At 40.9% G+C, this 60,948-nt stretch overlaps 1 long non-coding RNA gene and 1 other non-coding gene across 2 annotated transcripts; both read right to left on the minus strand.

The window, feature by feature from the left end:
* Positions 1-27,470: 27,470 nt before the first annotated feature.
* On the minus strand, positions 27,471-48,827 carry LOC129643965 (uncharacterized). Its single transcript, XR_008710629.1, has 6 exons — positions 45,789-48,827; positions 45,604-45,670; positions 44,473-44,709; positions 39,882-39,987; positions 32,874-32,919; positions 27,471-28,060 (listed from the first exon to the last, which is right to left on the minus strand). It is a non-coding gene; the product is annotated as an uncharacterized LOC129643965 (long non-coding RNA).
* A 5,162-nt stretch (positions 48,828-53,989) lies between these two features.
* On the minus strand, positions 53,990-54,061 carry TRNAC-GCA (transfer RNA cysteine (anticodon GCA)). The gene has a single exon. It is a non-coding gene; the product is annotated as a tRNA-Cys (tRNA).
* Positions 54,062-60,948: the final 6,887 nt, after the last annotated feature.

The following is a 60,948-nucleotide window of genomic DNA, read 5'->3' on the forward strand; positions in this document are numbered from 1 at the left end:
CTTATCCTAAGACAACCAAACACTGTCAGCTGGTACACACACACATACACACACACACACACACACACACACCCTGTGTATCTGTGGCTCTCTGAGCTCTATAGGATCACACATAAAAATCAGGTTTTTTTTCTAAACTCTAGCAAAATCTTCAAATGTGACCACAATGAAGCTTGGGTAAGGAGCTCAGAGAGAGGGAGGCAAGGGCATCTTCAGCCTACCGGAAAGCAGCTCTACCAAAGTGCCTGAGATGAGGGCACCTGGCCTGCCACAGGTGTGATGACATTTCAGCAAACGCCAAATGAGGCAGAATCAGCCACCTACAATCATAACAAGCGCCTGACGGGACTGTCAGCTGGCTCGCTGAGAGAGTCATTTGTGTGCACACTGTGGATTGAGTTTCCTTTTTTTTAAAAAAAACTGTTTTAAAGTAGATCTATTTTTTTTAGTTGTGATTTGGAGCCAGAAATCCACACAAAGTCGAAGTATTTTAAGGAAGTGCATGAAACCAAGGGAAGTGCCAATCGGAGGACACAGCACAGGTTTTCTTGAGTGAAGCTGGACACGGTTTTGGCTTCTGACCTGCACATCTCTCCACAAGGTTGAGCAAAACATGGAGCAAACATCATTTCAATTTGCGAAAAGAAAACATCCTGAATATTTTATGACTTCAGATCTGAACTCGGAGCAGCCACAACTGGAACACTGCTCCTGGATGTAGAGGGAGAAGCCCAGCAGGTCACAGGCTCACATCCACACTGGGCTCTGCTCAGCCCCACAGCACAGGCCACACAGCCCAATGTATATGGGAGCCACTGCCCAGGCCTAGAGAGCTAGAGGGGATAACGTATTCTCATCTAAGTAGACCCTCAACTTCAGATTTCTTTACCGAACGGTAAAGGTTATACAATATTATATAAACTTCTGGTGTGGAAAAAGCCACTCCGAATGTGCAATAAAATCTCACTGAGAATAAAAGTAAAATAACTTTACCTTGGGACTTATCCACAATCCATATCTGCTTTCTGTTGGATTCTAAAACTCTTTGAATTTTACATATAACTGCATCCATTGCTTTAAGCAAACCCAATACATAAACATCCTGATCAGGGGGTGAGAATTTGCTTTATAAAAACCTTCACTAAGGATTTCTTTAAACAGCAACCTTCCCTGTAGGCATTTAAAAATAAATTATGAAAATATAATAATATACATTTTGGTACACAGCTAACATTAGGAACTATACCATCACCCATTATTTACATGTGATATTGTTCCTTAACACTTTGCTAAAACACAGGTATCAAAACAACAGCAAAATCCTCCAAGTATAAAGAATAATCATACTCTATAATCTGCAAAATGAATAGCTGTTTAACATGATCATAAAAGGAGTAATACTTGTGCAAAATATACAAAAGCATAAATGCTACTATTGGGGGGAGAAGTATTAATTAACTGTTTTCAATTTCATTTTAATGAATTTAAGTATCAAAATTACAAACCACATTGCAATTTTTGTTTTCTAATAACAATTATTATGAAATAATTAAAAGTAAAAACATATGTAACATTCTTCCCATGTGGTTCCACTCAATGTCATTTCATCCATCCTCTCTCTCCCTTTGACTCTCAATGCCCTGGAAATACTCCATACCAGTTACAAGTGCCATGTCAGGCACAGACACAGTTCCATACCAACTAGGCTCTACCCTGTTCCCCTTTGTCATGGTTCCAGGAATGGATGGCTATGGAATAGGCACGATAAGGTACCTTTCAAGCATTTATATACCAATGGAAAGATGGGTGTCTAGATAATGGACCATTTTAATACCCCAATGCCTCAGATTCAGACATTCCCATTACAGAGATGTCATGATTAGAAAATCCAAACAAAGGAAAATCATTTACATGATGTACAACTATTCCCTAATATTTAAAAATACCACATAACCCTCCCTAATGTTTTTTTACTTATTACGTGTGGCTCCATGCTGATAGCAGCTGAAAATTGGGATAAAAATACAGAGAGTGGGAGGGGTGAGAAGACTTATTAGGGAGAGAGCAGAGCCCAGAAATCTTGATTAGCAATCACCTCCACCATGTAATGAGTTTCTGGACCAGCAAGGGTGAAATTGCACACAAAATTCACAATAAATTATTCTCCACTTGAACACAGACTAGCCATATCATCACCTAGTTCCAAGTTTAGAAGATTGAACTTATCAAGTGCATTGCTGAACAAAAGCTGGCCCTCATTTCCTAATGCAGTTGACTATGCTGGATGATTAATTGAGTGTGGATGAAGGCTTAGTAATATGGAACAATGATCAAAGACCCTGTATCAGCCACTGGGCATGCAGTGCTGTTATTATAGTGTCAACCAATAAACATAGTGTTTAAAGGGACTCTACTGGCAACACACTAATTCAAGAGCAGGGCCACGCTATAGAATAACTGCTCCACAGAGAAATTCACATAAAGGCGCCACCCTTGCTATGTCCTTTCCTTCAAGTAACATCACCTTGTAATAGAGTAAGCTATTTGTGCCTACCAGCTGTTCAAAAACACTGGTTAAATTTTTTATCAAAATTGTTTAGAACAGCTTTGAAAGCAGATTTTATAGAAGCCATTTAAATGTCCCCATCTACATTTTCCAATATTCCTCTCTTAATCTCTGTCTTTAAGTAGATCCCAGTAAGAGGATGCAAGTATGTTTAACAGTCTCCAACCACCACAATTTCAAAGAAAATCAGACCAGTGGAAAATGGAAAGGCATAGGAATGTAGACTTCTCTAAGGTTCTCTGCTTCAGAATCTTGATAAATATAAGCAAGGATGCAAATCTGTATTTATATATGGTTTAATAAAAGATTCTTTCTGAGATATTTTCTAACTCAACAATGTCATGCTTATCTTTGTACAAACAATTGTTGAATTTCATTCATTCAAGATTATTTTAATAAGCGTTGACTGAGTTAAAATATATGTTAAGTTTCACGTGCAGCACAAGAGATACAAGGTGGAATTACTTATCCCTGCCCTTAAGTCCAGTAGAGGGGGAGAGATGTTTAAACATTAGTTAGTTAGAAGACATAAAGGAGTTGGATAAGTGCATAGGCACTGAGTATTTTGAACCTCCTAGTACTCTTGCCTGGAAAATGCCTGGAAAATCCCATGGGCGGAGGAGCCTGGTAGGCTGCAGTCCATGGGGTCACTAACAGTCAGACATGACTGAGCAACTTCACTTTCACTTTTCACTTTCATGCATTGGAGAAGGAAATGGCAACCCACTCCAGTGTTCTTGCCTGGAGAATCCCAGGGACGGGGGAGCCTGGCGGGCTGCCATCTAAGGGGTCGCACAAAATCGGACATGACTGAAGTGACCTAGCAGCAGCAGCATGAAGGCTACTTAAAGAGAAAGTAAGACTTTCCCCAGATTGAGGCACCTGAGCTGTCCTAGGAGAGAGCAAACATCACTTCATGCAATGAGGGGGATGGTCTGAGGGGACAGTCTGAACAGAGGAACAAAGACTAAATGAACAGAGGCCTGAGAACTACAGCACTGTGGAATGTGAAGAAAAGTGCAAGAGAAATAGAAAGAGACAGATGCAGAGGTAGGCGGGCAAGATTAGAGGGTCCTTTGATACTATCCAAAGACTGGCCTTATCCCACAAGCAACAAGGAGCAACCAAAGAGGAGTGACCTAGTAAGATATAATGTGGGGGACTAGTCCGTGTATAATTTACATAGTCTGTACTCCATAGCCTCCATTTTTCTACATCCCCAAATTCAACCAACCACAGACCATGTAGGACTGTAGTATATTATTTACTATTGAAAACATAACTGTGCATAAGTAACCTGTATGAGTCAAGTTCATGCTATTCAAAGGTCAATTATATATTTTTAAGAAATACTTCTAGGAATTTCATGAAAAAAAATGACTCTGACCAGAATCAAAGTACTCAGTTAAAAATAGTCCAGGTAAGAGAGACTAAAGACCATGGCTGCATCAGAGGAGAGGGAATAAGTAAAAGAGAAGCTACAACTGCCAGAAGTTGGTGTTTCACTGGATATAAGGCTAAAGAAAACAGGAGCAGCAATATGGCCTCTGGCTTGGGGTTCTTCTTGACAACTGAATGAAAGGTGATGCTGCTGAGTCAGAGGATGAGGAGCTAATGTAAATATAGATGATGAATCCAACCATCATCTGGGTTTGGGAACCTATGGGGCCCCAAGAAGGGGCTGTATTTTTTTAATCTAGGAGTCAGGGTAGAAGTCTGCTGGAATATAAAGACCAGAGGAACCGTTTCCAATCATACAACAGTTAGTCCCAAAAGGAGCATGGTATGACTCACAGAGAGTATGTGAAGCAGTAAAAACAAGGGCTGAACTCAGAACCTTGGGGACCACCTGGTATTTAAGAAATGGTAAGAGGAAAAAGAAGGGGCTTCCTGGTGGCTCAGATTGTAAAGAATCTGCCTGCAAAACAGGAGACCTGGGTTTGATCCCTGGGTCTGGAAGGTCCCCTGGAGAAGGGAATGGCAACCCACTCCAGTATTCTTTCCTGGAGAATTCCATGGACAGAGGAGCCTGGTAGGCTACAGTTCATGGGATTGTGAAGAGTCAGACATGACTAAGTGATTTTCACTTACTTATACCAACTTTGAGGAGAAGGCAATGGCACCCCACTCAGGCACTCTTGCCTAGAAAATCCCATGGATGGAGGAGCCTGGTAGACTCCAGTCAACGGGGTCACAAAGAGTCAGACACGACTGAGTGACTTCACTTTCACATTTCACTTCCATGCATTGGAAAAGGAAATGGCAACCCACTCCAGTGTTCTTGCCTAGAGAATCTCAGGGACGGGGGAGCCTGGTGGGCTGCCGTCTATGGGGTCGCACAGAGTCGGACACAACTGAAGCGACTTAGCAGCAGCACACCAACTTTGAAAAAAAAAACCCTCAAAGAAAGAGGATCTTTGAGACCCCCCAAAGAAAGACAGGAAGAAGTCATAATTGAAAGGAAGGAAGGGATGAGTAGTGCCAAATGCCCAAATCCAGCAGAGATGTTCCATAATAACAGAGACTGGGAAAACACCCACTGGATCTGGCAACTAGATGATGTCACTGTTAACCCAAACAAGAGTCATATAAATGGTATGATAGTGGTGAACCTGTATAACAGTGTACTGAGGAGTGAACTAGTGAAAGTAGCAAGAGGTTGCAAGTGAAAGTAGCAATCCTTCAAGAAATTTGGGATATGAAGGAGGATAAGAGACTCTAGATAAGAGTGCTAGTTCAAAGGGGGCCTGGAAAGGCTGAGAAGAGGCTGGTTTACATCCTTGTTTTGTAATGAGGAGCTTGAATGTGTTTAATAATTTGGAGGGTAGACATTACAAAGGTGAGAAATGTTGAAGTGTACAGATTCAAGGGGATGAGAAACTGAGCATGGGTTTGAAAAGGAGGGGTTTTGCCAAGAGAAGAAAAAAGTGAACTAAGCCTGGCGCCTGTTCCAGCTTCCTAGATGTCATGTTTCCTATCAAACTTACTTCAAATAATTTGCTTAAAAAATCATTTATGCCTTCCTAAGAAAGTTCCACAAGAAAAATAATGTCAGCCAGCCTCCATGCTGACTTCAGAGTTCCTATTCACTAATCTATGCAAAGAATAAAAATACACAAAACAAGTAATGGGTATTGATAAACAATACATCTACACATAGAGACATGAGCATATTCATTAAGTATATGTTGTATTAACTTGTAAACAATGCCCTATGGTAAACACCTGTTTGGATCCACAGCAAAATGACTTGAAAAATATAGGTGGTCTTCAATCTCAAACAGTATTTCTGTGACCTCCCCAGGAAGTCAGCTTCTACTCAAAGGCCCAAGAAGTTTAAATGTCAAATAATATGCACCATCTAGCCTTACATGCACCTTGGTTTTAGTTCCAGCTTTGTCAAGGCCTTACCACATAGACATATGCATGTTCTGTACCTCCTCATCCTCACTCCTTTCTTCCAATAGGGAGAAAGGTAGGAGGCCCTTGTAGGGATATCCAGGAATTATTATCAGCAAAAATCAAAAGCAGCACAGGTGGGAGCAAGGAGAAAGAGGAGGGAGAAATAGTTCAGGCAAAGGAAAGTGCCAGAATTCATCACTTGGATCCTCCAGGGTGCTTTTCCACCTGCTCTCACTGCCATCAAACTCCTCACGCTATTCTAAAGCTGTCTTACAAAGGACTGTGGTGTGAGACCAAGATAAGAACGCAGGGTCATTACCTCATACCTTCTAATAAGATTAATTCTAAATGGATCAAAGGTGTAAATCTAAAATACCAAATCATAAAAACATTAGAAGAAAACCCAGGAGAATGTTTCTTAACTCTGAGTCGGTATGGTCTTTCTAAGTATGATACAAAATCCAGAAACAATCAAAGGGAAAGAGCAATGAATCTGACCGATATTTAAAATTTAAGCTGTTAAAAAAAGTTTTAAAAATGACAAATTGTAGAAAAACACTTGCAACCCATATGCCAGACAAATAATTGATTTCTTTAATAAGGAGTTCCTACAAACAATTTAAAAGCTCAATAAACCAATAGAAACAGCAGAGAATAGGAACCTCCCTAAAAAAGAAATATGAATTGATCTTAAACATGTGAAAAGATATTCAACCTCATTTGTTATAAAATAAATGCAAATTAAAAAGAGATGCTGTTTAACTGATTAGTTAGACAAAGATCAAAATATTTGGAAACACAGAGGGCTGAAAACAGTGTGGGAAGAGCTATTAGATTGTAAACTGACTCAATATAAACATGTAGGACAATTTGGCAATATCCATCAAATTTAAAGTGTATGTACTCTTTGACTCAGTATCTCTATGTTTAGTATCTCTATGTTTAGTTATTTACATGTAGAATGTTTATATAGGGATTTTATTGAAATTTTCTTTTAGAGAAGGAAAAGATAAAAACAACCTAAATGTCTACCAATAATAGGTAACTAGTAAACACTAATGGGCTTCCCTGGTGGCCCAGCAGTAAAGAATCTGCCTGCAATGCAGGAGACCCAGGTTTAATCCCTGGGTTGGGAAGATCCCCTGGAGGAGGGAATGGCAAGCCATTCCAGTATTCTTGCCTGGAGAATCCCATGGACAGAGGAGCCTGGTGGGCTACAGTTCCCAGGGTAGCACCAGAGTCAGACACGCCTGAAGCAACTAAGCAGCGGCAGCAACAGTAAATATTAATAAATTCTAGTTTATTCTTACAATGAAATATGATGAAACCATTTTTTTAAATGGGATAGCATTACATGTCCAGCTAAGGAATGGTCTTCAAGATATATTAAACAAATAAACAAAAGAGGAAGGTACATGCTAGTAAAGTAATGCTCAAAATTCTCCAAGCCAGGCTTCAGCAATATGTGAACCATGAACTTCCTGAAGTTCAAGCTGATTTTAGAAAAGGCAGAGGAACCAGAGATCAAATTGCCAACATCTGCTGGATCATCGAAAAAGCAAGAGAGTTTCAGAAAAACATCTATTTCTGCTTTACTGACTATGCCAAAGCTTTTGACTGTGTGGATCACAATAAACTGTGGAAAATTCTTCAAGAGATGGGAATACCAGACCACCTGACCTGCCTCTTGAGAAACCTGTATGCAGGTCAAGAAGCAACAGTTAGAACTGGACATGGAACAACAGACTGGTTCCAAATAGGAAAAGGAGTATGTCAAGGCTGTATATTGTCACCCTGTTTATTTAACTTCTATGCAGAGTACATCATGAGAAACGCTGGGCTGGAAGAAGCACAAGCTGGAATCAAGATTGCCGGGAGAAATATCAATAACCTCAGATATACAGATGACACTACCCTTATGGTAGAAAGTGAAGAACTAAATAGCCTCTTGATGAAAGTGAAAGAGGAGAGTGAAAAAGTTGGCTTAAAGCTCAACATTCAGAAAACGAAGATCATGGCATCCCGTCCCATCACTTCATGGGAAATAGATGGGGAAACAGTGGAAACAGTGGCTGATTTTATTTTTCTGGGATCCAAAATCACTGCAGATGGTGACTGCAGCCATGAAATTAAAAAACGCTTGCTCCTTGGAAGGAAAGTTATGACCAACCTAGAAAGCATATTTAAAAGCAGAGACATTACTTTGCCAACAAAGGTCTGTCTAGTCAAGGCTATGGTTTTTCCAGTGGTCATGTATGGATGTGAGAGTTGGACTGTGAAGAAAGCTGAGCACCGAAGAATTGATGGTTTTGAACTGTGGTGTTGGAGAAGATTCTTGAGAGTCCCTTGGACTGCAAGGAGATCCAACCAGTGCATCCTAAAGGAGATCAGTCCTGGGTGTTCATTGGAAGGACTGATGTTGAAGCTGAAACTCCAATACTTTGGCCACCTGATGCAGAGAGCTGACTCATTTGAAAAGACCCTGATGCTGGGAAAGATTGAGGGCAGGAGGAGAAGGGGAGGACAGAGGATGAGATGGTTGGATGGCATCACCAACTCGATGGACATGGGTTTGGGCGGACTCCGGGAGTTGGTGATGGACAGGGAGGCCTGGCATGCTGCAGTTCATGGGGTCACAAAGAGTTGGACACGACTGAGCAACTGAACTGAACTGAACTGAAAGTACAGGACTTCCCTGGTGGTACAGTGATTAAGAATCTACCTTGCATTGCAAGGGACACTGGTTCAGACCCTGGTCTGGGAACATCCCACGTGCCATGGAGCAACTAAGCCTGTGCGCCACAACTACGGAGTCCTCATATCACAACTGCTGAAGCCCATGCGCCTAGAGCCCATGCTCCACAACAAGAGAAGCCACCACAATGAGAAACCTGCACGCCAAATGAAGAGTAGCTCTCACCACAACTAGAGAAAGCATTTGTGCAGCAATGAAAACTCACCACAACCAAAAATAAAATAAGAATAAATAAACAAGTAAATCTTTTTTTAAAATAAGGAACAAACATTATATAGTAGCATACTATCATTTATGTACAAATTCATATATACACAAAAGCCCCTATGTTTGCAAAATGCTTAAACTATCTCAGAAAGAACAGACCCAAAATGCGATCACCACTGGAGCAAGCAAAGCTAGATAACTGGGAGAGAGGGTGAGGAAACACTTTTATTGTATGCCATTTTATATCAAGAATTGTGTGGCATGTACTTACATTATCTATCCAAAAAGTAAACTTTAAAAGATATCTCAATTATAGACTCTTCATGCTTAGCCATATAATAATATCTGTCACTGGGAGATATAGTGTCAGGACAAAGACTTTTTTTCTTCTCTGTATTTTTAAGATCCTGTATCAGTTTTCATTATTCATCTCACTAGATGGCAAGCATAAATGTCTGGAAGTTTAGAACAGCAGTCTGCATTGCTTGTGATGAATGGGACTTAAATAATTCAAATATAATTCACACTGAAGCTAATTAAAATAATTTTTGAGCCTCCTTAAATCTCTTTTGGAACACTGAATAAATTTAAGTAAACCCTTTTTTAGCAAACTATACTTTTACAGCTTTTGTATTCAAATTAGACAAAAAAGACCTAAGAAGACAGACTTTTTGTAATTCCAGGATCTATAGTGTCTGGCATGAAGTATGAGCTTAACAAAATCTTGTTGAATAAATGGATGAATGAAAATATTAATTAGGTTACAAACTGTTATTCCAATTGGAACAGTCATAAAAAGAGTATAAGCCCTACATGGAATTCTTCCCAACATTAATGAATTTTCTCTACTGTGTTGTTGTTGTTGTTTTACAAAACTCTAAATATCAAGCCTAATTGTAATTCTTACCCATCTCCCTTCATTCATATTCAACCACTCTGCCCTCTTCCCAGGATGTGCACCTTTACTCAAGAATTTAAAACAGTAGTTGTTAATATTGGGCCCAAGACACTATTTGACAATTAACGACCTCAATGTTTAGCCTTATTGCCATCATGTGGAAAGCCTTCACTTTTTGCCTCTTCTGGGAAGGCAATTGGGATTAGGGAGCATCATCACCGAATAACAGGTATTATTTACTCACAACTTGATGCTGCATACTTTCCCCTATTCCTCTATCCTTCCTAAAAAGAAATGAACGCTAAGGACAACAATGCCTTTTCTACATAATCCCCAAATTTTCCCCAGAATCAGAAAGGAGCCCACCACTACATGATTCTATGTTGGATGGGGATACATGTCAGCATCCCTTTCTTGTGAATGAAGAGAGCTGACTGTCTCTGAGCAGCAGTGATGATCGCTGCAAGGGCTCAGAACAAGGATGCAGGGGTAAGAAGACATGTCTTTATTCAGAAACACCACTAGGCATCATGCCAGGAGGAGAGCCAGAATCTAGCTGCCGCCCTTTATGTTCACTTTGAGTCTTAGCCATGTTTTCAATCTTGTTTTTTTCCTGAGTTCTTCAGGATAAAATAGATAATCAAAAATAATTTAATTACATTGTTATTTGGGTTATCTTCAAAAGTAAAGAAAAAGAGAAAATTAAGATTTTAAGTTATAGTAAAAAGATCCTATATGTATCTAGTTAATTTCTTGATTTATTTAAGGACATAGAAAAATATGTAAGGGTTTCCTGGTGGCTCAGACAGTAAAGAATCTGACTGCAATGCAGGAGACCTGGGTTCAACCCCCGGGTTGAAAGATCCCCTGGAGAAGGGCATGGCAACCCACTCCAGTATTCTTGCCTGGAGAATTCCATGGGAGAGCTCAGTCCATGGGATGACAAAGAGTTAGACATGATTGACTAATTGACACATTCACTTTCATAAATATGTAAATCTGAGTGACAATCTCCATTAAATCTTAAATGAGAAGATCAAGAATATTCCATTAAATAAGGGTTCCCCATTTAAAAACTTTGATTACTATATAAAATCTCATGACTTTTAGTTATATTTATGTCTGGAAAAACTGCCAATATAACTTCATTTACTTGAACTGCCATAGATATATATCATAAAACAGCATTAAACCAAAAGTGAATTGACTGTGTACCATATATCTGATGAACCTGCATAAAGCTAAATTAAAGAAATACATAAACAGTAAATATACACTAACTCCCTTCCTTACTGTGTTTAGATGATGAATTTTGTAGTTTACAATTCATAGAGTGTCAACAAAAATTTATGATTTAAAAGCTGCGTGGGCTACTATGCCCACAATGTCCAGCAGTAAAAAATACCTTTCCTGAACTAACTACAATTCAGAAAGTACAGGAATAAAAAGTAGTGAACAACATGCATTATTCGAATTACAAAGGTAATTGGTAAAAGACGGTGTTGGTGTCATATTGGGAGGGTGTGCCTATATGCACACTTCATGGCAAATAGATAGGGAAATAGTGGAAACAGTGGCTGACTTAATTTTTCTGGGCTCCAAAATCACTGCAGATGGTGAATGCAGCCATGAAATTAAAAGACGCTTACTCCTTGGAAGGAAAGTTATGACCAACCTAGACAGCATATTAAAAAGCAGAGACATTACTTTGTCAACAAAGGTCCGTCTAGTCAAGGCTATGGTTTTTCCAGTGGTCATGTATGGATGTGAGAGTTGGACTATAAAGAAAGCTGAGCACTGAAGAATTGATGCTTTTGAACTGTGGTGTTGAATAAGACTCTTGAGAGTCCCTTGGACTGCAAGGAGATCCAACCAGTCCATCCTAAAGGAGATCAGTCCTGGCTGTTCATTGGTAGGACTAATGTTGAAGCTGAAACTCCAATACTTTGGCCACCTGATGCGGAGAGCTGACTCATTTGAAAAGACCCTGATGCTGGGAAAGATTGAGGGCAGGAGGAGAAGAGGAGGACAGAGGATGAGATGGTTGGATGGCATCATTGACTCAATGGACATGGGTTTGGGTGGACTCCAGGAGTTGGTGATGGACAGAGAGGTCTGGTGTGCTGCAGTTCATGGGGTCGCAAAGAGTTGGACACAACTGAGCGACTGAACTGAACTGCCTATTTTCACATATGAAACTGTTTAAAAAAACCATCTCATGCATCATTAAATTGCATTAGCCAATTGGATGGATAAAGTATTTCGGGACTTGTGTTTTAATTATCTCTTCTAGTATGCATAAGCACTTGAAGTGGAATAAAGTCAGCATGGAAATATAAATAGAAAAAGGTGATTTATTTATAAATAGTGCTGGCATAACTGGTTATGCACCTGGGGGAAAAAAGGTGGACTTCTACCTCACACAACTTTAAAAAAATTCCAAATGAATTCAATATTTGCATATAAAAATAATGGATTAATTTAAAATATAAAAAATAATGTTTGAAAATATGTTTATGAACTGGGAGTAGAAGAAACCTTTCTAAGCTGGGCAGGAAATCTAAAAACCACAAAAGAAAATACCTGATGACAGAAATTAAACAATTTACTTTAGTAAAAGATACTATTAAAAAAAAATTAGATGCAGCATAAAAGACTGCAACCCAGACGGCCAATAAAAGGTTATTATTCATAAAATCCATAAGGCTCCTACATGTTGATAAGAAGAAAAAGCAATGGATTGAGAAATGGATAAAGGCTATGTATGACTAGGCAAGTGGCAAAAGAACAATGGTCTCAGAAGAGATGCTCATTCTCACCACTTGTCCAAAAATGCAAATTAAATAAAAGTGAGATCAATGATCAGATTGCACAAGCAGAAAAGCAAAACAGCCAGCAAGCACAGCAAGTCTCAGAGGAACATACTTTCAGACTCTCCTGTGCGAACAGAAATAGTCACAATTCAACCCAATATGCTAGGATTTGACCTAGTAATCCTACTGCTGGCTATTTATACTTAAAACTAGTAAATAAAAGCTGTGGTACGTGCATAAGAATAAGCTAAATGCAGTTATGTTTGAAGAAGCAAAACAACTCATTTCTTTCCATAGCAAGTAGATCTAAGACACATCAAATCCTTTTCTAAAATTAAGCAGGATGTGAATAAATTATGATTAAAATATTTAAAAGATATGCTCATATATGTGTGTGTACATACTGTTAAAAATGTGACAGAATCTTGCCTAAGTAAGAATAAGACTTCGATCTGTATTTTTAAAAATTGAGACCACACAAACATCTAACGGTGAGCTGAAAGCAGTTTTTCAATCAGTTTTCAAAACTAAGTTAATGCTACTCACTTGCATCGAAATTCAAATTTCTTAATATAAACCTTCTCTCCCCTTTTAAACATTTCTGATTATTTGTTGGTTGGTTTAAAATCCTAAATCAGACTTCCAGTGGGGTGGTCTTTCACAAAAGAGCCAGATTTCTAATACAAATTATAAGGCATGTTTGTTTGCTATAACCCTACATGGTAAGTCAATTACTCCCTGCAGTAAATTAAGCATTTGATAATTTAACAGTTTCAGGTCTTTAGGGAAGCAATTAGAGTAGTGGAGAGGGATTTGACACATTTATGAAGAATGTAATTCTGTTTTCCAACTAGTTCAATTTTGTGAAGGAAGTAGCCTCCTCAGCTGGCAGAATTGGATTCAACATGTTCATGTCCAGAGATCAAAGATCAAAATACTACTACAGCCTTTTATTTCATATACTACAAAAATAATGTTCATGACAGGAAATTTAGAAACTAGAGAAAAACAGAAAACAAGACAATAAAAATCACCCATAATGCTTCTATCCAGAGATAACACTGCAAACCTTCTGGTGCTTGTCTCTCCAGCGTCTGTTCTAAGCATGCAGGCAACAGTGACAGGAAAAGGCAGTCATGGTCCATCCAAAATCACAGTGAAAACACACCCAACCAGCCAAAATGAGATACATTTAACAATGAAAACATTTTTTTAATTTTTACTATCTACAGCTGCTCTTACATAAACTTACATTTTACTCAATTTTGTAGCTGATCTCTCCTTATTTCAAACAAAGTCTGTGCAGCATCAGTTTATCAGTGAGCAAATTACCCTCTCATCTTTCTAGTGTCCAGAAAGATATTCCAGACAATAAAAGTCAGCATTAGACATGACTTTGTCTCTAATCACTAACCACAGACATCACACTCCCATGAACCCTACCCTCACCTCAGCCGCCATCAAAAGCCCACCACAGTGTCATTCTCCCCCCACCAAGCCAGTGATAAGAGTATCATTATCCCTCATTGCCTCAAACTTCAGTTCACAGCCATCTCTGTCAAGACACCAATTAATGCCCTTTTCATCAACTCTTCTCTACCAGAAAACTGGTTACTATCATAGAGTGACGGCCAAAAGACAAAGGTCTTCTAAGAAGTACATACTTTCAATTATTTTAGAAAAGGTACTTTTAACTAGTACAGTTTTTTTTTAATCACTAGTATTTCCATTACTATTAATTCAAAGCTCAATAAACCTGTCCCTAGATAAGGTTTTACTTTGTTTTATTTGCAAAAAAATGGCAGGGGGGCAGGGAGGCAGGGAGGGGGAATGGGATCAAACTGCTTTAACAAGCAGTATTTGTAACCTGTTTTATTCTTTTTTTTTTTTTTTTTTTTTTTTGGCAGGAGGGTACAAAACTGGAATCACCCTGGTTTTGTATTTACTGTTTTATAACCTGTTATATGGACTTCCCAGGTGGTGCTAGTGGTAAAGAACCTGCCTGCCAATGCAGGAGACGTTAAGAGACTCTGGTTCCATCCCTGGGTCGGGAAGATCCCCTACAGGAGGAAATGGCAACCCACTCCAGTGTTCTTGCCTGGAGAATCCTATGGACAGAAGACCCTGGTGGGCTACAGTCCATAGGGTCTGTATGATTAACCTATTATACTGGTTAATCAAAAAATAGAACTAATTGGAAAAGATAAGAAAGACAGTTTATGAAAAAGATCTCTTTCACACATCAAGATTGACCATTACCAAAAACTTTGAAGGAACTTGAATTTATCTTTATCAAAGCTCATTTTGCATACTTTTTCTTCATTTTTTGAGTCCTAAAAATGCTTCCATAACACAGAGCAAAGACAATTAGGAGAAACTACTTTCTACTAAAGTTTATAGTTTTAAAAGAGGATTAGCCAAAGAAGACAATTCTTAACCCAAAATAATAAATATCATAAAGTGAAATTTCAAGCACCTTAGAAATGGGAGAGACTTCTGGGTAGAGCTTTCATAATGCTCCCAATCCATTATCTGCAAGGATCCATCCTCAATGTTAATACATAAATAAAGTCTGCCAACCAGGACCCTTACTCAACTGGGTGAAATTCTAAGTGAACATTAACCTCTCTGATCACAACATAATGCCAATCAACATTCAGACATTCTAAAAAGCATATCTTCCTTCTAAAAGATGCATAGGCACCCAAATTATGCAAAAGTCCATCAGGTTGACATCATAAAGCCACAACCAAATACAAGTTACGAAACAAAATGAACATTAAAGAATATTTACTAAATTTTCATTATTTAGCACAATTTAGTAGACCACTGAAGTTTCAAATGGTGATTTATTGGTTATAGTCTATATGAGGAAGGTGAGTATCTGAATCAAAAATTAAACTGTGGTTCATAAGAGTGTTTTATATTAACTAAAATTTTCCATGATGTATCTAATTTCAGAATTACAGTAAAAATCCTTAGAGAGAGGCTGGTTGGGGGAAGAAATGTTCAAGCTTATACAGTGTTCCATTTGCTTTTTTCCACCTATTGCACCTGAAGCTTAAAACCCAAGCTAGGTAAAGTATTTGAATACCCAAGGGGTTTATTGCAGAGATTCTGAAGGCACTAAGCTATGATTTCCTCAAGTGGAAAGTGTCATTTGATGGCAGTAACTAAATGCTGCAAGCAGAAAAGTGGAAGGTTTGAACAAGCAATTCACTCAGTCAATCTCCTAGACAGACTTCTAGCCTTCTTAAAGTAAGATTATTTGTCAAACCAACAGGAAGTCACTAGCCATGCCTTTAAACTGTTCAATCTTTTGGTAGTAGTGGTCCAGATGTCCTTTAGCTATTTAGACTTTTTTAACAGAAAATGTTCAGATATTTAAATATTTAAGATTTTTCCATTTAGTTGCAAAATACAATATACTCAAGGAGTTCATTATACATATGCTTCACCACATACATCACCTGACATAATAGGGTAAGAGGAACAGTAACTCTTGTAGCCATAATGTAAAGTCAGAATATAGATAAGACAGCACTCGTAATCTCTCCCAATCTGTTCTGGTTAAGCTGCAGTACAACACTATCCTCATTCTCATTCTGCAGTTATCTGATCTTAATTCTGAGAGGCTGACAGAGAAAGACAAGACTTATAACAAAAGATAAGTATATACACAAGCACAACAATGTTTAATATCTGTACATTCTGAATGCTAGAGTTATACTTACCAAGGCAGTCTCTGCTGATGCTCAGACACTCTAATACCAGGTCTGCCTATACAATAATGACAGGCCTGTTTCCAGTTATTGCTCTTAGGTTTTTTTTTTTTTTTTTCCTTATCCTAATAACTGAGCCCTCAGTAAAAAATGGATGTCTTTTTTTTTTTTTTTTGGCCATGCTGCACAGCATGCAGTATCTTAGTTCCCTTCAGTTCAGTTCAGTCGCTCAGTCATCTCCTACTCTTTGTGACCTCATGGACTACAGCACACCAGGCTGCCCAGTCCATCACTAACTCCTGAAGCTTACTCAAACTCCTGTCCATCGAGTTGGTGATGCCATCCAACTAGCTCATCTTCTGTCATCCCCGTCTCCTTCTGCCTTCAATCTTTCCCAGCATCAAGGTCTTTTCCAATGAGTCAGTTCATCACATCAAGTGGCCAGAGTACTGGAGTTTCAGCTTTAGCATCAGTCCTTCCAATGAATATTCAGGACTGATTTCCTTTAGAACGGACTGGTTGGATCTCCTTGCAGTCCAAGGGACTCTCAAGAATCTTCTCCAACACCACAGTTCAAAAGCATCAATTCTTCGGTGATCAGCTTTCTTTATAGTCCAACTCACACATCCATATATGACTACTGGAGAAACAGTAGCCTTGACTAGACAGACTTCTGTTGGCAAAGTAATGTCTCTGCTTTTTAATATGTTGTCTATGTTGGTCATAGCCTTTCTTCCAAGGAGCAAGCATCTTTTAATTTCATGGCTGCAGTTACCATCTGCAGTGATTTTGGAGCCCAGAAAAATAAAGTTGGTCACTGTTTCCATTATTTCCCCATCTAATTCCCATGAAGTGATGGGACTGGATGCCATGAAGTTAGTTTTCTGAATGTTGAGTTTTAAGACAACTTTTTCACTCACTTCTTTCACTTTCATCAAGAGGCTCCTTAGTTCTTCACTTTCTTCACTTTCTGCCATAAGGATGGTGTCATATCTGAGGTTATTGATATCCCAGCAATCTTGATTTCAGCTTGTGCTTCATCCAGCCTGGCATTTCTCATGATGTACTTTGCATAGCAGTTAAATAAGCAGGGTGACAATATACAGCCTTGACACACTCCTTTTCCTATTTGGAACCAGTCTGTTGTTCCATGTCCAGTTCTAACTGTTGCTTCCTGATATGCATATAGGTTTCTCAAGAGGCAGGTCAGGTGATCTGGTATTCCCATCTCTGTCAGAATCTTCCACAGTTTGTTGTGATCCACACAGTCAAAGGCTTTGGCATAGTCGATAAAGCAGAAGTAGAGGTTTTTCTGGAACTCTCTTGCTTTTTCAATGATCCAGCAGATGTTGGCAATTTGATCTCTAGTTCCTCTGCCTTTTCCACATTCAGCTTGAACATCTGGAAGTTCACAGTTCACATACTGTTGAAGCCTGGCTTGGAGAATTTTGAGCATTACTTTGCTAGCATGTGAGATGAATGCAATTGTGTGGTAGTTTGAGCATTCTTTGGCATTGCCTTTCTTTGGGAATGGAATGAAAACTGACCTTTTCCAGTCCTATGGCCACTGCTGAGTTCACTCTACTTGTAAGGCCCCTTTATCTCCTGAGTTCCTTCACAGTACCACTTTCCTGTATCTGTGCAGCACAGCCCCACTGCTGATACGCAGAACAGTACTGGCCTTCGAGGCAGGCCCTGATTATAAAGGAGCTAAAATTTGGGTGAAAGAATATTTTAATAATTCTGCTCCAGGGCTAGAATTCAGATAGCCCTGATGGAAAGATAAGCAAGCTTCTCCATGAAGATTATTCCTGTTGCAGGAAATATTCATTCAATTTAATCTTTTTTGTTGTTGTTGTTGTTGTAATGACATGATTAAAGTGGAAAGCAGAAAGGATAACTTTCTGTGGTGACTAGGTAGGATGAATTCAAAATTCCTATTTATCACTTAGATTTAGGCACATAAAAATTAATTGGAAGCAATATATCAAATTCTGAATTCATTCAATTTTTTTGTTGCAATTTTCAAAGGATATGCCACAATTCAGTTACTATGCCATGCATGTTGTGTGCCCAGTTGCTTCAGTCATGTTTGACTCTTTTTGCAACACTATGGACTGTAGCCCACCAGATTCCTCTGTCCATGGGATTCTCCAGGCAAGAACACTGGAGTGGGTTGCCATGCCCTCCTCCAGGGGATCTACCCAATTCAGGATTAGAATCCAGGTCTCCCGCACTGCAGGTGGATTCTTTACCATCTAAGCCACTGTGTGTACTAAGTCACTTCAGTTGTGTCTGATTCTTTGCGACCCTGTGGGCGGTAGCCCTCCAGGCTTCTCTGTCCATGGGATTCTCCAGGTAAGACCACTAGAGTGGGTTGCCATGGCCTCTTCCAGGGTATCTTCCCGACCCAGGGATCGAACCCTCATCTCTTATGTCTCCTGTATCAGCATGTGGATTCTTTACCACTAGAGCTACCTGGAAAGCACTTATTTCAGCACCTTTGCTTATTAAGAGCCATTCTGGTTAGCGGAAAAGAATACACGCTTGTCAAATAAAAACAGTGCACTTAGAACTAGCCTCTGCTGCTGCTGCTGCTAAGTCGCTTCAGTCATGTCCGACTCTATGTGACCCCATAGACAACAGCCCACCAGGCTCCCCCGTCCCTGGGATTCTCCAGGCAAGAACACTGGAGTGGGTTGCCATTTCCTTCTCCAATGCATGAAAGTGAAAAGTGAAAGTGAAGTCACTCAGTTGTGTCCGACTCTTTGAGACCCCATAGACTGCAGCCCATCAGGCTTCTCCGTCCATGGGATTCTCCAGGCAAGAGTACTGGAGTGGGGTGCCATTGCCTTCTCCAAGAACTAGCCTCTATGGGGATACAAAAGAAAAAGAGGGCCTTCCCTCTTTCCTTAATGATTCCATAGGAAAGACGGAGAATAACATGTAACCAGATATTGCTGACTCCCAGACCTAAATCGGTTCAGCCCAATGGTCTGATCAATCAGTGTATTTCACCTTCCCCATCACCAGTGATAGTTTTGAAGTCACGCACTGGAGTCCCTCTGGAACTTTGACTATGGGGACTTTACCTGGGGTTGCCAAGCTGAAGGGCTCATTCATGTGTGCCTTCAGGAAATTTTTGTTGGCTATCTATCCTGTCAGACACCCTTCTAGATGGCAGGTAAAAACCATACAGATGAAAACAAAAGCAAAGGAAGGAAGGAGATGGTTGGAGCTACTGGACTGAACCATGCCTAAAGTCAGATTGAGTGCTGGACTTTTCAGTTACATGAGTCAATAAGTCTCTTTTTAGTTAAAGACAGTTTGAGTTGGTGTTTCTGTCTCTTGCAACCAAGAATCCTAAGTAACACCCAACTCTTCCCTGTAGGGTCTAGAAGTGGTAACTGGAGTAAAAGCCTCACCTTCTTCTACTGGTGACGTGCCTGCTCCCAGTTTTGGTGCTAGCCCTAAGCCAGCTGGAGCACCCTTTTTTGACCATTCTTCACCATTCCTAGTATTTCTATGCCCACTTTTAAGTGACTCTCCAACTCTACTATAGCCGGCCAGGCTCCTCTGTCCATGGGATTCTCCAGACAAGAATACTGGAGTGGGTAGCCATTCCCTTCTCCAAGGGATCATTCCCGACCCAGGGATCCAACCCAGGCCTCCCACATTGCAGGCAGATTCTTTACCACCTGAGCCACCAGGGAAACCCCCTATTTAGACTGATCCCAAACGCATGGAGGTAACCTACTCTCTAACTCCAACTTAGACTGGTCCTTTTCCTTTGGGGAAAAAAGAAAGCCTACACAGTATTCACAACTTTACATAAACACAGGCAAACACACCACAGGAATCAGAGACATGAAGCTGGAAATACACCCCAGGGCATCGCTCTGCATTCTCCTTCAGTGCAGGAATGCCATCTTACTGTCCCTGGCCAAGAATTATCCAGTCTCTGGTCAAATACTTGAAGGCAGGATGCCCAACTACCTCAAGCACCATGTGCTCCACTGAAGGACAGTTTCTATATCTGAGAAGTGTCATTCATCATTGCCGTTCAGTTACACAGTCATGTCTGACTCTGCAACCCCATGGACTGCAGCATACCAGGCTTCCCAGTCCTTCACCATCTCCCGGAGCTTGCTCAAACTCATGTCCATCGAGTCGGTGATGCCATCCAATCATCTCGTCCTCTGTCATCCCCTTCTCTTCTTGCCTTCAATCTTTCTCAGCATCAGGGTCTTTTCTAAGGAGTCAGTTCTTTGCATGAGGTGGCCAAAGTATTGGAGCCTCAGCTTCAGCATGAGTCCTTCCAATGAATATTCAGGGTTGATTTACTTTAGGATTGACTGGTTTGATCTCCTTGTAGTGTCATTACTAAACCAAAATAAAAATAAAAGTTTCTCTCCCTGAAAGTTCCATTACTTTATGCATTTCCACAAAGTAGAGCAACAAAAAGAATAAGCTTCCTTCCTCGTCTACTTGCCAGCACTTCAACTATTTGAAGACATTCATTAAATTAAATTTAAATCATTAAAAATTAAATGCATGACTGCTAGAACTTTTGGCACCCTGATTCCCCTTGTCTAGGTACACTCTAGTTTGCCAAAATATGTTATCCCTCCCTATCACCCCACCTCTGAATAGCCCCTGTGGTCATCTGAAAGGCCCAGAAAACTGTTTGCCAGTCACTTCCAAAGGGTTGAACATTGCATTTATGACAACAAATCCTAAGCTTTCATTAGTTCTTTTGCTATTAGCAAATACACTGCATGCTCGATTGACAATTTTGGTGCAGTTCCTAACACACCCAGAAGGTTTGCGGTATTGAAGCTCCTGTTATCAAAAACCTTCAGATTTGTTTCACAAGAACCTACAGTATTGAAGATCTTTCTTTCCCTACTTAGGTAAGAGGTGGTGGTGGTTTAGTTGTCAAGTCATGTCCAACTCTTGTGACCCCATAGACTATGGCCCACCAGGCTCCTCTGTCCATGGGATTCTCCAGGCAAGAATACTGGAGTGGGTTGCCATTTCCTTCTCCTAGGTAAGAGGTAGTTTGGTCTTGGTCTCTTTTTTTCAACCCATACTTGCAAGCAGATCCTGGCAGGTTTGTTCCTCACTGTATGAACAGTACCTGAAATGTGTCTAGCACGTGGCAGGAATTCAAAAAAGGCTAATGAACTAAACAAACTTAAATTCAGGAAACTCTATCCATTGCTGTTTACTTAATTTTTGAATCAGCCTTGAGATTCAGTTAGTTGAGGTCATTTGCAGTCTAAACTCAACAATAGTTATACTTCTCAATTCATGTCCCCTCTAAATTTAATAAGTCTGCTTTGTTCAGTGTCATCTTTACCTAAGACACTGATGAAAACATTAAGCAGGCTGGAGCCAAGGTTGGAGCCCTTGGCTGTGGTCAAGGTGACACTGAGTCATTATCCATACTCTAGGGCTGAAGCATCTAATCTTGGTTATATTTCATCATCTCACTCTTGGAAGGCTTCTAAAAATGCTTTGTTGAAATCAAAACACAGGGGACTTCACTGACCGTCAAGCAGTTAAGACTCTGTGTGTCCACTGCAGGGGGCAAGCGTTCCATTCCTGGTTGGGGAACCAAGATTTCACATGCCACAGGGCACAGCCAGAAAGTAAGTAAATAAATAAATAATTTAAAAATCAAAACACATTATTTAATGGGTTGAATGTTATGAAACTGCCATTTTTTCCAGGTCAAAAATCTTCCAATATCAACAATTATATATGGTTCAACCTAACTGAAACCACCCCCAATAGCTAGCCAATGTTTTGTTTATTTGGTTATCACAACTTTCTTTAGGGACTTATACTGGTTCTACTCTGTTCAGAATCTACCACCTTCCACCCCAGAAATCAAGATGTTTGCCCAAGTCTTCTCCAGCCAACAGCTCACCTGTGCAGGTTTCTTCTTCACTAAGGATGCCATTTGCTTGAACCTAGAGGCCAAGATGGGCTTCCTTGGTGGCTCAGTGGTAAAGTATCCACCTGCCAATGCAGGAGATGAGGCTTTGATCTCTGGGTCAGGAAAATGCCCTCGAGAAGGAAATGGCAACCCACTATAGTATTCTTTCCTGGAAAATCCTATGGCCAGAGGAGCCTGGTGGGCTAAGGGTCCAAGGGGTTACAGAAGACTCAGACATGATTGAATGACTGAACACATACACACAGAGACACGTCCAATTCCATGTAGTGGAAAGGTGGTCTCATACCAAAATATACATATATCTTTGGCTCTCCTTGCACTCAACTATGTTTTATCATTTATTGCCTGAAGACTATTCTCCTTACGGAGAGAGACCCTTACACACATATCAGAGTTCCTCAAAATAAATCCCGATTTTTTCCTGGAGCTAGGTAAATAGCATTTTACGGTATTTTGTAATTGTGAATACTAGGACATTTTCATAAGTAAGCAGCAATGGGACAATTTATACTATAGTGAAATGCCCCACCCCAAAAGTTTCAAATGACCATACTATATATTACTAAGGCAAAAAGAAGGAATTCCTCAAGATAGAATTATATGTGACCTTAGAACAATAATGAACTTTGAAGAGTCAGTGAAAAATATTGAGATAGGTTCAAAAGTTGTTGAATATATGAATCTGAAATGAACACACCAACATAAGGAATAACTTGAAAGTTATACCATACATTATGGGTAGAAATTATATAGACATTTACCTGGAACAGATTAAGAGAAAAATTAAATACAGAAAACTATCTTTGTATGTTTATCATTTTCAAAAGTAATAGAAGCTGATAACTAAAGCTATATGTCATAATACTCTAATGTGATCCTGGTTCCTAAAACTATAAACGTGCTTCTAATTGGCATGTCATAGGATTCATTTTCCTAGTTTTGTTTTTGGTTCATTTCTTCTTTTCCAATTAGTAATCGTGGTCAGAGACCGACACAGAGGGAAAAAATGATAGTAATGCATCATATAGTTACTATTTTTAAATACCTGGAAGCAGTTTTAAAAAGCAAGCCAGATCTAAGCTTTTATCAGATAAAATATTTAATAAGCATTAATATCTACTATTAAATTAGAGAAAAGAACAGGAGAAACCTATGGTTCTGAAGTTATCTGAAAGTAGAAATGAGATTATCCTTGAAGGAGGCAGTGGGCAAATGAACCCTGGCAACAAGGATTTCAAATGAGCTATTTTAAATAAGTTATTCTCTCTAATGGGCAGCCCAGTTTGAACTGCAAAAGCTTCCAGCACGTAATTTCAGAGGTTGCTTTTGCTCCCAGCAAAGTAATGCAGCGCCCTCGGTCCTTGCTGAAGCAGGCTTCTAAGTGGCGCTTGTGTGGGCTACTAACCTGTCAATTATTCATCAGGTTTTCTAGTTTGCAGTTTCTCCAAAACTCTTTGCTTCTAGTCTGCTTTGAGCCACACCCCTGCTCATTAGCAGTAACAATGTATATTCAGAAAGAAAAGAATGACCCTCAAGCTATCTAGGTATAATCTGTAGAACTAGGAAAATAGGCAGTAAGATGGACAATTAAATCTATACTTTTCGACTGGGTTTAGGGATCAAGTGTGGATTTGAGTTTTTGTCTAAGTTAGCAAAATTGTGGAGCATCTTGCTCACCTTAAATTGATGAACCTTTATGTTTTAAATGTCTAAGTCCACTACTGCTGTCTTCAGACAGTCAGGAAGCACATGCTTGGTCTATTGCCTTAAGTTACTTCTCAAAGGTAACTCACTGAGAAGGATCTGCAGCTACAGCAAAGGTGACAAGTTGACCTTTGCTTGCTGCAAAGACCTTTGTCATAATAATCAGCTGCTTTCCGGACTCTGAGAGAATGATTCTCTTGGCTTTCGTTTATTGTTTCTAATATCAGCTCTGGGTCATTATAAATATTATTCCTCAAGTCTGCAAAGAGCCAGGGTTTGAGTGATGATGCCCTTGAAATGGCCCAGAACTTAATTTCAGCTGGAAAGTCAGGTAAGTGTTTTCTCCTGTACCATATCTCTTGGAGGAAATGTTCACCATGTTATTCAATAAATTAACCAATAAAATTGACTTTCAGGTAAAGACATGTTAATCTTTGTGTATTATTCCTAGCTATTTAAATTTGTAATGGAATCTGCCTCAAAAGAAACCACAAGGACTTCCCTGGTGGTCCAGTGGCTAGGACTCCCCACTCCCAGAGAAAGGGTTAGGGGGCCCAGGTTCAATCCCTGGTCAGGGAACTAGATCCCATGTGCCACAACCAAACATCCCACATGCTGCAACTAAGATCGAAGATCCCAATGCAGCCAAATAAATAAATAAATACGTTTTTTAAAAAAAAAGAAACCACACAGTTCACACTGCAACTATTCCTCTAAATCTTCCCCAAAGGACATGGAGCTATTTACGAGGTGTCTGTACAATGGAGGGAAAGAAAAATAACTACCTAAATTTTTCACAGATTACTAGACACTGGCTTTGAACTGACACTCATTTCTAGAAGCCAAAATTATCATTGTGAATAAGTGGGGCTCACAATGGTCACATGATAAATGGAATTTTACATCAACTCTAAATTACAGGAGACCCAGTTGGGCTCTGGACCTACTTTTCAGTTATTCCCCAGTTTCTGAATGTATAATTGGAATAGACACACTTGGCAACTGGAAGAATCTCTATGGGGTGAAAGTTACCAGGATGTCCTCTTCCTGCCAAGACAGTAAAACCTGGGGAAATTTTAGAGATGACTGCCACCATCAAAATCTTGAAAGAGGCAAGAATACTGATACCTGTCATATGCTCCTTTAACTCACCAATTTGGCCTCTGCAGAAATCAGATGGGTTTTGGAAAACTGACTGTGGATTATTATAGTCTTAATCAAATGATGACTAGAGCTGCAGCAGTTGACCCAGATGTACTATCCTAACTAGAGCAAATAAACATGTCCTCCAGCACACAGCATATAACTAATGCCTTTTTCTCATAGTAATTTGCAAGGGCCACCAGAAGTAGTTTGTTTCTGCCTCACAGTGAAAACACTATGCCCTCACAATCTTGCTTCAGGAGTATATGGTATATCAGTTTTCTTATTCTCTGCTCTAACATAACTTGTAGAGAGCTTGATTGTCCTGAAGTGAAGTCAAGTGAAAGTCACTCAGTCATGTCCAACTCTTTGTGACGCCATGGACTATACAGTCCATGGGACTCTCCAGGCCAGAATACTGGAGTGGGTAGCCTTTCCCTTCTCCAGGGGATCTTCCCAACCCAGGGATCAAACCCGAGTCTCCCGCATTGCAGGTGGATTCTTTACCAGCTGAGCCACAACTGCTAATTTCACTGCTACACGGACAAGGCTACGCTGATGAGAACTAATGAGCAGGAAGGAACAGTACTTCACATTTTCATAAGACATATGGAAGATGACCTCCACAAAATTTCAGCCCCACTCTACCCCACCCCAACCTCAGTGAAGTTTCTAGGGGTTTAATGTCTGAAGCAAGTCAAGGTATTTCCTCTAAGATTAAAGATAAGTTTCTGATAAGTTACTGTTTATATATATATATATATATATATATATATATATATATATATATATCAGATCAGTCGCTCAGTCGTGTCCGACTCTGCGACCCCATGAATCGCAGCACGCTAGGCCCCCCTGTCCATCACCAACTCCCAGAGTTCACTCAGACTCACGTCCATCGATGATGCCATCCAGCCATCTCATCCTCTGTCATCCCCTTCTCCTCCTGCCCCCAATCCCTCCCAGCATCAGAGTCTTTTCCAATGAGTCAACTCTTCGCATGAGGTGGCCAAAGTACTGGAGTTTCAGCTTCAGCAGCATTCCTTCCAAAGAAATCCCAGGGCTGATCTTCAGAATGGACTGGTTGGATCTCCTTGCAGTCCAAGGGACTCTCAAGAGTCTTCTCCAACACCACAGTTCAAAAGCATCAATTCTTCGGCACTCAGCCTTCTTCACAGTCCAACTCTCACATCCATATATGACCACAGGAAAAACCATAGCCTTGACTAGACGAACCTTTGTTGGCAAAGTAATGTCTCTGCTTTTGAATATGCTATCTAGGTTGGTCATAACTTTCCTTCCAAGGAGTAAGCGTCTTTTAATTTCATGGCTGCAATCACCATCTGTAGTGATTTTGGAGCCCAGAAAAATAAAGTCTGACACTGTTTCCACTGTTTCCCCATCTATTTCCCATGAAGTGGTGGGACCGGATGCCATGATCTTCGTTTTCTGAATGTTGAGCTATAAGCCAACTTTTTCACTCTCCACTTTCACTTTCATCAAGAGGCTTTTGAGTTCCTCTTCACTTTCTGCCATAAGGGTGGTGTCATCTGCATATCTAAGGTTATTGAGATTTCTCCCGGCAATCTGGATTCCAACTTGTGTTTCTCCCAGCCCAGCGTTTCTCATGATGTACTCTGCATAGAAGTTAAATAAACAGGGTGACAATATATAGCCTTGACAAACTCCTTTTCCTATTTGGAACCAGTCTGTTGTTCCATGTCCAGTTCTAACTGTTGCTTCCTGACCTGCATATAGGTTTCTCAAGAGGAAGGTTAGGTGGTCTTGTATTCCCATCTCTTTCAGAATTTTCCACAGTTTATTGTGATCCACACAGTCAAAGGCTTTGGCATAGTCAGTAAAGCAGAAATAGATGTTTTTCTGGAACTCTCTTGCTTTTTCCATGATCCAGCGGATGTTGGCAAATTGATCTCTGGTTCCTCTGCCTTTTCTAAAACCAGCTTGAACATCAGGAAGTTCACGGTTCACATATTGCTGAAGCCTGGCTTGGAGAATTTTGAGCATTACTTTACTAGCGTGTGAGATGAGTGCAATTGTGTGGTAGTTTGAGCATTCTTTGGCATTGCCTTTCTTTGGGATTGGAATGAAAACTGACCTTTTCCAGTCCTGTGGCCACTGCTGAGTTTTCCAAATATATATATATATTTGGAAAGTAGAATATATATATATATATACTCAACCATTACTCAGCTATAAAAAAAAAAGGATGAAATTCTGCCATTTGCATCAATGTATGTGGACCTAGAGAATATTATGCTTGGTGAAATAAGTCCGACAGAGGATGGCAAATACTGTATTATATCACTTACATGAAGAATCTAAAAAATAATACAAATGAATGTATATAGCAAAACAGAAATAGACTCACAGATACAGAAAATAAACTAGTGGTTACCAAAAAGGGAGAATGAAGAGAAGAGGGACAAATTAGGGGTACAGAATTAAGAGATACAAACTACTATGCATAAAATAAAGAATAGGATATATCATATAGCTCAGGGAATTATAGCCATTATCTTATAACAACTTTCAATAGAGTATAAACTGTAAAAATACTGAATCACTATGTTGTACCCCTGAAACTAATACTGTAAATCAACTACACGTCAACTGAAAAGAGGTAAGTTCCTGCACTTCACTTCCCCTACCACCAAGTGAAAGGCATGATGCTCAGGAGGCCTTTTGGTAGCAAAATACACCACACTTCAGTGTGCCATTTTAACACTTCCAGACAGTCACCCACAAGTCTCCCGATGTCAGTGGGACCGGAGCAAGAGAAGGCTTTGCAGTAAGTTCAGGTTGAAGTACAAGCCTCTTTACCACTCCATCTTTATTATCCAGCAGATTCAATGACACCCAGAAATCTGTGTGGCAAATATGGACATTTTTAGAGCTTCTGGTTAGGTACAAATTGGAGACTACCAATGCAGACTGCTAGGATTACGGAAACGAATTATGTTCTCTTCTGTAAATAACTATTTTCCTTCTAAGAAACACATCTGGTTTTGCCACTAGACCTAGATAGAGATTGAACTCCTAACTATGGAATAACAGGTGACCATGAGGCCTGATGAAATGAGTATCTTACAGCCATCAGCTAGGTATGTTCAGTGTAGAGAAGGAAACAGCAACCCACTCCAGTATTCTTGCCTAGAAGATCCAGTGGACAGAGGGGCCTGATGGGCTGTTGTCCATAGGGTCGCACAGAGTTGGACACAACTGAAGCGACTTAGCATGCATGCATGCATTGGAGCAGGAAATGGCAACCCACTACAGTGTTCTTGCCTGGAGAATCCCAGGGATAGAGAAGCCTGGTGGGCTGCCATCTATGGGGTTGCACAGAGTCAGACACATCTGAAGCGACTCAGCAGCAGCAGCAGGTATGTTCAATAGCAGTCTATCATAAAATGGGAATGAAAGACTAAAATCAAGCAGGTTTGGAAGGAAGGAGAAAGATGTGTTGAGAAAGGTAGTCTCAAACACACAGCCTTCTGACCCCTCCACAGCCATGTAAGATAGACCTTGGGTCTAGAATGCATTCTTACCAAGATGGAAAGAGCCCACACAGCCTGTGCTGGGATCGCTGCCCTGTGTGGGAATATCTCTTCCTATTTCAGACTCAGTGTGTTACCCCTATGTTCTGTTTAAGCGTGTGGATCAGTGGCCCTCAGGCATGGCCCCAGCTTTCAGTATCTCAGACTTCCTGGAAACTGGGAGGAGAGAGGTTCCCTCTGCTGCAGCATGAGAGGGGTGTGCATAGGCCAACTGCCCTGTGTGCAACTAACTGCCAGGGCACACACTAGCCATGAGGGACCTGTGCACACTGCTGGGGTGGATCTTGCTTTGTCTCTTCTCCATGTAAAAAAAAAAAATATTATTCCATCTAGTGCTTGACCATGTTGTACTTTCCTCAGTGACTCTGATACCAGGATGCAGTGGGCACAAGTGTTGGACTTCTCTTTCTAGTGGATGGCATCATGATGACCTTTGCTACCATCCACACAGTTGGAGTCCTCCTCTGACGCTGGTTAATAGTGCAGTGTTCTCCACAAGTTGCATGAGTGTCATTCAGGTTTTTTCAACACAAGTCTAGCTATCAGTTCAGTTCAGTTCAGCTGCTCAGTCATGTCTGACTCTTTGCGACCCCATGAACCCCAGCACGCCAGGCCTCCCTGTCCATCACCAACTCCCAGAGTCCACCCAAACCCATGTCCATGAGATGGGTCACAGATTTATCCTTACTGCAATAAATATATATTGTGGATATGGATTTGCCTTCCCTGGTGAAAAAGTAGTTAAACATCACCATCCGTAGACTCATAGAACACTTTATCCATCATCATGATATTCTCTGTAGCACTGCGTCTGATCAATGAAATCATTTCACAGAGAAGTAAGTGTGGCAATAGGTTCAGACCCATGAAATGAACTAGCTAGTTTAAAGGTGGAATAACTTACAGAAGGTTCAGTTATGACACCAGTTAGGAACTGACATCCTGAAAGAGAGCTCTGTCTTACAGGATGTAGTATATGCTTTGAATCACAGGTAATTATATGGTGCTATCTTCTTGATAGCCAAAATTAATACAATCAGGAGTCAAGAAGTAGACATGGGAGTGGTTCTGCTTAGTGTTAACTAACAAATCATTCCCAGAACTGTTGGTTCCTGTTCTGGAAGACTCAAGTTTTGCTAGTTTGAAAGTCTTAGTTCCCAATGGGGTGATACTCCAATCAGGAGGCACAACAATGGTTCCACCGAATTGGAAGATGAGCTTGTAACTTTCCAGTGGTTCCACTGAATTGGAAGATGAGATTGGGCCATTTTAGGCCTATGCAACCTAACCAACAAACAGAAAAAAAAAAAAAAAGATAACTATTTTGACAAGAAAAGGGGAAATTACCAAGGAGAAATTAGGATGCTGTTTCAAATGAGTGCAAGGAGAACTATTCTGGAAAATGGGAGATTCTTTGGGGTGTCTCTCACCCCAAAAGTGTTGGGCACTTCCAAGCACAACAGTAAAGGTTAATGGGAAACTATAGAAAAAAAAAATGCAGGACAACTGAGGACTCAGACCCTTTAGGAAGGTGTGGGTCATTCCAACAGATAAAGGATCCCAACCAGCTGAGGTTCTAACAGGAAAGAAGATGAAATATAAGGACAATGGGAAAAGAATGCCATCAGAATCAATTACAATCTCATTACCAGTTAGAGAAACATCAAGGTCTGCAGTAGCTTTACATGTTTTCTCCTTGCCTGCTATATGTGTGTGTTTATTTGTAGATGCTAACAATTTTCTTCAACTTCCTTCTCATCTTTATCTCATATACATATTTTTGGAAGTTAACTTTATGATTTAGCTTGTCAGTAACAAAGTATTCAATGGGACTTGACAGAATTTTACAAGTAATTAATATTAGCCAGTGATGGATACAGTGACAATGTATCATTGCATGTGTCTCCTCATTTGGGGAAGAGGCCATGGACAGAGGAGCCTGGTAGGCTACAGTCCATGGGGTCGCTAAGAGTCGGACATGACTGAAGCGACTTAGCAGCAGCAGCAGCAGCAGAACATTTTCACCTGTAAAAAGACAGCTGTATCTCCTTAGGAAGAGTTGTTTTGCTGTTGTACACAAGTTTATATGTGTAGAAGAGTGTATATGGAAGCTGAGTTAGCCAAAGGGCTGGACTGTAGTCATTATCAATGTATTGCTCCTGGGTTCCAGATTCACACTTGAATGACTCCTCTGGTACCGAGATTTTAAGTACTTCTTTGTCAGCTGGCATGACAGCCTTCATCCCTTGACAGTGCTGGAAGTACACTGGAGGAGGAGCAGTTTCATCTCTGGTTCTGACGAGCTCCTCTTGTGAGATACCTCCAATCACATAGCCTCACAGCACCCGCTCCTGCAGCACAAGCAGCCTCTCCAGCATCGGCTCTTGTAGCCCACAGCGTCCAGCAGTCCCCTGTGGCCAGCAGCTTCCCCAGCACCCCTTCAGGCAGCTTCATGGTGGAGTACCACCAGCAAGGCATCTTCCCACAGATGGCTTCCCCCAGCCTCCCCTTGGGCGGTCTTGAGGCAAGTTCCAAGGCAAGGCATCTTCCTATGGATACTTCCCCTGCATCTGAGAGGGCAGACTTCAGGCAAGTTCTGCAGCACAGCACCTCAGGGACTTCTCCAGCAAATACTCAGCCACGGCCATGCCCTCTCCAATGAGGTATATGTCTCAGCCCTGGGGTAAAGTGAGGCCTTCCTCGAGTGTTCTATCTCAGTCCTAGATGTGGTGATTATTCCTTATATCTGCTATTCCCATATTTCTCAGTTCTATTTACTTCTTACTAGCCAATTTCCTGTGACTCCAAACCTCTGTTACAGTTAATAATTATATTCAACTTGTCCAGCTCAAATTGAAAGTGAAAGAAAGTGTTAATCACTCAGTCACGTCTGACTCTTTGTGACCCCATGGCCTGTATGTAGCCTGTCAGGATCCTCTGTCCATGAGATTCTCCAGGTAAGAATACTGGAGTGGGTTGCCATACCCTCCTCCAGGGGACCCTCCCAACCCAGGGATCGAACCCAGGTCTCCTGTGTTGCAGTCAGATTCTTTACCATTTGAACTATCCAGGAAGCCCCTGCTCAAATTATGATGTGGTTTCTGACTCCTGGTTGGATGCTCACAGATCCAGCAATATCTTTCAGAGGAAATGTTCATCATACAGTTTAATATATTTAAGGATAAAACCTATTTTCAGATAAAAGTGTGCTGATCCTTACATATTTTGAAACAACTTATTCTGCTCAGAGGAATTCAGTATTTATCACATTTAATTCAAACTTTAAACTATCTTTTTAAAAATACCATTCCTTTAAGTGATTAAGAAAGTTACAGATTGAGAGCTAAAAGGCTGATGCTGGTATTTTTCTTCCTGTCTGTGGTTAAGTCTCTTTCTCATGGGTAAAAATACCACACTTCTACAATCTCTAACTACTAAACCTTTTTTTTTTTTCCTTTTAAAAGGCTTTGTCTCTTGTCAATACAGTAAATTTATGAAGCTTAATTAGGAAAGGGGAAAAAAAGTGTTTCATTACTTAGGCTAGAGTAGATTGGAATCACCAGGAAAGAATATTTGCAACATTGTGCATTTTAATTATTCTTTATGCATTTTCAGTAGATTTGTAAGATTTTTCTCAATTAATCCTCAAGTTATCAGTTAACAGGTTTATGACTTCTAACCTCCAAAATATCAAGTATTTATTATGAAAAAATGAGATCATTCAGATCTCATTCAATGAATGAGATCATTCATACTACTTTCTTTCTTGTGACTATATTACCGTCAGTTTTATGATTTTGTAATATAGTTCACCAAAGTGTGCCTTGTCATAACAATGACCCAAACAGCCCAAAGGGAAGGATTCTGATTGTTCTTCACACAATTTTGTGTCTCATCATTTTCAGAGACTCAACCACCCACTGAAAGAAATATGTAGTAAATTGGTGTGTTTACTAGTAAGTTTATTTTTCTAATTATTTAATTCTTTGATTTTTTTTCCAAATAAATAAATAATATATTATTTTGATCCCTATCTATTGTGGATTTTCATATTAGAATAAATTTTAAATGGTGTGAAACTGGTATCTCAAGCTACATATGACTCAGTAAGAACATTTGTTACCTTCATCATCCAACTGATTTCACATCTTCTTTAGCTCTGAATACTCCTTGAAAAGGGAACAAGCATAAGAGATAGGCAATTAACCCTCACTGAAAACCTACTACTGACCCTAGTTTATGGATGAGGGCACTACACAAGGGAGTTACATCAAGTAATTTACTAGTTACATCAAGTAGCTAAAAAGTCACAGAGCTAGAATTTGAATCTTGGTCTTCCTAGTTCTAAAGTCCAAGGAATTCTAGCACCACAAGAACCCAATCAGAAAAGAAAGAAGGAAAACCATCCAGAAACAATACCCTTTCTCTAAAATGAGATCTGCTTCAATTCAACTGTTCCACATTTGTCTGTTTGTACCAGAGTAACCTAAAAGATGGCATCATACCTTGTTGTCCTTGAAAAAGAACTTCAAGGAATCCACCTAAGGGCAATCAATAAAGTTGCAGTCGAATGTCCTGTGCACCAAAGATGTGAGAAAACCCAAATGTCTGTATGTAGGCTGGATAAGTTATAGCCCAAATACAAAATCAAATCATATGCAGTCATTAAAAATAAACATTTCTACAAGCTTCAGTGAAATGAAAGTGAGAAAAATCATGATATAAAACACTGCAGAGTATAAATCTAATTATGTAAACACAAAGACACACATTACACATTAATTTTAAAAAAGAAAAAAGAAGAAAATATTCAGAGATTAGTTCAATCTAATGAAAATGAAAATATTTTCTTTTTCTTCACAGTTGTCTCTGTTTTCTAAAATATTTTTGATGAGCACTGTTACATCTACAATAATAATAGTGTAAACTATTGGTAACAAAATATTTTTCAGGCTTTCCAAATAGGCAAATATTTGATTTCCCAAAGATTTAGTCTGAGGAAAATTATTTCAGAGATGTATAGTCTTATTTAAAAGGAATGTTTACAAGCCCAACATTCCAATGCTATTTTATTTCAACAAGAGGCAAATGTACCTTGTACACAAACTGTGTATAAATTGATTTTTATCAATAGTCTTCCTAATCATTTTATATATATGGATAATACCCTTGAAAATTTGATCATAAACAACAACACAGAATCCCTAAAGTTCTGAGAAAGAACTACCAAGGAAAGCCCTAAGTGTCTCTTTCGTCAGTCATTTTCCTGAGTTGGATTTTTGTTATAAAAGACAAACCAACCAAGAAACTATTTGTCCTCCATGCCTGAATGCAGCCCTTCTCTGGGTTCCCCCTCAAATGGCATTCGGCTCAGGGCAATAGATTATAACAACTGAAACCACACACTTATTTTAATTACTTTGCACATTTTCCATTTGCCATCTTGTCAGAACAGTGTAGAATCAGAGAGAACAATTAGTGCGTTGAAAGAAAAGATGTGCAAGACTGAGTGAAAGCCTACTTCAGTTTGTTGTCAGGCCAATGCCGTGATGACTCCAACAGTCCCATCCCCTGAAGACCAAGGCCGCCAGTGACGCCGACCTACTCTTTATGCAGAGCTTAAAGGAGGTCTACTGAATTGATACCAAGACCTCCCTCTCTCTATCTCCAGGTTCTGGAAGAGCCACACAATGCCAAAGTCATGGGTGAAGAGCACTCTTTCAGGACCAACCTGGCTTGACTCACCTTCCCAGCCCCACCTTGCCCAGTGCAGCTCTTATACAAAACTGGTTCTCAGAAATGCCAGGCAGATTAACCTACATGGCGAGCTCCTGTGGTGGGAGAAAAGCTGTTTCCAGCAGCCTGGGATTTCTTTCTTGTTCTCAGCAATAAAAGATAAATGTGTTTATTTCTAGCTGGAGTATGCTGTTGCCAGATCGACTAGCGGTTCAGTTCTAAGAAAAGAAAAGGCTTTGCTCCTTACGTTTTCTCAACTGACATAACTTCTATTTCTGCAGAGCCACAGGCCCATTGAGGTTTCCTTGTGGCTTTCTCTTATTTGGTTCAGGAACTATGGGGAGTAGGGTTTTTACTTTATTAATAGCTGGGACTCTAAATAAGATCTAAAATGGGTAAACACCAACCCCAAAGTGCTATTTGAAGGACAATAGAACCCTCCCTCCTGAAACCTTCTCTTTTATAACACTTCTGCTGCTGCTAAGTCACTTCAGTCATGTCCAACTCTGTGCGACCCCATAGATGGCAGCCCACCAGGCTCCCCCGTCCCTGGATTCTCCAGGCAAGAACACTGGAGTGGGGTGCCATTTCCTTCTCCAATGCATGAAAGTGAAAAGTGAAAGGGAAGTCGCTCAGTCGTATCCGACTCTTAGCGACCCCATGGACTGCAGCCTAGCAGGCTCCTCCGTCCATGGGATTTTCCAGGCAAGAGTACTGGAGTGGAGTTTCATTGATTCTAGAAAATCACCCCACTGTTTATTGCTTTGGGTTCAGTCCCCAGGGGCTCCTGATAAAAAGTCAAGAATATAATCCAGGAGAAATAATATATTGGGGTGAAATATTTTTATGGTTTTGCCCAAATAACCTTTTACATTCCTTCTGAAATAATTTGGAAATCTAAACCCTGGTTACTAGGATTTGTTACTGGAAAGAGATACTACCCCTGCAAAAGAAAGTTGTTTGTGTTCTGAACCAAGTTTATGAGTTTGAGCTTCAGTGAAGTGGTTAATGAATACATTTAACCAACGTACTTAAGCTAGCTGCAGATTTCAAGGAGCGCCCAGCAAGATGGAAGGGAGGAGATGTTCTCTCAGTCACGAATAGGAACTTTAAAAAGTATACTACTGATTGGGAAAGACAGGGACCGGGGAGCCGCCACTGTGATGTCGTCCTTTCTTCTGGCTTCTGCTGAAGCAGAAAGAAAACTCTAATGGGAACTAGATTAGAACTATGAGACGATGACTTCAGTAGCAGGCTATATAAAAATTCACTGAATGAAATAATTTACTAAGATAGTCCTAAGTGCGACAACACGGAAGCTCAACAAAGAAATTTTGGAGCCACACTGGTATTAAAAAAAAGCCACGAAGGACATCTACATCAAGAGTAGATTCAAGAAGTGGCTGTAACGTTGAGGCTAAGGTTTTTAGACCAGGGTTATATTAACAGAGCTATAAACATCAAGCAAAAGTTAAGAAAATAAATTACCAACAGTTCTATATTACATGTATGTGTTTGGTTCTTTAAGTTCTGTGCTACTTGTCCAGTATACTGTTTATTAACAGAGCCAAATCATAGAAGGGTTGAAAAGCCCTTGGATGCCTCCCTCCACCCTTACCTGGCTAAAAGGCATCATGTGACTATCCCACCCAGACTGAGCCCATTGTGAGGCTAATCATCCAATCCGTGGACCTCTTATCAGAAAATGTGAAAGTGTTAGTTGCTCAGTCATGTCCAACTCTATGCCCCACATTAATCAGTTGATGCTTCTGAAGCAAATAGAAGCCCAAAACCATTTCCATGAGACAAATATTTGAAAACAGCTCTCATATACCCCCTGAGCCTGTTTTCCAGTCTAAATATCCAAAGTTCCTCCAATCATTTCACATATACAATGGTTTCTGGTCTTTTCATCCTTTCAGTTATTCACTCCTGAGTGAGTCCTACTCTAATTCTTTCAGAGTATCGGCACCAGAATGCTTGTTCCAGGTGTTCCGTCTTCAATACACTGTAGGAAAAAAACAATCACCTTTCTCTTTCTGAGTATTATTCTCCTAAAAATGCAGGCCAAGGATGAAGGCAAGCACACTCAAGCTGCTTCCTGATTCATGCTGCTGGAAGGCCATCTCTCCCTCATTCTGTGGCACGCATCTGGTTTTCTAAACCCCAAAACTGACCTTCAGCTCATCCCTATGAAACCCAGACCTTCCTTCTAGCCTCCCAAGATCTTCTGTGTTCATATTCTGTCATCCTGCAGATCTGCTGGGGCTCTAGACTTTCATTGCTGGCATTTAGGCCTTGATACCTCTCACCTAGTGAGGGGACAGGCCTGATATATGGCTTTCCACTAACCTGTTGCTAACACTGGGCTGGATGCTTTGCCAGGTTCCCGACCTCATGGGGAAAAAAAATGTGCTGTATTCTAAAATTCTGAATGCAGCACCACCACATCCCTCCCCGCTCTTTTAGGTCATTATTCCAGATACCACTCTGGTCCCCTTACTTGATATCTGCCTACTAAATGAAGAAGGTGCTGGCCACCTACTTCACCACAGCAATACTTTCTGCCCTTACCCTCACAGACTTTTTTTTTAGGTCCCTCCACTTGCTGCTACCTTGCTCTGTCTCACACAGTCCTGTGATACTTCCTCATATCTCTGACCCAGACTCCCCCTCCCCACACATAAATCAGTTTGTATTCATGCTCCAGGCCACCTGCCCAAGCCCCAGCCTTGCATTCTTGATTCAATCCTACTGCTAGGCAGAAGTCCAGGCAGAGCCCCAGAAGGAAGAATTTCAGCCTCAAGACTAAAGCCCTCACTCAACTCCTGCCACTGCCTTATCTCACCCCAGTCCCCTTTCTCCAGCTCTCTGTTTTGTACAGACACGCAGCTCAGACTCCAGCTGACATCCCTTTGAGAGCTATGCAGAAATGTGTTGGAGCAAAGTTCAAGAGACAGACAGAACCTCAGTATAGGTCATTCCAGATCATCAGTCACATCTGAACAGGTCTACCTGATTCAGGGAACTTTAACAAGGAAAGAACTAATAAGAGAAATATTGTATATGTATAGCACTTATCACCATGGCTTACATATTGTATATTTACATATATGATAGATACCTATATTTAACTTATCTTACTTTTTATATATCTCCCTCCATTAGAATGCAAATTTCATGAAAGCACAGATTTTTGCTTTATTCACTGCTGCTTCCCAAGTTGTTGAGAAGAGTGCCTAACATATATATTAGGTACTCAATAAATATTTGGTGAATAAATGAATGAATAACTGAATGAATATATATTCAGTCCCAATCAGAAATCCTCTGTTTCCTGTATGTTTACAGATGCCCAGTTTTAGTGTCATGCAAGAGAAACCACTTCTGGTTTAGCCAAACAAAGGGGGATTTATTGGGATGCTATCATGGAGCTCCCAGAATTGTCAAAGATAGGAGAAACAGACCTGGAAAACAAGTGTCACTCAGTTGTCACTATGATGGCCAGAAAATGGGAGTGACCAGAACATTCTGATCATACTTGAAATAAAAAACCCCAGCTTTCCCAGTGTTCTTCCCTCTACTCCAGAGTCCAATTCCAGCGAGGAACTGTGTCAGAGCAGGGGATGGCCCCCAGGACATTGAAGGATGGCATCAGATTACAGACAACATACCTTCCAAGGAATTTGTTAGGAAGGAGAAATTAATGTGAGGCAATCAAATATAAAACTCTTTAATCAAAGAATCAGGCGATGAGCTTGGATTTAGCAGCTCCTACACCCTCACTGATTCTTAAACTGCCTTCCCACTAAGAAGAGAATTTTCATGTATTTTCTTCCACTACTGCATGCTTGAAAAAAGTGAAAGTGTTAGTCACTCAGTCATGTCCGACTCTTGTGACCGAGTCTCTGCCAGACTCCTCTCTCCATGGGATTCTCCAGGCAAGAATACTGGAATGGGTTGCCATTTCCTTCTCCAGGGGATCTTCCCAACCCAGGAATCGGACCCTGGTCTCCCGCATTGCAGGCAGATTCTTCACCAACTGAGCCTCATAGCTTCCCTGCATGCTTAGATAGGCAAAACCAGGTTGTATTAAAATTTATTAAAAGCACTGTAAAATGATGTTTTGGATACAGTTTCAATGAAGTTCAGGAGTCAATGTTATAAAGACCTGAAATATATTGATTCATTAAAGAAAAAAAAAAAAAGGCTCCCACTTAGAACCTCCTCTAGTGGCCAATCACAACTTTGAGCTGCTTTGATTTATGGCATTGGCCACTGTGGCCCAGCCATTTAATCTTATAATCAACATCAATCACCAATTTTTATTACAACATTTTGCAAGCTGAGCAAAAAATATTTCTCCTGAGGACAAATTAGGCACCCCAAAGTGACACTGGCAAATAAATACTGCCAGCCATAACTTGCTGTGCTACAGTTTGCTCACAGCATTTCATTCTACACGTGCCACAGAAGCCAAAAACACCTGTATAATTTTTTTAAATAAAAGAAATATTCTAAAGCGATTCATATAATATAATGGCTATCTGGTGACTAAGTAAAGATTTTTAGTGGTTCAATGACAACATGTACTTTCATCTATGCCTCCAATGGTTGTCATCCAAAAGATATTAAGTGTGTCCAAATATCCTTCAAGACAGATCATAACTCACCATTAAGATGATGCAAGGCCCTATTAGGTTGACAGGCAGACTTCCCCATTGGTTCAAGGTGCTCATCCCTGAGCTTGCACTCCATAGTGAAAAAGTAATGGCCAAACAGAAGACACTATACAGAATGGCTAATTGCCAGACAGACCACCAATAAATCAGCTGGACCCCATTAATAAGTAATGGTGCACAATTTACTGTTAATTCAAATACTCCTGGCAAACCCAGGGAGCTCTTTAAAAGTAACTGCAGTAATAATTCCCCTTTATGTAAGTCAAATAAAATTAGCATTTAATCCTGGAGTTATATCTGATAGAAATAATCATTATGATAAATTATTTGAATTTTTCTCGGCACAGGTTCCAGGATTCTACAGTCCTGGGTTCACTACTCCAGCTCAGCTATCGGTATACCACTGTCTCTGAGTTCCCATGCTGCTGTTGGTAAAACAGGAAAGCTCAAAATATTTCATAAACAACACATAAGTCCACACTGAATCACTATTGACTATAACAATAAAATTGCTTGTTTCCTCTGACAACCTCTACATACTTGATTCTCCAGATTTCACCATGAATGGCACAGAAAGGGTACAGAAACGTGTTTTAAACAAGAGTATATGTAAGTTCTCAATGGGGAATTCAAGGGTTCAGTGCTAACTTCTATGAAGTAAAAGGTAGTTTACTCCCTTAATCTTGCAGTTTTTCCTCTAAGAGAGTACTCACACATTTTGCTCTTTTTTCCCCCTCCTACCAGGTGGAAGAAATGACGAGATAGGATCTCTCCTTGGAGACTGAATGTCCAAAGTCAATCCGAACACTTGTTACCACACTGGTCAAAAACAGAATAAAAAGAATGCTTGTGTTTCTATAGCATCTTTTTCTTCCCAATATTACCAGGACTTTATCTCAACCAAAGGACTTAAGTGTCAACACTTGATGCCATCCCACTTCCCTCCCAGGGTTGTTGTGAGAAACAAATGAGATAATGTATGCAGTGACCCTCTAAGACCAGTAAAATGTCATACACATGCTGGACATGTGTAGGATATTATTATTAATACAATTTAGAAACAACAATAATACACACTTAAACTCTCCATAAAATAACCCTCCATGGCCCATTAATCTAAGCCCTGTCTGCAGCCTGGTATTTATATGCACAGCATATCCTCAGAGAGCTATTCTGAACTGAATGCATACACTTTTAAAAATATAATGAATTCCAAACTCCAAATTATTTTTAGAAGACCACAATGGCTATTATAATGGGTAACATATTTAAATAACAATGCAAGCTTTTCAAAAACTGTATTAAGAAATGTTTACAATGATTATTTTGTTGGTCTTCAAAGGATCAAGCTAATATATATACCACAATTTGAGCTATCCGAATCTTATTCTCTCCAAGTATCCCAGAGGACATCTCCCAAGTTCTTATTTTCTGGATCTGAATCTTGTAAGGCAGCCCCACCTTCCATTACCAATATGAACCACATGGATAATTCAATAAAGTCAGTGCTTCAGAAGACTGAGATCTATTGTGAATTCCAAAGCACATTAACTACAAGGATTATTAATGGTTTTAATGTTGCTTTCAGTGTTCAGATATTTTTAAATAAATACATAAAAATTATCTCACTTTTTCTTCAGTACTTGAAATCTATTTTTAAAACATGATCAGGACCTTTTGTTCAAATTAATAAGTAGTTTACGACATACATAAATTTACTTGAGTTCAAATGTTCAAAGTCTAAGTATACAAAATAAATGAATCAGTGCTCTAACTCTAAAGTGCATTTAAACTCAATGCTCAAAACATGAAGAATACTTTCCTACCATCTCTTAAACCAATCAAGTTTAACATCCTGGATTAGAGAAATTAAATATTTGCATGACAATTCTTTTTGTGAGCTCTTGGAGATGGAGGTTATCAGCCAGCCATGAACATAAAGCCAGATGAAGAAAGCAGTTCACCAGCCTTTGGGGCAGGCTCACCATAAGGATGAGTCATTACATGTACCCAGCGCATCCCATATCCACCAATGCACTAGCTTTGCCCATCACCATATGAAATCCTAGGAAGACCCAACAGATTGTAACAACTGACCAGATGTGGCCAAGTCCCCCAGTAGTTTTGTTCTATGTCTGCTATATTATATATTATACATTTCCAACACTGAGCCCGGGAAGCTTGCTGGTGACATGAAGAGCTGCAATTTACGTTTTTTTTTTTTTCATCAGAAGCAGGTTTCCGAAAAGGTGGCAAATGTGCCACTATTTTAACCAATTTATAGACAAACTTTAAAATGAAATTACTAATCAGATATTATTTTCATGGACATTTAAAAATACAACTAGCATATGAAACTCATTTTTACTATTGTTTAATATGTGATTAACGGATTCTTTAACAATTTTCATTCAAATTTAAGTTGATATTTTTAACATTTGTCAATCTAAATGTAAATTTTTAAGAATATAATAATATGATCCTAACCCATATGAGAATAGAATCTAAAAAATAATGATTATATGTATAACTGAATCACTCTGCTGTAGACCCCAAACTAACACATTATAAATCAATTATACTCCAATAAAATTAAAATTAAAAAAAATTTAAAGAACAGTATGTTGCTGCTGCTGCTAAGTCGCTTCAGTCGTGTCCGACTCTGTGTGACCCCTTGGACGGCAGCCTACCAGGCTCCCCCGTCCCTGGGATTCTTCAGGCAAGAACACTGGAGTGGGTTGCCATTTCCTTCTCCAATGCATGAAAGTGAAAAGTGAAAGTGAAGTCGCTCAGTCATGTCTGACTCTCAGTCACCCCATGGACTGCATGGGATTTTCCAGGCAAGAGTACTAGAGTGGGGTGCCATTGCCTTCTCCAAAAGAACAGTATACAGATATGGTAAAAAGGGTGCTGGTAGGCTTGCAAATTTCTAAATATTTAGAAGTGCCAAGACCTTTTTCTGTTACTCAAAATGTGTTTATTTTTAATATCTAATAGTTTAGGATACTGAAAGCTTAACTGAGGAATTTACAGGTGTAAGGAGTATTGGGGATTTTTCCTCCTGGAGTTCTTAATGGCCTATTGAATGATAGAGTGAATGTGAATAGTAACCCTGATGTTTTCTTGTGCTAAGCTGTGACTACAGACATTTACATATATATAGAAACATTCAAGCTTAAAAGTGTGGCCTTGCACTGTGCAGATAAAAAAACAAAACCCAACATGGGCTTCTGTGTCCCTGCTGGGATGAGTGACTGAGATCTGGGGCAGGTGCTCTGAGCCTTCTCTGGAGCTTATCTGCGAAACAGGGGCAATAATTTATCCCTACTTTAGCAGGTCATGGTTGAGTGTAAAGGACTGATTTACAAGAAGGTATATATATACACACATTATATATAATATATGTGTAATTGTGTTATTATAACTTCTATTATGAAGAGGCCCCACAGTTCTCCAAAAGGAGTTAAAAAAAAAAAAAAAAAATACTTCTCTGTCCCTGACTTCAGGCTTTAGTCAAGTTCACCTCCAGGGAATTCAGGGGCAGAGCAAAGGATGCAGGGCCAGACCCACGTGCCACAGCACTCAGAGCCAAGCCCTGTACCCAGCAGGCTGGGATGTGCCAACAGAGTCCCAGTCAGGACTCAGCTTCCCAGTTCTTTCACCTTCATCTGTGGTGAAGTCTACAGAGCAACACAAGCGTGGAGCTCCTCCCCAAGAAGAGGACAGAGGGCTGCCGCACAGGATCTGCACAGATGAGACAGGAGGACAGGCTCATGGAGGGAGCTCCTGAGAGAGCAGGGCTAGAAAGGGTGGGAGGACACTAGAAAGGGTGGGAGCAGGGAGGAAGACTGTGTCACTTGAGGCTCTCACACTCAAATGCCTTCTAGGGCCAAGCAAATAATGAAAAAACGTGAGCCACAGTGAACTAAGTCAAAAACAGTTCACCTTGGAAAAACGTGAGCCACGGTGAACTAGGGAGCAGATGCCTCCGCTCAGAGAGGCAGCCATTGCCTAGGGTTAGCTGACTGTCCCGGAGAAGGCAATGGCACCCCACTCCAGTATTCTTGCCTGGAAAATAACATGGATGGAGGAGCCTGATAGGCTGTAGTCCATAGGGTCGCTAGGAGTCGGACACAACTGAGCGACTTCACTTTCACTTTTCAGTTTCATGCATTGGAGAAGGAAATGGCAACCCACTCCAGTGTTCTTGCCTGGAGAACCCCAGGGACGGGGGAGCCTGGTGGGCTGCCATCTATAGGGTCGCACAGAGTCGGACACGACTGAAGCAACTTAGCAGCAGCTGACTGTCCAGAGACAAAAACCAACTCTTTAGGAGAAAGTGGAAATCGTTTTTATGTGAACTCTTCCTCTTATTAAGTAGGAACTAATCCCCCTCCCCCAATGTTAAAACCTCTACAGGTCAAATAAAATAAGTCTGTGAGCCACATGCCATCCTGTAGCTGCCATTTCTCTTTGTACCTACCCAGGAGGTAGGTGGAGAAAAAGCTAATAAGCATGCTGAGAAGGCCATTTTTTTAGCCATTTTCTCCTGTCCTACACACCCACATACACAAAAGACGTTCCGCCTGTAAACCAGACCTAACAACTCCCAAGGAGAGGTGCTGAGAAGACTGACCAGAACACCATTTTTCCATGCTCTGAGAAAGCAACTGACCAACATGGTACCACTGGCTTCCCTGATGGTTCAGTGGTAAAAAATCTGCCTGCCAATGCTGGAGTACGCGGAGATCCAGGTTCAATCCCTGGGTCAGGAAGATCCCCCAGAGAAGGAAATGGTAACCCACTCCAGTATTCTTGCCTGGGAAATCCCAGGCACAGGGGAGGCCGGTGGGCTACAGTCCATGAGGTCACAAAGAGTCAGACAGGACTTAGCCACTGAACAAAAACAATAAGATAGCACCGTTATCTCCTGCCTCCAGGTTCCTAGATTTTGAGGCAGGATGACAAACCACTGACAGCTGAGTACATGAGCCTCAGTCACCTGGCTTCCTAACAAAGAACTATCAGCCTGTCTGCCATTTCCCAATCCCCTCAACCTTTGGGATTCAGGTCTCTTTAAAGATGAGCACAGGCAGCACAAACGCAATCATCTCCAGTGGTTATACCCATACAGGCAAAGCTAACCCAGGCGGCTTGGAGTCTTGCTTTCCAAACTGCACTGCAATCTGGGGAGCTTCGGCATCCAACAGAGAACAGTCCTCGGAATACCACATTCATTCCACGCCTGACCACACCACATCAGCTCGGAGGGACCCCACGTTTCAGAACAGAAACTCAAGTCACCTGCCTTTCATCTTGGAGTATGTCGTCCAGAGAAATGGGCACACGGGAGGTTCTAAGGCCTTTAACTTCTTCCAAGGCAGCTGTTGGCACCAGATTTCTCCTTGCTGGAGAGGGCACATCTCAACCTGAGCTCCCGGAAGCAGCCCCTGTTGTGCTCCCACAATGCTTTGTGCTGCGTAGGTTTCCCCAAGGCTGCTAAGCCTCCAGGTACCAACCTCGTGGGGAGGGGCTTTCACTCTGCAAGGAAAAATTGTTAGTTCCTTTCATCTATTTCAGTAAATAAAAGACGGAGGAGGGCTTCCCTGGAGGCTCAGTGGTAAAGAAGCCGCCTACCAGTGCAGGAAACAGGAGTTCAATCCCTGGTCCAGGAAGATCCCACATGCCCTGGAGCAACTAAGCCCCTGGGCCACACCTACTGAGCCTGTGCCCTAGAGCTGGGGAGCCTGACTACTGGAGCTCTTGAGCAAAGAGCCCGTGCTCTACAAGAGAAGCCACCCAGAAAGAAGCATGCACGCCACAGGGAGAGGAGCCAGTGCTTACCACAACCAGAGAAAAGCCCACGCAGCAACAGAAGACCCAGCACAGCCAAAAATAAATAAATAAAATAAAAGTATTATAAAAAAGAGAGAGAGGAAGGATTCTTTGTGAGTACTCTGTCCTGATGAAACACTAGAGCTGTTTGGAAAATCGTTAAATTCCTCCTGTGCAAAGCAATGATATGTAAGCAATGAAACTCAAGAACATTTTCCTCAGTATTTGGAAGCCAGGTTTTCCTCCGTCTGTAAATCCTACTTACTCCAGGTTTTTTTAAAAAACCCAGAGAAAAACATAAGATACCTTTAGTTTATATATCAGCTATTAGGTGGTTCCTTACCCACTGTATGCTGCAAATTTCTTTAAAGATATTTTCCAGTTTAACAATTCCAGAAATACTTTCAATTCTCCTTTTCAACTGCTACTTTTCACTAAACACAAGTTATGCTGTTTTTCATATTGGAGGTCTGGGCTAACTGTATTTAAAACTATGCATTAACTCAATAAAGCAAAACTTTAAAAACCGTAGCACAGAAAGAAATATTAGAGTTCAATTTCCCCAACCTCTTCATTAAAAAAAAAAGTAATAATATTCACCTGGGGAATTTTGCTCATTGGATATCATGGGTGGATGGGCTTAGATGTAGGGCCATATTGTAATCACCTATTATCAGAAGAAAGTTTTTGAATAAGGAGGTAAGAATTTGCCCTGTTGGGGTCTCAATGAAATAGGCAATTACTATGAAATATGGCCCTGGCGTATTCTGGCCTCAGGGACATACCACTGCGGAACGTGGTACAAAAGCCAGGCAACATCAGTATGGCAGCACCAACAGGAGGAAGCTGGACAGACCTCTTCACTTGGTTCTCTAAACAGAGACAAAGCCAAGAAAAAGGGAGGGACTGTGTAAATGATCCTCAACCAGTCATTCTTCTTCAGTGACTGAAAACCTCAAGTCTGACAGCACCAGTTTCTTTTGCTAAAGACCACCATCTGGAGTGAAACTGCCTCATCCCATCAGCATCAGGGCCCTCATTATTCTCAACAGGGCCTTTTTTTTTTCATGTGTCTGAACTCCCAAAGACAATGCAAGAAGTCTATGTACAAGCCCAACCCAGACACCAGAATAATGCTGGCTTGTGCCATCCATGGTCAGATGCACAGACACCTGCGTGACTGTGCCCCCAGCCCCCACAGGCTGGAGGTGGGAAAGTGCCAGAAGGATGCCTGAGTACAGCTGAGCATGGTTGTATCTGAGATGCAGCCCCTCACATCTATCATGTTGGCAGAGCAATCCCATCTGAGCAGAAACACCTGGAAATCAAAGCGCAGAGCAACACTGTTGGTCCTACAATGCCGGCCCCATAGTTATCACAGAAGGAGGTGGGGTAATCTTTCCAGCACAGCTTGCCTGCTCTCAGCCCCACACTCTGATCTGCTTGCCACTACGTCCCTGACGCTCCGAACAGAAAAGGTTATAATGCTGGCAGAGCTAAAGCAGAGTTGAAGCTGTGTTGCTATTGAACACGAAGAACTAGCCATAGAAACAGAGGCAGAGGGATGGGGAGGGGACACAGTGACAAAGAAGCCGCCAGAAGGCAAAGGGGAAGGAATGTAGAAGAGCCACATTCCTCCTGCCCGCCCGCACCCCGCCCCGCGCCCCATTCCTCTTGAGCAGTAGCTACACAAGCCAGCCACTTTCCTCAACAGTAGGGTTTCTGGAGTACTGCTCAGTGCCTGGTATTAGGACACTAAGAGGATAGTTGTTTCTGATAAAATGGGGAAGCGGAAAGAATCTTGAGAGAGGTTTCAGAACAGAAGCCAGATTTGAGCAGGTCAGTAATAACAATAACAGCTAAACGTACTGTGTGTTTACATAGTTTAATTAACTGTGTTAACTGCTTATGTGGATTATATAATTTAATTATAAAATTAACTAGACGGGAAGGAAGGTCCATAGAGAAAGCATTGCAGAAGGGAAAGGTAAGGACGAGAGAAAGTGTTGAGAGAGAGTGTCATGTTCAGGAAATGGTGAGATAGAAAAGATAAGGAGCAGGTGAGAGAAGAATCATGCTGGGATAGCATATTCTCAGAAGCCTCTCTTGGCACCCCCCCATTCTGATTACTCACAGTATATTATCCGCTCCACACTTAAAACACACTTGTTGAAAGTGCCTGTTGGGATTACAAGTAGCTGGAAGTATCAGACACCTAAAATAATAGACAGGTGGCAGTTTATTGATCTTTCATGGAGAAGCCCAGGGGTAGCTGCCTAGGGCCGTGTGGCAGTCCCGTAAATGCCAGGCCCCCAATCGCCCTCAGACTCTGCTCCACCATTCCTAGGGTGCGGCCCTCATCTGTGTGGTCCAGAACGGTCACGGAAGCCCCAGCAATTACATTCACATCCAGTGAGCAAGAAGAAAACATGAAAGGCTGAAGGAGGCACATAAGGGAGGTTCTAGAAACTTCCTCTTACCCAAGACAGTCCAGATTTGGCACTGGCCCTTGGCACTGGCAAGGGAAACTGAGAGATGCATCTTTACCCTGGGTGGCCAACTAAAAACTGGAATTCCATTACTGAGGAAGGAGCAGATGTGGGGGGACACCTATTAGCCTCTGTCCATAAACGTTTATTTAATCTCTTGTTTCTAGGGCATTTTCTTTGACTCAACCAGATCACAACTTCCTTAAGAGTAAGGGCTGTCTTCTACTCTTTAATGTGTTTCAAGGCATCTAATACATACCAAGCATCCAATAAATGATGTAGGAAAAGAACTGATGAGTGACAAATGAAACAAGCAAATTCTTATAAATCTTTGTGGTGTTTATGGAGATGATTTTCACAGCTGAGCTCTACACAAATAGTGTGACCATAAGATAATGAAACTGATTTCTTTTTCCAGTATGTATCATGGAGAGATACTTTCTAAAAGCCATGATCGTAATACCATTAGAAACAGAATTTTGTTTAAATAAACAAACCAGACCCCATGTAACAAAGAAGAGTCTTCATATGAAGAGCCATCTTCAGAGCCCACTGCATGTTCTCTTTTTCAGTAACCAATGGTGCTGAATCCTCTATCTTGTGAGGGTGTGTTTGGAATTTGGAAAAGTGATCCAGAACCAACTCTGATGAATAATAAGCTAGATAATTCAACTATATCACACCATTTCTTCAAATTATAACGATAAAGTAACTAGTCTAAATTCTTCATATGCTTTTTAAATGCCTGTGAAAAGTATTTTAGGAGTGCAATTCCTAAAATATTTTAAAGAATGCTGAATTAGCTAAATGTCATAATTAGTAGTTACTTATGTTACATTATTTTAGTAGAATAATAATACAGACATGTTAAGCATATTAGCATAAAATTGATATATTTATATGTGTGTGTTATGTATACATACATGTGTATTACATATACATGCACACCTATAGTCTGTTATTTAATGAACAGGATTATACATTATGGATAATGCAAATTACCATTTTATATTTCTTTGTATATATACACAGGCATATGCTACATATATAGATACACATATACATATATCCACACACATGTATGTATGTATGTATGTATGTAGCCTCCTTGCTGCTGCTGCTGCTGCTAAGTCACTTCAGTCATGTCCAACTCTGTGCGACCCTATAGACGGCAGCCCAACAGGCTCCTCTGTCCCTGGGATTCTCCAGGCAAGAACACTGGAGTGGGTTGCCATTTCCTTCTCCAATGCATGAAAGTAAAAAGTGAAATTGAAGTCGCTCAGTCTTGTCTGACTCTTAGTGACCCCATGGACTGTAGCCTACCACGCTCCTCTGTCCATGGGATTTTCCAGGCAAGAGTATTGGAGTGGGTTGACATTGCCTTCTCCGTGTATCCTCCTTATTATTTGACAAACAGGATTATCTAAAATGGATAAGCAAAATATTTACCAATCCAGACCTTCCACAGTATAAAGCATTTACTGGGTTCAACATTATCACCAATAGTTACCGAAAAAGCAAACCAAAACAAGCAAATAAAAAGAAAATACACTGATAAATACAGTACCAATATAATCAGTTTAAATCAAATAATAATGTCTTTTGAGAGAAACAAAGGCATTTTACAGACATCAATTTTCCTAGGGGAAAACATAGGCCACATCTCTTCTGCCAGCAATTCTTGGCTGTTTATGCAATGCTGAGCCATTATCTGATATGTGGAGAATTTTATATTAACCACAAGGAAAAAATTGAATCAATAATGCTGCTTAGAATGGACACAGCACTTCTCATCTTCCTAGCACTTTACCAACATTGATGAATTAAGCCTCTCAGGGTCCCAGTGAAACTAAATCACAGTTATACTCTCTCACTCAGGAAAAGAGACAGAGATAGGAAGTCAAGTCAATTGTCCTCAGCTCTGTAAGGGTTAGGGTCAGGCAAGGACCAAGGCAAGAATGCGCGTGTGGAGTCAAGAGGACCACACCCAGCATACTCAAGCCTCCCACCCCAGAGAACTGGACTTGAAGCTCGGGCGCCTCACTGTCTGAGCGAGTGTGGAAAATGTGTTTTCAAGTCAAATATCTATCAATAAACACACATTGATTTTCTTTAATTATCTCCACAGAGCAGACTTGATTCTGAAGAACTTTTGTGATTTGAAAAATGTATCACCTATTTGTCAGACATGCATAATTTATGAAGGCCCTTTCACTCTGGGTCTGTAGTCCAAAACCGACAATTTGTGAGTTATTAACATGTTATTAGATATACCCTATTAAGATCTGCAGACTTCCAGCCCCTTACTCAAAGACACTACTTAAATTTTCACTTGCATTATTAAGATCAGAGGATTCTGACTCAAACACCACCCAATGAATTCTTTCTAAGGGACTGCCTGATACAATGAAACTATCAAACAAATTATCCTTACTTCCATAATTAAAGCCTTTAGTTTAAAACAAGCATGCTTTACATGGAATGTGTTTCAGTAACTTTCTTCCCATGCATAGTGCATGCTAATACTGATATTAAACTCAAAAGAAAATCCTAGGAATCTTTATTACCAATAGATGCTCTTGATTTGGAGGACAGATTGTCTACTTTACAGGTAACTGACTTAAAAATAACTTCTAAAACTTAATTCATGAGGCAACAGCTTTCTGTTGCTGTCACCAAGTAATATTAAATTTAAATATGTGCAAAGAATATGATAGGAATTTCTGTTAAGTCTGGTAAGATAACTGTATGCCTGTTAATGTCTTATGTATAGCGAAAAAATGAGGCAAGAATAAATAGACATCTCCATTCGTAAACAGGGATAACGGGTGTTAAGACTGTCACATGATTCATTTACTCTCTCCAATTCTAATTTCAAGTTAGTTAATGAGAGTTAATAAATACATATGGAGCATATGCCCAGCACTGGGGAACCAGTAGAAAATGAGAAAAACACAGACCCTAGGGAGGGGCTCAGGGAAGAGATCCTTGAAGAAGCACCTGGAGCCTGGGGGCTGAAGGAGGATGAGGGGCAACAGGAAGACAGGCAGAAGCCACTGCCCTGTGAAGACCTGGTGGGCGAGAAGAGGAGACAGAAGTCCAAGAGGCAGGGGAGATGCCTGGGGCCGGATGCTACAGGCCACCTGGTCTTCATTCTGAGGACAGCAGGTGGCTACGGGAGGATTTTGAGCACAGGGCTGCCAGAAGCAAGGGAAGGGGCTCAAGGACACCCGAAAAAAAAAATCATTATGAATGAAAAGGGCCTGAGAGTCCAGATCTTTTTCAAAACCTATCTTGAATCTAAGTTTGAGGTGATCGTTTTAAATTAAAAACAAAGAAATCACCTTCTCAAAACCCCATGAAGATTACCCATCTTCTAGAGGTTGTTTTCCACATGCAATTCTATGATACCTCTCTCAAGTTGATATGAGAAAAAAAGGGGAAAATGGAGAAAGGGAATGACTGTTTTAATATTATTTCCCATATACCAAAAAGCATTAAAAAAACAATAACAGATACCCCCATGCCTACCAGCAAGATTTTGCCAAGGTTAATATCTAATAATATTTGATTTGGTTTTTTTGCTTTTATGAGATTTTATTTTTGATAAATAAAACAAGTTATAGACAAAAACTAATTTCCCCAAAGGGGGCAATTATTTTGAAATTATTGTGTATCCTTCTTTTACATTTTACTTCTATAAATATGTATACCTATATATAATTTGGAGACTTTCAGGTTTTTAAATTTGAAGTGGTTTCATACTGTATGTATAATTGTGCCACTTGCCTTTTTTGACCCAACATGTTTTTGAGATATTTTCATAGTGATACATGTTGTTCTAGTTCATTCACTTTAACTGCTGCATGAATACTGTATGATTATGGCACAATACATTGATCAGTTCTCCTATTGGTGAATATTTAGACATTCTTTTTTTTCCTGAACTCAAACAATAACTGCAGTGAGCATCCTTGCATTTTTCTATCTCCTGATGCACATGTGTGAGAGCTTCTCTGAGGGACAATGTTTATGTAAAATGTTTTAACAGATTACAGGAAGGTAGTCCACTAAATTGAACTAATATTTTAATTGTTAGTAGTGACCACAATGACAGTGACATGTTTAGGTTACAGGGAATAGTTCAAAGCCACCATTTTCAGGACACATATTCAAAAATAATTGAAATTAATTTTGTAGAAATGAAGAATGGGCATTTAGAGGTCAACCAGAACTTGGTCAAGTTTTTAACTCAGTGGCTGAAGCTCTGCAGGATCTGATCTAAACTGAAAATCTGGTTGAAAAAGCTAAGCATTTCTAATTTAAGATATATGCCAAGTAGACCTAAATAGCAAAGAAAAACAGGAATAGATGAACCAAGAGAAATAAAAATCCGACATGTTCAGGTTAACGTCACTGAATAAGATTCCCAAACCCCTGAGGCTCATCCAACATAAAGAATTATATAGAATTATCTGTAGATCGATGAGATTTTTCAAGATCTTATTTTTCTTTCCTAATTTTTTTCTTTCCCAAAACTAACAATCTTGGGCCAGGCTGGAGTCAGGATGTCCCGCTTTTTTCATCATCACTCATCAAGAAAACTCAAACAGCCACCTTGTCAGAACTTGCCCTTTGGCTAAGTGAATTGAGAATGAAAAACCCTTCTAAACTGAACAGCAGTCCCATGTGGGCAAGTGGCAAGGCTTCAGTGGGAAGAAATTAAGTACAAAATTCATTCCCTCTAAGGCTGACTAAGGGTGAAAGTCTTTCATCTCCCTGCCTGCCTACAAAATGCAGAGCAATGCTTTCTAACAACCCAAAGAGACCCCGAAAATCACACCCTCAATATTACCAATACTGCCACCCGGATATTACCACTTGGCATGTACCTGGAGTCGGTGGAACACAGATGTTTTTTATTTACAATGAAATTGGAGATCCTCTCATTTAAACCCTATGTTTTGCAGAAATGGAAGTCCAGTGATACTAAACGCCTTTTTGAGGCTTACTCAGTAACTATTGGTATACAGACTCCAAATTCTTTATATCCTGGGCTTTGTCTTGCATTATGTGGCTTTTCTTATACTGTTAATACATGATGACAATTTAAAATATTCATTCTTTATTAAATTTTCATTACTAGAAGTTTGCCAAAAATTTTCAGGAACAGTACTTTCTGATCATTAGAAACTTCCTGTGGAAGATTATATTAACATTCTCAATCACTTGCTCTGCCTTCTGGCCCATTGATGCCAGGCTTGACTACGTGATGTGCTTTGGCCAATGACATGCAAGCAGAATTGAAGCGTAACTTTCTAAGCAAAAGCTTTAAAGGGCATTGCATATTTCCTCTCTTTCTTTTCTTCCCTCTGCTATAAGACAAACGTGTCCCAGACAAGGGCCATTCCCTCAGCCTAGATCCCAAGATGAGGAAGAGACATGGGGAAGAGCTGACACTTACTCACACGGGCACATGGAGAATGAGAAGCAAATCTTTGCTGTTTTAAGTCATTAGGAGTTCAGGATTCTTTGTTATTGCAACATCACCTAATGAAAGCTGACTGACACAGTTACCAACAAACTGAAAATCACAAAAATGGTCAGTCATCACAAAACAACTCATATAAAATTGTGAGTAGCAAGACCAACCTCATAGCTGTTTTTGGAGATGAAGACAAGACATAATGCATTCTTTTTTTTCTTTTATGTATTTACTTTCACATTGTACAGAATTTCCAAGAGCAGTGTGGAAAGTTGGCTGTGGGATCATTAATAGGTGCTTTTCATGATGTTCTATATCATCACCCATGGCTTCTAGAAAGGAGGCTGAAGAGTAAGGGCCATTGAGAAATTCAACACACGAAAAGCCAAGACTTTGGGGGCTGAAGGCTCAAGCTACTTTTCTCTGTGCCCATCCATGAGGGTGGTTCCCCAACAAACACTGTCTCAGAGGCTAGCCTGTCATCATCTGTATGAACCCAGCAATGAAATCCACCCTGCTGGGGTAAGAGAGGCAGTATGGCCCTCAGCAAAGCAAGTCACTTGTCTCCCTCCCTTCAGGGGCAGTACACAGCCCACTCCATCATTCAGCTAAGATCTGTTGAGTGCCAACTATGTACAAAGTGCTGTTAAGCCTGAGGATATAAAAAAGAACACGACTTCCCTGGTGGTACAGTGGAAAGGAATCTGCCTGTCAATGCAAGGGAAATGGGTTTGATCTCTGGTCTGGAAAAACTCCACATGTCCTGGAGCAACTAAGCCCATGTGCCACAATTACTGAAGCCCGTGTGCCCAGAGCCTGTGCTTTGCCACAAGAGGAGCCCCTGCAGTGAGAGGCCCACGCAACTAGAGAGTGAAGTGAAGTGAAGTGAAGTCGCTCAGTCGTGTCCGACTCTTTGCGACCCCATGGACTGTGGCTTATCAGGCTCCTCCGTCCATGCGATTTTCCAGGCAAGAGTGCTGGAGTGGATTGCCATTTCCTTCTCCAGGGGATCTTCCCAACCCAGGAATTGAACCCGGGGCTCCTGCATTGCAGGCAGACGCTTTACCATCTGAGCCACCAGGGAAGCTACTAGAGAGTAGCCCCCATTTATTGCAACTAGAGAAGCCCGCACAGAAACAAAGACCCAGCACAGCCAAAAATAAGTAAATAATTTAAAAGAAAAAAAAAAGAACAAGACAGACAAGGTTCCTGACCTCAATTAACGTATATTTTAGTGGCATACAGACAAAAACCAAGCAAAGTAATAAAGATATTGTAAAAAATATGGAAAGTAAATTAGGTGCTGTAGGAAGGAATTACAGCCCAAATTGTTTTAGATAGTAAAAAGCCTTCTTGGAACATGATATTTTAGCTAAGATCTGAAGGATGAGATGAATTTGGTCATACAGAGAAAAAACTTGGAAAGTGTGCTCCAAGCAGTTGGGGCAGAGATTGTAAACACTATGGGGCATGGACAAGCATGATGTGTGCAGGGGGCAGACAGGCCTTCAGGGAAGTAAGCTTGTGACTTGGGTCCGGGAATCAAATTCAGCATGAGAATAATCCAAATGAATGAGAGTCAAGGAATGAACCATGGGTAAACAGGCTATCCAGATGCTTTAAGGCAAGAAGCAGACATTTTTCAGGCTTAACTGAATATTGACTCTCCATCAACGTGATAATGTGGCTTTGCTGATGCTGAATTTGGTTCAAACCTGGAAAACCAAAGGACACAGTACACAGAAGGTTAGGTTAAGTCTTGAAGTGAGTCCTATGTGTAAAAGACTTGAGGTACAGCCAAAATCTGGCTGCTTACTTAGACATAGTAGACCCCTGTCCTGTTCTGTGCAGACATGCCATGGGGGGACTGGCATAGAGGAAAAAGTCCTACCATAATAGACTGCATCTGCTCCTGGCCTCTGTGGCTACCTCTCTTCTGAATAGTTCCTAGGCTTTGATGACACCAATCAGGGTGGTGTGTGTATATGTGAGAGAGAGAGAGAGTTTTCTCCTGTTGCACACCCATAGCCCAATGGACACATTGCAAGTGTGGCTACAGCCCCATAACTAGGGAGTAGAGAGGATGAGATGAGATTGAAGTGTAGAGAAGGGACAAGACCACACAGGACTTTATGGTCTCTGGGAAGACATTTGGGGTTATTCTGAAGGACAATAAGAAGGCAATAGAATACCTTTAGAAGGGCACAGAGTCTGATTTCTGCTTCATGCAGATAATTCTGACTGCTGTGCATGGAGTGGGTAAGAGGAGGCAAGAAGACAAGTGACGGGTACAGTTGAAGTGGACAAAAGATCCCGGTGCAAACACCAGGGTGGTGGCAGTGAGTAGGCAACGGTGGATGGTGTGACAGATACCTGGTAAGACTTAGTGATGGACTGGTGTGGGGAAAAGGAAAAGAGAAGAATGAAGAATGATTTCTGGGATTTTGCTTGAACGACTAGATATATAACAGTGCCATTTACTGAAATGATAGAGTGTTCAGCAGAGAGGCAGATTTGGTAGGAGAAAAATGAGGAAATTAGAAGTTTAGTCTTGGCCACAGTAGATTAGTAAAATCTACCTAAAATATCCAGATAGTGCCAACTGGACAATTGGATATACAAGTGTGGAGCTCAGGGCACTGAACAGAGCTGTGGGTATGGAGAAGGAGTTATCAAGACATGGATGGTGAGAAGAAAACAAGCTTCATATATTATGTACAAATTATTCTTCTAGAATCACAAATATACTTTCCTCAGATAAACTCTACAACAAAAAAGCCAAGACAGAGGGCTTTAATGGTTCCTGACTAGAAGCTGGGTTTATGAATTTATGTAGAAACAGAGTCATGGGACAAAGTGAGTGAAGTCATTAACAGGGCTGGTGGGCACATGACTGCTTAGGTATATAAATTCTATCTCCTACCCAAACATATTCTAATATATACAATTTCTTATAACAGATATATAGTGAATAAATGGAATTCCCCACAACCAATATGTAAAACAAGCTTTGCAGTTACCATAGCTTCGAGGTTAAAGATTATAGACCATAGATGATTACAATAAACCTCTATAATAAGGAAGGGAAATATTCCAGGTGAATTCTTTACCTTCTCAGCAAGCAACCCAGGCAGAAATTTAGTTTCACAGGGAGAAAAGCAAGTATTTATAGATGTAACTTTAACAAGATTTTTAACCCACCTGGCTAATACACTTGATGTTTTGTGCCTTATTGGTGCATGGTGTGTTGCCACCATATGGACTGCATCCTGCCATGCTCCTCAATCCATGGGATTCTCCATGCAAGAATATTGGCATGGGTTGCCATGCCCTCCTCCAGGGGATCTTCCAGACCCAGGGATCAAACTCACTTTTCTAATGTCTCCTGCGTTGGCAAGAGGGCTCTTTACCACTAGCACCACCTGGGAAGCCCCATGCCTTCATGGTAACTACTTCTAAATATTCTCATACCTTATCCCTTATGTTCAGAGCAAAGGATAAGGAGTAACTCGATGCTTTGCCTTCTCAGATACACTTGTGTCAACAATCTTCCTTCCTCTCAAAATTTCCCATTAAGTACTATTTCTCATTATATTTCCTGGCCTACCATTTCAATACCATGTGTGAGCCAAGGTTTTCTCAAAGTGCTTTGGGCTATGCCCAACTTCTCCTTTCACTATGGACTGGATGAAATTGCCTTGAGAACAGTACAGTCATACAAGGGGGGAAGCTCTGGAGCTTGGCCACAGGGATATTCAACATTAGGGATCCAGTTGAGGTGAGTGACACAGTGAGCGAGACTGAAAAGAGTGAAGTAGGAGGCATATTAGGAAAGTGTGGTATCAGAAAAACTGCTCTGGGCATTTGCTGTTTTTGCTGTCCCAGAGTCAGTCCATTTCTTGTGGTAAAGTGAAAAAGTGAAAGTGAAGTCACTCAGTCATGTCTGACTCTTTGCGACCCCATGGACTGTAGCCTGTCAGGCTCCTCTGTCCATGGGATTTTCCAGGCAATAGTCCTGGAGTGGATTGCCATTTCCTTCTCCTCAGGGGATCTTCCCAACCCAGGGATTGAACCCAGGTCTCCCACATTGTAGACAAGACGCTTTTATCATCTGAGCCACCAGGGAACTCCCTTTCTTGTGGTAACAGGACCTCAAATATGTTTTAGGGGAACCACCCTTTCCTCTCTCTAACACATGGGATTGGGGTGAACCCAGCTGTCTCTTAGGTGGAGCATTTAACCCCAGCCTGAGCCAATCAATACCTTCCATCCCCTGGCCATAGTGGTTGGTTCAGGAATGGACACTGAGCCCAGGATAAGACAACAGGACCAATTACTGCTAATCCCAGGACTTCCTGGCTGAGGCATAATTTTTCTTGCCAGAGTTCAACATAATTAAATAAGAGAGTGGAGTTTATGGCAGCCATCTTGTCACTATGAGGGGAGAATATGTTTGAGAATGGAACCAATTTGGAGAAAATGGAACCAAGAAATACATATAAAGAAAGCGGTCTTAGTAACTCTATCTGAACTCCTGAATCAGACCATGTCTAAAACCAGCATCACCAGGACAGTGATTATGTTGCTGCTGCTGCTAAATCGCTTCAGTCGTGTCCGACTCTGTGCAACCCCAGAGATGACAGCCCACCAGGCTCCCGCATCCCTGGGATTCTCTAGACAAGAACACTGGAGTGGGTTGCCATTGCCTTCTCCAATGCATGAAAGTGAAAAGTCAAAGTGAAGTCACTCAGTCGTGTCTGACTCTTAGCGACCCCATGGACTGCAAGCCTACAAGGCTCCTCCGTCCATGGGACTCTCCAGGCAAGAGTGCTGGAGTGGGGTGCTATTGCCTTCTCCAACAGTGATTATATGAGCCAATAAATTATCATTTAGCTTTGTCACCGTTCTCACCAGCAATGAAGTCTTAACTAATGGAGAAAGCAAGAGACAAGACACTTCAAGGAGTACTGAACTGCAATACAATAAGAGGTTTAAATCAAGTCAGAAAACTTGCCAAGTCCAGAGAATCTGGCAACTTGGTGGCTATCAAGAGCCTTGACAAGATTAGTTTTGGTGCAGTGGCACATTGGAAACTAGCTCCGGGTGGCTCTGTGGCATATCCTCCAAGAATGTGTATTATCAGTCACGGCTTCTAGTGGATAAAATGGAGCAGAAGGAGCCCTGGACGGAGAACCAGGAGATCTGGACCTCAGATATGGCAGCCACTAACCAGCTGTGTCTCCTTGGGCAACCTGCTCACTTAATCTCCTGGAGTATAACAGCTGCCTCATCTATCAAGTGATACCCCTGCTTCATACCCAGGGTCCCTCTAGCTCTAAAACTCTCAGTATTTCTAAATTTCTCAGTATTTTGTTGAAATTCAGCACACTTGTTCTGTTCTGAAACTTAGTGGAAGAATAAGTCATCCAAACGTACCCAGGTTCCATTAGCATTCTCTCCAATGTTGCTAAGTTAAATTCTCCTTGGTTGCTGTCTATTTCATAGTATCATTTCACTGAAAGTCACATCACAGATGTGGTTGGCTTGGGCAGAGCACTGGGGTGTGTTCCCTGCCTCTGGAATACTAGAGTCTCTTCTCTGTGACCATACACGGCTGACACTGTACTCACATGTCCTGTTTGGGGTTGTCCACTCTGCTTCCCTGGTGGCTCAGATGGTAAAGCGTCTGCCTACAATGCGGGAGACCCGGGTTCAATCCCTGGGTTGGGAAGAGCCCCTGGAGAAGGAAATGGCAACCCATTCCAGTATTCTTGCCTGGAAAATCCCATGGACGGAAGAGCCTGGTAGGCTACAGTCCATGGGGTCACAAAGAGTCGGACACGACTGAGTGACTTTCTTTCTTTCTTTACTCTGCTTCTATTCTCATCATTGGTCTCATACAGAAGACACAATTTATGGCTCCATAATATCTGGCCAGGGGAGTTTCATAGGCCTTTTGAACCTCTAAAAGGAAAAAAATATTGGCAAAGTCTTCCGCTCTTTGGGCTTCCCTAGAAGCTCAGTTGGTAAAGAATCTGCCTGCAATGCAGGAGATTCTGGTTCCATTCCTGGGTCAGGAAGATCTGGTGGAGAAGGGATAGGCTACCCACTCTAGTATTCTTGGGCTTCCTTTGTGGCTCAGCTGGTAAAGAATCTGCCTGCAATGTGGGAGACCTGGGTTTGATCCCTGGGTTGGGAAGATCCCCTGGAGAAGGGAAAGGCTACCCACTCCAGTATTTTGGCCTGGAGAATTCCATGGACTGTATAGTCCATGGGGCTGCAAAGAGTCGGACACGACTGAGCGAATTTCACTTTCACTTTTCCTCTCTTGATTTCATGCCATGGGCCTGCCCCATTGCAAACCGAACATTGTCCAGGAAGCAAAATATGCAACAAAGGTCAGTGGCTATTAAAAGGCATTCTTATTTAGCTCAATCAGGAACAGGATAGGAGAGGTTAAGTTTTCAACAGAGTAACATACCGTATATATCAGCACTAACAATGAGGTTTTATTTCCCTGAGTCAGCTTTAAAAATAATGTTGACTTTTATGGTCGATACATTATAGATCACCATATTTATGTCAGAACATATTGGCATGAAAATAAATCAATGAAAATATTAATATGTGAGCCTTGTGTTTAAATGAAACCCCTTGCAACTCCACACCTTCCCCTCATATTTCACTATGGCACTTTCTGAGCCCTCACCTCTGACATGTTTTACTGAACATGACATTGAGGCCTGATTCTACTCTCTGCGACTCCTGTTTTTCATACGCCTTGCATATAATGTTCAAAAAATATTCAGTTGGTTCTTTTACCATAAACATACATATCTGCATTCCATCATTAATAGGACTGTTGATTCAAATATATAGTTTATGCATGAACAAAATATTTCTGAGTCAAATCTCTGACTGGTATACTATTAATAAATGAAACTCTCTGTGTTGGAGACCACCTTCAAATATTATGTTTGCTATCGACAATCACTTTTAAGAGTCATGGTAAGTTTCTGTTATAAATATGCATTTTAGAAAGCAAGTTCATAATATAGACATTATTAAAGAAAATTGGGTTTAGTGAAAAAGAAAATCCATTCTCTTTTAAGTGTATCTTTTCTTTCTAACACTCTTCTGTACTGACAGAACATGCCAAGTGCCAGCTGCTCACAGCCCTCTTCTGAGGGGGAATCATCTTTCTCAAAGCCTCCGCAGAAACAGCAATCATTGGTGTGCATCCATCAAGTGTGGCCTTCTCCTGCCTCCATGATCGCATCCCAGCAGCCCCTGGGCACCATGAAGGAGCACCCAGGCAGCCGGCAGGTGTGCAGACCCACAGCGTGCCAGAGGCCTGGTGTGGCAGTCCTCTCCAAACAGGAATAATGGTGACCACCTGGGCCAATCAGAGTCTCTTGGGGAAAATTCCCATGTTTCCATGGGCAGAGTTAGCCATCTGCAGCAGTGATGGAAGGCAAAGGAAGCCCGGAGGGAAAGCTGAGTCAGAGGAAGCAAGGAGGAAGCAGGAACTGAACAGAAAAGCAACAAAATAGAGGAAAAAAAGAAAAGGGTGAAGGTATCAGTTAGAGCAGCAGAAAACGAGGTCACTAGGGGTAGTCATCAGAGAAGGCAATGGCACCCCACTCCAGTACTCTTGCCTTGCAAATCCCATGGACAGAGGGGCCTGGTGGGCTGCAGTCCATGGGGTCGCTAGGAGTCGGACACAACTGAGCAACTTCACTTTATTTTTTCACTTTCATGCATTGGAGAAGGAAATGGCAACCCATTCCAGTGTTCTTGCCTGGAGAATCCCAGGGATAGGGGAGCCTGGTGGGCTGCCGTCTATGGGGTAGCACAGAGTCAGACACGACTGAAGTGACTTAGCAGCAGCAGCAGGGGTAGTCGTCAGGTCCCCTCTCATATTTAATTCACTAGCTCCTCCCCAATATTTAGGACTTCCCTGGTGGCTCA

This window comes from Bubalus kerabau, chromosome 2 (assembly GCF_029407905.1).
Source record: "Bubalus kerabau isolate K-KA32 ecotype Philippines breed swamp buffalo chromosome 2, PCC_UOA_SB_1v2, whole genome shotgun sequence".
Lineage (NCBI taxonomy): Eukaryota > Metazoa > Chordata > Mammalia > Artiodactyla > Bovidae > Bubalus > Bubalus kerabau.